Source organism: Alosa pseudoharengus, unplaced genomic scaffold (genome assembly GCF_046254945.1).
Source record: "Alosa pseudoharengus isolate Yale_2024_CS ecotype anadromous, Long Island Sound unplaced genomic scaffold, YU_APseudo_1.1 YU_APseudo_1.1_scf_5, whole genome shotgun sequence".
Classification (NCBI taxonomy): domain Eukaryota; kingdom Metazoa; phylum Chordata; class Actinopteri; order Clupeiformes; family Clupeidae; genus Alosa; species Alosa pseudoharengus.
Window position 1 is genome coordinate 20,434,141 of NW_027468837.1, and position 72,089 is coordinate 20,506,229.

Here is a 72,089-nt window from a genome sequence, read left to right on the forward strand (position 1 = left end):
GGGTGGAGAGCTTGCAGAAGGTGTGGCTGGAGGGTGCCTTTGCTCAGAGCCAGTGCCAGTGTGTCTTCGCTCTAATTGGCCACGGGCATGTGATAGACATGCAGCCGCATCCCGCCCCCTTCCCCGCGCCGCTCCTGGTGGTGTTGCATGTGGCCAAGTGCAGCAGGCAGTTTGTGAAGTCGGTCGCGGAGTGCTGCGAATTCCTGCTCGAGCCGCCACCACTCTGCAACACTGGCAAAGAGAAAGCCTGAGGAGAGAAGGAGCGAGTGAGAGGGAGAGAGAGAGAGAGAGAGAGAGAGAGAGAGAGAGAGAGAGAGAGCGTGACTGAGTGGGGGAAGGAGTGAGTGAGCGTGTGAGAGGGAGAGAGATAGAGAGAGAGAGCGACTCACTGTGCGCCGGGTCCACATTTGCACGATGGCTTCGGATCCGGGGCTGCTGCTGCTCTTACTGTGGACTATATCTCTCCAGGTTCAGGGCTCCAAAGACACAAACAGCAATGAAGGTAAGTGTGTGAGAGTCCGCTTGGTGCTCTACAAAAGATGCGCCGCGCTCGTCTCCTCTTGTCTCCTCATGCCTACAGCTGGGACTGATGTGGAAGGGTTTAGTTGGAATGTCAGGCGTGTGAAATTGAGTGCAACTTGTATACACACATGCATGTTCGTGCACACACACAAACACACATACACACGCGCACGCGTGCATGTACAGACTTACTTTTAGAATCTGGGAGCTGTCAAACAATTCCAGCTCTGTCTTCTTCTGTTCAGGCAGTTTTGATGTGAGAGGAAGGGTGTTTGAGTTTGAGTCAGTTCATAGTCTCCATCCACAGAGACACATGCTCATTTGTGTGTGTGTGAGTGTATGTGTCTCTATGTGTCTGTGTGTGTGTGTGTGTGTGTGTGTGTGTGTGTGTGTGTCTGTCTGTCTGTGTGTGCGTGAGTGTGTGTGTGTGTTTATGTGTATTCACATGTGTGTGTGTGTGTGTGTGTGTGTGTGTCTGACTGAAAGTTCATCCCGGAGCAGCGCGTGCTCCAGGGGACACTTCTGGGGCTTGTGTGAGAGGGTGTGTGTGTGCATGTGTGTGTGTATGTGTGTGTGCGTGCAGAAGGCTGCCTGCTCTGAGACTGCCTGCACGCAAAGCTGCTTCGGCGGCAAGAGAGGCAATCCGCTGCCGTGCGTGCTGACAGTCACCTCTACTCTGCTCTCTCAGCCAAAGCACACAGGACAGGGACAGGGACAAGGACAAGGACAGGGACAGGGACAGGCAAGGTGAAGCAGCACCTATGTGCTTTCCTCATGTGTTTTTTTCTTCTCTCTTTCTGTGTGTGTGTGTGTGTGTGTGTGTGTGTGAAGGTGTGTGTGTGCGTGTGCAGGGAATTGTGTTTTATTGATGTGTCAGTATGCATATGGTTCCATATACAGTATGCATACATTGCTATGGTTAGAATAGTTGCTAATTGTTCTCATTCTTATGAGACGGTGCTGGTAATGTGCACTTGTGCACTCCTTTATTCTATTGCAGGGGCTCAGTGGAAAATCACTTTCTATGTTTGGCAAAATGACTTGGCCCTCTTACGGTTGGATGCCTTGTTATGTGAAATCCACAAAATGCATTTCATAGCCCGTTGCTTCAAGGGACCAGCCCGCGTGCTGTTTACTTTTGCGAGAGAGCCAGGACAGACGACAGGTTTTCACCTCAGCTGCTGTCCCGCAGGACGTTTGTTTCTTTACACCCAGATAAGCTTCAGCATGTGACAGGGTCTCGCGACTGTCACAGAGCGCTCCAGCCCCTGACACTGAGTGACCCAGTCTGAGCCGTCTGACGGAGTGATGGGTCTGGCTGCTGTTGTGTCTGACATAACCGTGCAGGGGGCACAAAGGGTGTCCTAGAGGAGGGAGAGTAGAAAAGGAAACGTCTCGAAGTGTGTCGAAGGTAAAGTGGAGGTAGTTCGAGAAGGTAGTTCAGATGAGGTGGCAGGTAAAGTGCAGAAGGGGGTGACTAGACAGGTGAGATGGTGTTGTAGGTAAGTGGGGGTGAGAAGGCAGGTGAGATGGTGTTGTAGGTAAGTGGGGGTGACTAGACAGGTGAGATGGTGTTGTAGGTAAGTGGGGGTGACTAGACAGGTGAGATGGTGTTGTAGGTAAGTGGGGGTGAGAAGGCAGGTGAGATGGTGTTGTAGGTAAGTGGGGGTGAGAAGGCAGGTGAGATGGTGTTGTAGGTAAGTGGGGGTGACTAGACAGGTGAGATGGTGTTGTAGGTAAGTGGGGGTGACTAGACAGGTGAGATGGTGTTGTAGGTAAGTGGGGGTGAGAAGGCAGGTGAGATGGTGTTGTAGGTAAGTGGGGGTGAGTAGGCAGGTGAGATGGTGTTGTAGGTAAAGGGCACCCCATGTAGAGACTGCTGCGGGGGCAATGTTCAAGAGTAGGGTTAGAGGCCAGGTGAGTAGGGTTAGAGGCCAGGTGAGTAGGGTTAGAGGCCAGGTGAGTAGGGTTAGAGGCCAGGTGAGTAGGGTTAGAGGCCAGGTGGAATTGGTGTGTCGGTCAAAAGGAGCGCTGAATAGAGCACTCGTGCAAATGGGAGGAACTGTGGATAGGCACACAGGTAATGAGTACAACTGGCTATTTTTTCCGTCCTGACTTTTTCAGCAGACATAAAAAGTAAAGGCATGTTCAACTCAGTTTGAACTGTAAATATGTCAGATTATAAACATTATGTCAATCTTACATCAGAAGAATACACTGAACAATATTATCCATTATGATGACACCTTAGTCATGTCAACCTTGAAACTGGCAGAATATGACCTCATGTCAGGAGAAATCTATTTATTTGGCATAATTGTTACCTCAGCTTCACATCAAAATTGACATGTGCAATCATAATGACAAATGACTTAAGTACTAAGCCTTTAGAAATGCTCACATACGTCTTAAAAGTCTTAAAAAGCAACCTGTAGTTAAATTGTCAAACCATTGTGTATCATTAACTCAGATAAAAAGGTGAGGCTGTCTTAATTTCATTTGTCTGTTTATTGTCTTATTATGACCACCGCGCAGCGAAGTGGCGTTTTGATCTGTAGCCCCCCGGCTGGACTGCACCCCCCCGAATGGAGGGTAGGGCAGACACAGTTTTCTGTGAATATCTCGAGAACCGTAGGGTTTAGGAGGACCATTTTTTTTTGCATGTTGATCTCAAGGGGCTATGTCAACCCATTCCATAACCACTCATTTCATGTATAGCGCCACCTAGGTGTCTGTGACAGGTATCTGTGACCTAACATAGTCAAAACTGCACGAAATTGGAAGTGTAGGATCATTATGACACCCTCTGAATGCACGGCAAGTTTCGTGGAATTCCGCTCATGGGGGGCCACACAATAAATTAATTTATGTTACTATACACCAACTGGCCTGTAGGTGGCCAGAGACAGTTTTCTGTGAATATCTCGAGAACCGTAGGTAGGTCCACCTTTTTTTTGTATGTTGTATATGGGGGACATGTCAACCCATCCCATTACCACTTATTATTAACTGCACGAAATTGAAAGTGTAGGATCATTATGACACCCTCCGTATGCATGCCAAGTTTTGTAAACTTTCGTTCATGGGGGGCCTTACAATAAAATAATTTATGTGTACATTTAGTGACTACACCAACAAGGATTCCCGGGACAGTGAAAGACCGGGGTACACGAAACTTGGTAGGCATGTAACCCCACATGGATAGCATGGAACCATCATTTTTCGTTTTGATCTGTAGCGTGGTGTGGATAATGAGTGTGGATAATGCAATTTAGTGAGACAGCTAGAATCATATAGGCCTTTCAGCGTGATTTATTTTTGTGGAAAAAATGTGCTGGACTGGGCGGCGGTCATATTTTGTACCGCTCTGCGGTACATCTAGTTTATTTAGGGATTTATGGATGATCAAATATACAATGCATCTGAACCTTCATAGAAAGAATGTACACAAACCCCATACTTCAGTATCACAAATAAAATAAAACTATCACATAAAGATGATATAAACAATAAAAACTGAATAATTGAAAAATCTCCCCATTGATGTGCCAGCACTTTTCCTTTTTATTTGTTTAGATGCAATTTATTAACCTCACATTTTTATCACAGGCCTTAAATGATGGAATTCCATTTATGCAAAACACTCCATTACTTAAAAGAATTTGTAGTATGTTATCAATCATCTTTCAATAATCTAGATAGATTAGTAATTGTGAAGCCTCTATTTTGAACAGCGTCTGCAGTCATAGATGTCATGAAGCGGAAGGATTTGATGTAATATCATGCACAGTGAGAGTTCAAAAGTTCATATTTGGCTGTTTTTTTATTAGTCATCATGAATTAAAGATTAAAGCTGCAAATTTAATTGACCTAATAAAGTGGTGCACCACAGTTATCGGAAACATTCTGAGCTGCCCAAACTGGATGTCTAGGCTTTATCCTTCTGGGAATTGCGGTACAAATTAATTCCTTCTTCATGCTGATTTCCAGACTGAGCGATGAATACAGTGTGTGAGTCCATATGCTTGAAATGAAAAGGAGGATGAGGGAAATAATAACACTCTTTCAGTGCTGGTGCCATTCATTGATTAATGGCTCTGTAATAGTCGTGTTTTACCCTCGCAGAAAACACACAAAAATACATGGTCTCTTGGCCAGAAGATAAATGGCTCCTCTACCTCAGTTAACTGGTGACACAGATAAACAACCCAAGAGTAGTTTGACTGACATTGCTATTTGAAATTGTTTTATTTCATGAAACCAGTGGGCAAATAGCTTGAATTTCCATTTGTCATAGAATGTGCATGAATGATCAGCAGGGAGAGATGTTTGCAGGGCTGTATCATAAGCACAATAAATGCTTGCTTGCACCAGTTTCTCTTTTCACAGTCACACTCTTTGTTTGGTTTTTATCATATTCATTAATGTCCTCAACTATTACAACATTAACCAAAAAACAACAGCAAGAGTAATAACAGCCAGAACAACAATCATTTTATTTTATTCCTTTTTCGTAATTGTAACCAGTTTACCTCTGTCTCAATAGGTTTCCATTTGCAACCAATGTACGTCCTCTCATATGAGTTTAACTAGAGACATAGAGGTCCTCTGGAAAAATTAGATCTGCAGCAGGGAGCTAAATGGGTGAACTGTGTGATTCAGACAGCTGATGGATCACAGGACTGTTGGATGATGCTTTAAGTTATTTTTACTGAAAAAAAGTTACTAAAAGCACAGTTTTTGTTCTCATACTGTAATTACTCATGTGTGTGTCTGTGCAGGTTGTCAGCGACTGCAATGATGACATTCACAGTGCTAATATTACACTTCAACAGTGCCTTCTGAGGTATTGACAAATCTGACGCTATCTATTTCAGTCTTGAGAAAATCAATTAGCAGCTTATTTCTTAAAATATGCCTTGATATTTATCCTTTCCTGGATTGCCAGTAAGTCTCAAGACAGACACTTTACATTGCCCAACAATGAAACCATAAGTTTGGGTAAGAATAGATAGATAGATAGATAGATAGATAGATAGATAGATAGATAGATAGATAGATAGAAATAAAATAGTGGAATAGCAAATCACTTGCTCACATCCAATATTTTGGTATGTATGTCACAGCTGAAGACTGGTGATGACATTTTTGATTGTGTGTAAACAGTCCCCCATTAGTGTCTGGAGTGCTCAGGGAACCGACTATGGGGCCGAGCGGGCTCCGTTGCATTAGGATCAGTGTTTCTGGAGAAACACGCGCCATGGTGAGATTGGTTCCTGCTTCCCTGAGCAAATAAATAAATAAGGAGCGATGGGCACGTTTGGGTTTTTATCTCAGTGGCGGCACCAGAACAACATGAATAATGTAGGGTCAGGAAACACATGTCATGTCTGTGGGTCTGCTGTTTGGATGAGGCCTGACAGCACATATATATGTTTCTGCGTTCATGCGCTCTCTTGAAGAACAGCGTGTATGCACATGTGTGTGGTGGGGAGAGAGAGAGAGAGAGAGGAAAAGAGGGGGAAAAGACAAAAGTGAAAGAAAACTAATCCCGTAGCAAATCCTTATCTTCCTTGGGTGAAAAAAAGTAATTATGGTGCATCATTGCAAAAAAAAATCTCTGGTTCTCTTGAGTCTTCTTGTGCGTAGTGAGCTGTGCACATGCGTATATGTGTGGGCTAATGTGTGTGTGTGTGTGTGTGTGAGACAGAAAGAAAGAGAGAGAGAAAGAGAGAGAGAGAGAGAGAGAGACCAAAGCACTTTCTTACTGGGCCCCCACTATCCCAGGGTTCAAGCGGGGTTACGTACAATTTCCCCCTCTCTGCTCTTTCCTCTTGCTCCCACTCTGTGTTCTTCCTCTGTCCTCGTCCTCCTCCTCTCTCTGTTGGAACACTCTCCCCTGCCCGCTACTGGCTCCCTTCCCCCTCTCCTCTCTTTTGCTTGACCCATCTCTCCCTCCCAATCCACCTCCTCCTCTGTCTCTTTAAACAGCACATAAAAAACACACATTAGGAAAGAGAGCCAGAAAAATAATAGCTATAATTTAAATATAGCTCTGTGTGTGTGTGTGTGTGTGTGTGTGTGTGTGTGTGTGTGTGTGTGTGTGTGTGTGTGTGTGTGTGTGTGTGTGTGTGTGTGTGTGTGTGTGTGTTTGTGTGTGTGTGTGTGTTCATTTAAATGTAGCTCTGTGTGTGTGTGTGTGTGCGTGTGTCCACTTACCAATAGTGAATGATGTGAACTTCCAGCCACACGTTTTGCTAGGCATGGTGTCACTGCTCAGAGCTATATATAGCCTTGGGATTTTGACACAGAACTTTATCACAGAACATATATAAAATCAATACATAAACATTGGAGTTGTTTTATTCAGACCTTTCACTATGCGGAACACTAACACAGCAGAAACTTAGTAGAAAGTTATTGGCCTATCTCAGGGCTTCTTTTTTTTTATCTCTGTGCAGTGGAATAGATGTGACCTGGTGATGGATTCCCCTCCGGCTGATTAATCTTATTCTGAGGCTCCAGGTGACCCTGAACCCTAATTAGTTGTAGCATCTTCACTCTTTTTTTTTTTCTCTTTTTTCTTCCTCTTCTTTTCTTTTTTTACCCCACAAAATTTTAGTCCACTGTGCCCCTCCGTGTCTGGCACTAATGCCAGCGTTTACCACTGAATCGGTTTCTGCTGCTGTTAGCTGTGTCCCTGAGTGTGATTTAGTGATCAGCAGACTTCCTCTGATCCACGGTGATGGATAGTCCCTCCCATTTTCATAAGGAAATAATACATTTTATGCCCCCATAATTTGCACATAAATCACAAGCCTAACGTGATTATGAGGGGCTGAAGGTGGCAAAAAACTGAGAAGCAGGATGTTCACCTCTCTCCCATAGCAAACACATTTTCCCAGCGATATTAATATCTGCCACACACAGTCATTACTATACCAATAGCACTAACACACTCATAATGCTTAGACAAATAGCACTGAGGCTCAGCTGAGTGAGACATACATGGAAAGATATGTGAGAGAGAATAAGAAAGAGAGACAGTATGTTTTTCTTTTTTTTTTCTAGCAAGTTCCATACCAAATTACATCCAAGATCATTAAAAAGAGAGGGGAATGGTTTATGGGAAAAGTTGGAAAATATATTGCATTTTCTTGCATCAGCATTCACACATTTGGTAAAAAATAGGTGCCTGTGTAATGTTACAAATGGCAGAACCTACGGTGTAATGGGTCTAATCAGGGCTGCTGGCAATGTCAGGGGAGACAGGTTGGCCGGAGAAGCTCTGACAAGGGTGTCTTCAACCCACACCCTACTCCGACGTACTTCAATGACTAAAGTGAAAGTTAGTTGACAGTATGCTCTCATTGAGACAGTTTTATTCATTATTTCCTCAACATTTCTCCTTCACAGCGCACTTCTCACTGAGATTAAAGCTGAGAAATGCAGACGCAAAAAGGGAATCTGTTAAAACCAAAAAGAAGATCTTTTGGAGGAATGGATGTATCTTTTAACACATTTTGAAATGTATCATATTAATGCTGAGATCAATTAGCATGGTAGGTGAGCCAAAAAGTTGATCACACAACGTTTAGAATTTTTATACATCAGATCATACTGTATCACAAGACAGATAGAGGAAACAAGAACCGTTAATATTTTCATTTAGGATATGAGATGCATTCCCATTGCATTGGTATGACACATGCATTCCCCCCAAGGCAGATATAGCCAAGCAGGATGACATATCATTATGATGAAGGAGTCCTACCTTCACAGCCAGCTATGTTCCCTCACACTCACATGTGTTAAAATACTGAAACGATTGGAATGGACACTTACAGTATGAGTTTCACTTGAGTGCAATTGTGAAATACAAATTTAAAGCCTGATTGTTTTGTTTTTGATTGCAAAAGTGAAATGTGGCAATATTCCTGAATGTTATGGAATGTGATAACCCACACAAGCCATTGTTTATTTGAGTGCGGAATAAAATATTCCACTTACATATTTCTTATGTTAAATATTAAACAAAAACCTCTCCACATCTGTGTTTCCATATCACTGTTTCCCCGCACGTCAGGCTTTATAGGGTCTTTGACTATGCCATGCTCCTCATTATTACAGTGCTGTGAACAGGGGACAAAATGTCCAAACATACCTCTAATCATAAAATTGGACGCCTCTTCTTAGGTGACTCATTGAGTTACATCAGCAACTCCATGTTGAACATTGTTTGGTGCCTGTAGGTGTCCATCAACTACTGGGTCTTCACACAAAAAGAATCAAAAAGTACAGTGGAGCTGCAGTGGAGACAACACAATAGCTGCTTCCTTTGTGCTTTGGATCACACTGATATGAATGGAAAATGAAATGCCACATCACAGTAGAGGGCAAGTCAAGCTCTTATGTTACGCTGTTAAGACATCGACATATTTGTTGCATTTATTTCCTGGCGCTTGTCGCTAATCCAATCACATTTTATCAAGCGATGGCATAACAATGCACGGAGCGCGGTGGCACGGTGTCAAAGTCCCGACAGCTTGTAAGCCTCACAGCACCCCATACTGAAGAAATCACGCGACACACGGTTACACCACAAACACACACACACACACACGTACAGACACATGTGTATACACAAACATTGTCTCTCACACACATACTCATATACATTCTATTTTATTTCTCCTGCCTGACTGCCTCTCCTTTTCAGACACTCACACACACACACACACACACACACACACACACACACACACACATTTAATCCATTATCTGATGAGACTTTTCCATGACAGGAGCTTAGCACTGAACCAATCTATGGTAAACACCAACACAGACGGCAAAATGCGTTCCAGCGCTACAGTTCAGTGGCCTCCCCTGAATGGCAAGCAAACAATACGCCCATTTACACAGATTTATACAGATTAAAAACAGTATCTGGTGGAAATGGACTGTCAAGTGTGGAATTTATCCCTTTCATGTGCTGTGACGCTTCATTTTCGGTCTGCGGACCAAAGAGGAGCGATTGCTCTGAATGACTGCTAAATGTATTTTCCTTGAATGCCAAGGATCGCTTAACTCGGACACTCGCTTTCCATCAGATTGTCGAGTGCGTCTGTGAAATGAAAAAGGGGACGGAATAGTGGTGCTGCCGCACCAGAACAAGTAGGAACAGGGTCCTGAAGAGAGCGCTGGAAACGTGAGGAGGAACACACTAAATAAATCATCTTTTTTGTCATTAATTGATGAGAAAATATAGACATTAGTCTCCAGGAGTAAAAAAAAGAAGTCTGAAGCTCGAGGAACTATGAGGGGGAGAGGGGGGGTCATTTTAGTTTCCACCCTGGTCTGAGGGAGGCCGTCGCTGGCCCTGTCGGACCGAGCAAGTCAATAATTCAGTCAGTGCTGGTTGATTTATGACTGCCATTTTCTTTCCTCCGAGACTGAAGACTTTATCTGGGACAAAAACATTTTCAGGGAAAAAATAACAAAATCAAATTAATGTGCTACATGGGTGCTTACTGAACTGATGAGATACTTAGATGGAAGGTGTTGATGAAACACTATCAATGAATCGTTGCAAGAAAATGGGAAGTCATTAGGTCTGCTCATGAAAAGACCTTTCAGTTGTCATTAGACGTGGTGATTAGTTTTTGATAGACCTTGCTGACAAATAGAATGTTTTCTTTTTTTTTTTATCTGTGTGCTGTTTTGGGGCTCTGATGCCAATACCCCCTGCAGCCCATGAAAAATGAATCCACTGAAATTGGAACACCTCTTTTTCAAACTAGATTTTAAAAGTTGCCATTTCACCTGGATAGTGTTGCAGTGTATTTTGGGGAGTGGCAGGACACCGAGTCAGCTATTGCGTCAGTCATTAGCACGTCCCGCACAGCCGAGCGCCCTGTGCGCAGTGAGTTGTGGCTGGCGAGTGCCCTCTCAGCGCACCTGCTTTATAAATATCTACACACCCTGCATGTGCCGTGACTTTCCGTCAGCAAACACGGCGAAGAGCGGCGCTCCCAGAGGACTGCTGCCACTGATGCACTCCGTCCCAGCTGCTCCCCCGGGAGAACTGCTACTGTGGCCTGCCAGCACTACGCTAGACACAAACACACACGCTATACGCTACGTTAAGCTAAACTATGTTAGCACGCCACGCTAGCTCTACCAGTGTGCAGCCAAGCAACTGAGGTGGCACTCAGATAGTTGCTATGTGCGGATTCAGAAGAGTACAGGGCAGGAGATGTGCCATAGAAAGAGCTGCAGTGTCAGCTTACCAACAGGTAAGAGGTCTCGAGGAGGGGGGAAGGAAGGAGGAAGTCCTCACAGTATTTGGCAGGAGAAATAGGATTGTTGTTTTGGGTACTTTCACAATCAGGGTGACGGCTTTGTTTTACAACGCCTATGAATCAAACCTTGAAATATCATGGGTTTTTTTTAAGGGAAAAAAAATCATGGCAACTGGCCATTGACAATTTTTAGGTACTGTACTTGGTGTGTAGGTGTGTTTGAGTGGACATCGGAAAAAAAAAAAAACATGCAGTTTTTGGAATACACAAACTTTAATGGTTACATTTTATAACTATGAAGTTCAAATTGTATCTGGACATTTGTTGGTAGCTGTTATTAGATGCATATCTGTATATATCTGCATATATTTTCCTTTGCTAAATACAATATAATACAATACAACTATATGACCAAAACCTGGGCTATATTAAAAATATTAACTAAAATGATGATGATTCTGTGCAAAATTGTAAGATATTACAGACTGTCCTATTTTTTCCTTAAGATGAAAATGTGACACACATTGGAGCCCCGGTATTTAGTTAATTTAATAATATGTGATCGCTGACCCTGACCAGTGTGACAGCTGATCTATATAATGACCTTAATTTGGACATATGGACACTCTCTGAGCATGCTCCCCATCCTATAACTCTCATAAAGCATGATGTGAAGGTGCAATAAATTATCATTCACCGCTGTAATAAATAATTAATGTGCATTTAAGAGATATACACTTGTCTGATTGCGAGTTCACAATGCTCACTTTATTTGTAGATTGAGGAAACATATCTGTATTTTTGGCACAATGTGCAGCAATTTCCTCTTTTTTTGTTGTTGTTGTGGAAAAACCTCGACGACGGCTCCCACGGTGAAGTGACAGTCATTAGAAGTTGATGAAATCGTTGGAGGCATCAGACGCAGCTGAGCACAGCTGACTCTGGCTCCACTCACACCCGTCTGTGTGTGTGTGTGTGTGTGTGTGTGTGTGTGTGTGTGTGCGCGTGTGTGTTTTCCTTAATGAAGCCTCTTCATGCGCCACCGCTGTCCTCAGCTTCCTGCTGCAGATGAATAATGCAGATCTCTATAGCAGATGTATAGCTTGGGCCGTTTGATAAGGAGATGAAAGGCTGTGCGTTTGCACGTGCTGCACACTTTTGTTTGCCCCCCCCCACCCTCCCCTCCCCCACTAGGCATCCTATTGACCAGATCAGCATTGTCAACACGCCATGGAAGTCTTTCTCACTATTGATAATGACTTCTAGAATTTGTTTGCAGAGCCTGCCTGGGCACTCCACATCATCTGGGCTCCATCGGGACTCTTTTAGACGGCCTGCCTCTAATTACTGAGCAGTATTGACTGAGTTCAATAAAAGAAACTGAAAGGGAAACTGGGAAAGAAAGCACTGAAAAGCACAACAGATATGTTTTCTTCTCATTCCAAAGGGAGTTTTGGTATTCTGTACTGAAGGAGCTGGAATATTACCCAGCCTTTCAATATTTGTCCATATGTTACTCTCTGTAGCTGTTCTCTCTAGGTAGTGCAATGTCAGCTAATCGATCAGGGCTGACATGTTTGGTGAAATGATCCCAATTTGAGATGGAAAACTCATAACTTTGGCTACACAATTGCATTTTATTTGTCTGTGATTATTAACGAGAATGAAAGACGCAGTCACAAAACTAATTTTTCAGTACCTCAGAGGATAGAAGCGTTTCCAATTTATTCGAACTGAGAGAAGAACAAACGGGGGGGGGGGGGGGGGATGGGACAACTCTGTTGCCTTTTCAGATTTATACAGGAGACAAACAGCTGAATGGAACATTTCACAACTTTGCAGCTTATTATGTTCTGAAGTGGTGTGTGTGTGTGTGTGCGCGCGTGCATGCATGAGTGCATACGTGCCTGTGTGTGTGTGTGTGTACTAGAGAGAGGCCACCTGCCTTTAAGACCCAATGGTCGACCAACAGCAGCAGCAACAGAGACCCCGCAGGCAGCACACTTAACTCCTGGCTCTGGACGGCCGATATTTCAGCCGTGTCACCGGAGAGGCACTGCAGGCGTTCTCCTCCAGTGACCCGCACAGCGGCCCTCCATCACTCCATTCATTTGATACATGTTCCCCCGCGACTGGCCAGAGGACGCAGGGCAGACGCCGAGCCCATTCGGCACGGAGCAAACACACTCTCCAGACAGAGTCGCACAGCTATGGACTGTTCTGTTTCAGACAGAAGACCAATACTTTGCAGCCCTAATATGAAATAATGTATGTGGTGTTGAGAAGTACTGCTCTTACACAGTACAGTCTCAACAAAGAACACCTCGTTCTACCACCTCTGCAAACGGCTTTAATAAGGGGAGCTATTATCCTGGGTGACTTATACCACCTCAAATTTTTGAGCTGACTACAGAAAACTCTCTCACACTCTCTTTTTTTCTTCACATGTGTATTGTACACACATACACAACCTTTTATACTGTATATATATATTTCCTCATTTTCTCCACGAGTGAATCACATCTATTGATAGGATCATATCTAGGGGCAAGCAGCACTCCAAAAGACAAGTTCATGCTCTCGGTCCCGATGACTTGTAATATTTACAGGTCTCTGGCCTGACACCAGAATACAGACACCATCTCTGTGTTAAATATCTGTCTACCTCATACTGCAATATTTGATGCCAACCAAATAAGTGTAAGCCGTCTTAAGCCATGCCATCAGCGAAAAGTAGAAGATTTATGAAAGACTGAAAGCTATGAACTTGTATGAAATACAATAGCATATGTAGAACACTTTGTTCAAATGACCTGAAAACAATGGACAATATGCATTTGTATACTGTAACTCCAACTTAATTAAACAACATGCTTTTTCAAAAACCTAGACGTTTAAGTGATGTTGGTTATTGTCGCGTGTGATCTATGTTGTGGTGATCTATGTACAACTGATTTAACAGTTCTTGGCTGTAAGAACAAAGGGTTCAGAATTTTTCTGATCTTGCATCTGAGATTCTAGCGCTTCATCAATTTCATCATGCCGATGGAAGGCGGCTAAGGAGAGTAATCAATACTGAGAACAAGGAGACAAATGGGCAGACTGTGAGGCCAGAGAGGAGAGAGGGAGGAAGGGAGGGAGGGAGTGTGAGACACCTGAGGCTTTCTGACCTAATGCCCTCATCTGCAACCTTCTCAAATTAGGAGAGCCATCACCATATGTGCTAATCTTTCCCATTTATTCCTCCCCTCTCACTTTTCACCTCTATCACTGAGCTTCCATCTCTCTCTCTCTCACTCTCCCACTCTCCTTCCCTCGTTTCCTTCCCGTCATCCTGACTGCAGTGAAGAGAGAGTAAGTGAGACCTGAGCATCTGACGTCTGTACACGCGGCTCTCCAGTGTAAACACGAGCACCTTGATGAGTTTCCGCATCACAACAAACACTAATGTCCACTAATGAGGGCTGGAGGATGGGAGAGCTAGAGAGGACATCTGTTCCAGTGGCTCTTGATGTTCTTTACTAGCGCGTCTGGGGAACCTCTTGTGGAGAGTTTACTTAAGTCTGTTTCCTCAGTTAGCTGGAGAATTATTAGCAGCTCATTTATACGGCCTGTTCCGTTTACCCCACTGCCCAGAAGCATTGTTTGAGGAGACAGACTGCAAAATTGGATTCTTATGTTTTATTTCCTTTATCACAAAGTGGAGTTGTATCCCCTCACTTGAGATGTGTCTATCATTGCATCATTCATTTTCATACACATATTAAAGGGTTAAATCCACTGTGTCTCATAACGCATGGCATTAATTAGATCAGGTTTCCTGGTTATGTTCCGCCCTAAGAGTGTGGCTCGTGTTTCCCTGTGTTGCATACTCCTGTCGTTCATCGTATTGTTCCCAGGGATGCCCAGGGTTCCCTCGCCTCATCAACCCGCACTGCGTCTTCATCTTCATCAGGCGTCCGCTGTTAGGCTTAAAGCCAGATGAACAGACTCCTCCTGTGGTGTATGCCAGATGGGCTTTTAACAAAATACACAATAACATGGCTACTTAAACAACACAGTGATTGAGGAGGATATGGCCTTCAGCTATGATGACAACGGTGGTGGTGATGAATACACTATGCCCGAGTCGCTCGGAAGGGTTTGTCCGCAGGATGTCTGCTCCCACGGTCACCTTGGCATGGCCCAAAAAAAGCTGGGGTCCTAGTGTTTGACTATCAATAAATAAAGGATTCCCAGCACAAAGGAGTCCCAGCACAGCCTGTCAATGATGAAGTTGGGAATATTTCATCATGCTAAATTTAAGTGCCTCGAGACACAGCAGAGAAGAGACATGGACGTGGACAGCACCATGGGGGCTTCAGCCCGATGATCAATGTCGGCGTCACACTCCGGAGCCAAACGACACATTGATTGGGCTGTGAAGGACTTGAGCGGGGATTGAGAGGCGATTAATCAGACAATTAGAATGTCAACCGTCAGTGGCAGTGGCCGAGGGACACGAGTCAGTCGATCAATGTACCTTTGCATGAGGCAGAGTAAATAAGACGCCGTGAAATACTCATGGCCGACAAGCGCTCAGCTTTTACTGACAAGGGTCTCTGAATGTGCTGCATCAAAGCAGGTGTACTTTTTACCAGTCAACCACATGCTGCTCACAACACTGCAAAAACGATTTGTGCTGGGGATTGAGAAGGTTTACAGTTTTGTTTTGTTTTACATGTACATTTTTTGTATGTGTAGTATGTTTTCTTTGTTGTTCTTGACCACCTAGGCATGAATGCACCTGACTTTATTCTCAGCCTTGAAAATGTGTTTTCTATCTTCTGTTGCAGTTAATCTCCTCGACACATCACTGATATCAGGAGACTGGGGATGGCTGACGTACCCATCACATGGGGTAAGACTCTCTCTTCCTGTTTCTTATAAAACATTTTCAAAAGGCAGAACTGTGGAATATGTCCGTTGTTAATTTTTGATCAGGGGTGTTCAGCAGCCGGGGGCAGCCGTGGCATACTGGTTAGCGCTTCGGACTTGTAACTGGAGGGTTGCCGGTTCGAACCCCGACCAGTAGGCACGACTGAAGTGTCCTTGAGCAAGGCACCTAACCCCTCACTGCTCCCCGAGCGCCGCTGTTGTTGCAGGCAGCTCACTGCGCTGGGATTAATGTGTGTTCATTGTGTGCTGAGTGTGTTTCACTAATTCACGGATTGGGATAAATGCAGAGACCAAATTTCCCTCACGGGATCAAAAGAGTATATATATTTATAATTACTTATACTTAGCAGGATTCAACATTACAGCTGAGCTTGATGATGGAGTACATTTAAATTATGGTTATGGTTATGGAATTTATGAGACACTATGTTTGTTTGCCATTTACAGAGCCAGCACTGAGTTTAAACACCAGCAGGTTGTTTTATGCAAGCACTAGAAGTGTTACGAGCCATCTTTAAACGAGTAGCAAGAGGTTGCACTTCATGACCTCTGGATCTAACAAAGCATATCACTACAATGGCATTGGATTTAAATCAGGTGGTATATCTGAGTTCTCAACAGAATTGGACCAGAAGTGAGACCTATTGAACACAACAGCATGCTGTGGTTAAAGCAGGTCTTACAGTCCTGGCATGAGTGCTTATGTAACACTCCGATCTAATCAACAGAGCTCCCTGAGCCAGCTCCAATGCTTCATCACCTTGCCAGGGGGGCCTTTTGCTCCTGAAGTTCATTTTATAATAGAATTGTACCAAATGACTTTAATCGTTTCAGTAACTACATAGGAGATTGCCTCGTTTTGAACCTTAATTCGATGGGGTAAAATAATGCCTCCTCCGACAAAAGACCTGCATTGCTGTGGTTTGTGAGACGCAAAATATGGATGGGAATGTGAGTCTGCTGCACACTATCCCCCTCTCTCTCCCCCCTCTCTGGGTTGTCACTTTGACACATTATTCACTACTGGTTTCAGCAGCAGCAGGAGAGGAAGAAAAAACAGCAGGAAAAGTGGAGAGAGAAAAGAGGGGTTGGGGGGGAGAGGGGTGGGGCAGAGCTTTTGTCTGTTTTGCAATGCCGGGGATAAATTAGCATATTCTAATGGAGAAACTAATGCATGGGGTAGTGAATTAGCAGAACATAAAGTGATCTAAGCGCTGAACTGTCACAATTAGCGGGCGGCGGCTGTCAGCGGTGACGGCAGCGTATTCCCACCCCGGCGAGAGGCGCCTTCCTGCCGGGCAACAATTACCCGCTCTCATCAGATCGCTGATGTAACGGTCAGCCCGCAGGCCTACTAGCACCTGCCACGGGGGGCCAGCAGCACCTAAATAAAATTGTTGGATGGAGGGGCCCCAATCGGAAGCCACAGGGAATGTTCTCAGCCCAACCTTTAAGGATGCTGGAGGTGGCCAAAGCTGGTGGAAATTGCATGTGATTGCCAGTGTTTTCATGAGGCTGCAGACCTCTTGTCCTTTTGACGAAGTCACTGGCAACATCCACTGTTGTAGAGGGAGTGGCAAAGCAGTGGGTGGGCTCGTGTGGAGAGGAGAAAAAACACATCTTTCAAGTAAAATCTTTTCCCTATAGACGCAAAAGTCAGTAACAACAGGACAGATCCTGGATGACCTGTCTCTTGGGAATAGTCAAAGTGTTTTCCTGCAAGCGCCTGCGAAACCCTTCTTTGAGGATGCTAATTAACTATTGCCAGTGGTGTAGAAGATGGTTATCTCAACTACAAGCTTGAAAGGCAGCACAAGACGCATCTCAGTAGCAGTAACTATTTTTTGGACCAGGATAATTTCCTGTGTAAGAAAACAGCTCTCCTTCTAAGCGGGCTTGGATTAATGCCTACAGTCTCCCTTTTTTAAACTTGACTCAACTTAACAATTATTATGACCGCCGCTAGCGAAGCGGTCATATAGGTATTGTCAAAGTTTCCCCCCCCCCCCCCCCCCATCATCTACTTCCTGAATTTTTGGTCAACGATACCCGGGACACCGAAACACCGGGACAGATGAAATTTGGTGGGTAACTTTTAGACTTTTACGGAAAAATTTTGTTTGGTCCCCAGGGGCCACCCCCTCTTCTTTAATCGCCCCTATCTTCAGTTAAGATGTTCAGAACTGCACCCAATTTTATGTGTATGATTAACCTGACATTCTCTGGGGGTATGCCAAGTTTTGTAGAATTTCATCCATGGGGGGGGGGGGGGGGGGTCTAAAAAAAATTAAGTTATGTGTACGAAGCATCCTAAACAGGCTGGGACATTTCTGCTTGCTAAATAGGTTTTTCTGCTGTTGATTCACTCACAGTCCTTGGTGGCCCTGTCAGTGCTTTGTAAAATGTTGCATTAAGACCACAAGTCTCAAAAAGCATCTGCTAACGTTCCTTCCCAAACACCCACTAGCTACTCAATCCTCTTCAAAGTAAAGTTCAAAGTAAAGTAGGCTAACTAGGGCTGAGACGACGTAATTGACTACATAAATTCGGCAAAGTGAATCATTTGTGTCAACTCGTCACAATGTAGATTTATTAACTCACCCGTGATGATCTACATCTCCATTTAAACCAAATGTTTTAGGGCGCACTTTGAGAGATGTATCCAGGGCCGGGCTGTACCTGTTGCACGTGCTACAAAAATCATTCTATGCGATGGATGATTTATCAACGTTACTTCTGATACAGTTTTGTCTATGGCTATACATGCGTCAGACTGAGACGCTTGTTCGTTTGTTTGAACTGCGTGTTTAGGGTGTGAGAAGGGTATCGATGTGCTTGATTCCAGCTTGGTAGTTGTAGCCTATGCGATTAAAAAGCATGTGCGTGTGAAGTATCCAAACAATGATAACACTTTCATTATGACTGCTTTAGCCACAGACCTTCAGCTACTGTACAATGGGTCCCATTTTGAAGTGGCCACTTCATTTGCACTTTCTGTGATTCACACAGCTGTGTGAAATGCATTACAACTTTTCGCCAAGAGGTGGCAGCTTAAGTCCGCTTGATACTGTAAGCCAGGGGTTTTTAACCAGTGGTCCGCAGCCCACTTGTGGTCCATGAGGACATTGCTGGTGGTCCCTGACCATCCTGGATTCAGTAGTTGCAATGTGGGAATCAGTATTTCTATTCAGTGGTGGTCCTGTCGTTAGTCAGAATGGTGGTCCCTGGTTCACAATCAGTTGAAAACACCAGCTGTAAGCCATTGGTTCCCAAAGGAGATTTTATTTGGGTCGCCAGCATAGCCTAGTGACAATTTATGTTGTGTATTAGGCCCAGCTTATAGGGCTTAGGAAAGATAACAGCTTTCTACGATCTAGTTTGTTAACAGTCACTGTTTTGTCATAAGTCCCTCTATACATTTTGCATTTAGAATAGCTCTGGTTTAGACTATTGGTATTTAATTTGTGCATTGACAATAAAGTTGAATATCATATGAACTAAAGATACAATCTTGCTTATGTAGGAGAAGAAACATTTACAAAAATCCATGGCATGACCTCTCTTCTTGATAGCTGTTGAAAACTGCATGGAAATGACAGGGATTGTTTTGTTTAATAATAAATACATTATGCTGCTACCTTCTGCTTTTCCCAAATACAATGTAGCCTACAGGTGTACCTTTCATCAGTCCAGTTGCAATGGATGTACTTGTGATTGTTTAGAGATTTTAAAGGTTTTATAACAATATAACAATTTTTTTTCACCTTTGCAGCGCCAGTTGGCTACTTTCTGTGCGGCCCGCAAACACACATGCCAAACAAGCATACACAAAAGTTTCAAGAGTGTGGGATGGAGTAGAAGATGGGGACAAATTGATTAATGTGATTTATTTTCGCGGAATGGATGTACAGGACTGAGCGGCGGTCATATTTTGTACCGCTATGCGGTACATCTAGTTTTATTTTATTTACTTATTATTTTTCTCATTTTTTTTTGGAGGGGGGGGGGGGGTGATTTTGAGCATTTTCATGATATCACCTTGCTCAGAGCTGCAATTTGTTTTGCTTTATAAATGAGCCTCATTAAAGGGCAGACTTTTCCAAAACACATCCCATTAGAGTTGTTTTCTTAAAAGTGCTTCTTGCTGATTTGTTGTCTTACACATTTAATATGTGCTGTGTCTGACCTTGTATTTTTTTTTCTAAATATTCACAGTATCTCTATTATTTACAGTTTTGAGTAGATTTAGCAAGTAAATATAGCTTCTTATTTGGAGCAGTGTGACCACTTTCCTGCTGTTTTGGTGAACTTCTTCACTCACTTTTACATATCGCATCATTAGCGTCTTGCACTTGTGGAATTTTAAACATGTTTTCTGTTTGTGTACAGACCAGCTGCAAATTGTATTTGGGTAGAAAGGAGGTGAGCTGTTGCAGCATGCCATTAAGAATGAAAACAGTGTGAAATATGTAAGGAAATGCAAAGAGCTCAACGGTGCCCATAGATGTCAACATAACATGTGGGTAACACAATCATTTCCCCAGCAGGACTTGCCAGAGGAAATATTGTCTAAATCTTTCCATCGCTCACGCTACATTTGCTCAGCAAAGCTGGAGCGTTTCAGGCATTGTCTTCGGACAGTGATGGACGAGCCCATTTGCTGCAGGAGAGTTTTACGGATCTTTGGGATATTGACAGGCTATCACAGATGACTTTGCTGTCTGCATGTCTGTGTCCGTGGTTGCCATGCAAGACTCTGGTGTGCTTCACTGTCATTGGCCGGGAGGAAAAGCTTGTACCTTTTTTTTCAGTGTTGTACTAATTGCGTTGTACCAAAGTCACCCGCCGAATGTCCTGCAAAATTAATAAATAAGAAAATAAAAAATAGCTGTGCACAAACTGTACATGTGCTAGGTGGATGGTGTGCCCTGGATTCACGCCTCTCTCTCATCTCTTACCAATGCCCTCAACACACACACACACACACACACACACACACACACACACACACACACTTTTACACATACGCCATCACACTCTACCCTGTCTTACCCTTCCTTAGCTTGGGCTGGCTCTTTTGTCTCTCTCTCTTATTCAGGCCGTCCTGGCTGAGCCTCTGTGCCTGTAGAGGGGCGCAGGACAGACGAGACGCTGAAAAAGCCCCAGGTCTGAACAGGCTGGGCAGGCGTCGCGAGTGAATAGATTAAGGGGGCCTTCAGCCCTGCTTACGCTCTCAACAGCGCAAGGGCCACTCCTCTCAACGAGGACTTTTCATTTTGCTGCATGGGCACTTTTACTTAATCGCTTCGTTGTTATTTATTTGTGTGTGTGTGTGTGTGCGTGTGTGTGCGTGTGTGTGCGTGTGTTTTTTTAACATGCACTTGGCATTTCCCATTACCGGAAAACTTCCTTTTGAATGCAGTGTGTGATTTTTAGAAATGTGTGCTCTGCCACACAATAAGTCTGACTGCGGGGGGAGAAAAAAAATGGCAGACGCAGTAAAAGATTTCTTGGCAGAAATATTCACAGCCTCAGTTTGACGTTTCGATTTTTATTTCATTTCACTCGAGTGTTTTCCTCTTTGTGAGTTGTTTAGTGAGTGTTTGATGCTGTTTGTGTGTGCGTGAGTGTGTGTGTGTGTGTGTGTGTGAGAGAGAGAGAGGGAGAGTGATGGAGAGAGAGAAAGAGAGTGCATGTGTTGTGTGGACATATGTTTGTCTGTGTGTATGTGAGTGTGTGTGTGTGTGAGAGAGAGAGGGAGTGCATGTGTTGTGTGGACATAATGTGTATGTGTGTGTGTGTGTGTGTGTGTCCGTAATCTTATGTGTAGGCCGAGGTGTGTATGTACCTGCATGTGTGTGCTACCGCACCCTTAGATATGAAACAATTCCAATAAAGTGAAAGTGTGAGTGTGTGTCCCCTGAGTCCTTCTCATAATAATGTAGTTTGTGAGTACAACTTCAGGGAGTACGGACACAACCATAGCAGTGGCGCTTCTTCAGCAAAATCCAAATCACTCCTGATGCTTCACACGCTAGCACACAGAGAAGAGGAGCTGTTTTATTTGAATCTAATGCAATAGCTGGGTGTGGGTGACCCCTGGTAGTGCATACTATTAATGGAATATACAGGGACCAGGTACATTATTAAGTAATATGGCACGAGTGAGAGTGGGGTTGGTAAGGATATACCCATGGCTGTTGTTCAGCAGTAGACAGGAAGCAGGAGGTCGAGTACCGTAGGTAACCACAGTGGGTATACCCTAACCCCATAATCATGATTGAGTGCCATATGGCTTTTATAAAACATTTTACTACCAATTAATTACATGTGATTTCTATCATTTATTTAGATTTTTGTTCATTCATCCTCTGCCCCAAAAAACAGTTCCTTAGTCAATTTTGTCTCCTGTTACCAAGTAGCCCAGCATATCACTCAGCTAAGTTCAGTGAGTGAAGCTACTGTATGTGCATGTGCACACAATACTTCCTTGTCTCTACTGTATGTCAAATGCTAAATATAGCTTTCACCCTACTCCATTTACGCCATGTCCTCACTCAATCACATGTAGCATTACGAAATCGCTGCTCTCTCGTTTTGAATTATAAAACGTTTACATCGGAATGATTATTAGCGGTAAACAGTCCAAGTGGGGATATCCTGGAATGTCTATCGTCCAATCAGAAATGAATAAATAGTTTGATCAGTCCTAACTGTTGTATAATGATACGTGGACAGGTAGATGGACTGTGTGGATTTCATACTTAATCACAAACAGACTGTTGCCTGTTTATTTTTTATGCCCATTTCTTTCTTACCAGTGCAGTCCTTACCAGTTCATTTCATAGCAGACTGCTCTGTTGTGTTCAACCTCCACAGTGACAGAGGAGGGTCACGCGTATCCTCTGCTCACTATGTTTCCCAGAAATAAATACCACCTGGTCAGCACCTTGACCAGAATACAAAGGTCCCCATGGCAGTGGCAGTCAAATGATATCTTTTTGGCTTTCTGCCCACAAACACCCGGAATTACTCTTACATGAAACCTCAGTTGAACTGAGAACCTAGCCACCACTGACAAAGGTCAAAGTGTAGGTGTTTCCCAACATGCACCCTAAGCACTCATACACTGCATAATGTTTCTCAAACCATCTACGTCTTCATCCTGCAATTAGTCATACATTAGTTCCTTTGTTGCACTGCTACTGCAGATGGTGGTGAAGACAGAGATCTGATAGAGCCTGACTAGCCTTCCTGTTGGTCCCCTGTTGGTATTTAGAAGCTGAGCTGAGCAGCAGCGAGTTGATGGGGTGCCGTCACTGCTCGCATTTGTCCCCGGTCTCGGCTGATAAAGGGCTTCCGCCGAGATTAGTGTCAGACCTACATGTTCACTGGTCCGTTTCATTGATCTGATTCCATGACATTACGGCAGAGCGAGAGAACAACAAAAAAAAACCCAACGACAACAAAACAAAACAAACAAAAAAAAAAGCGCAGGTGACCTGTTGGCCTTCAAAGGCTGCCAGCAGAGATAAATAGCTGCTCTGGAGTCAGGGGCCTGTGTATTCGAGCCCCGTGGAGTCCACAAGGTAGCTCAACCGTGAGACCTCAAACGTCGCTCGCGAGGCCAAACTAATTGAGGCGTGCGTGAGGCCACAGCTGGCTGCGAGGCGTCGGACGGTGAGGGAGCAACTGAGTGAAAGGATGAGTGAGTGCGCCTGTAAGTGTAAGTGAATGGCAGAAGGAGAAGGGACAGCAGTGGGCTGACTTCACATGGACTCGAGTAGCTTTGTGCCCACACAGTGATGTGGATGTGGTTGAGAGAGAGAGAGAGAGAGAGAGAGAGAGAGAAAGAGATCGTTGCTAGAGATGATAGTAATGTGGGAAAATGGCCATTGTTTGTCTGTGCTGGTGTATGATGAGCGTGTGTGTGTGTGTGCGCGTGTGTGTTTGTGAGGGGTGCGGGGTGTTTGATCATTGGGGTTGGGATTTAACTGGGTGGGAGTGACACCCAGATCTACACACAAATGTGTGTTTATGTGTGTACATAAACACAGACACACACACACACACACACACAATCTCCATGATCTGATAACAGCACCAGTTCTGCCGTTATGTACCTGCTAATGTTGTTTTATAAAGCTATAATGTTCCTGGACCTGCCTGCAGATGAGCAGCTATATAGCTAATGTAGCAATCTATTTCCTCCTGATGGTACAGATGCCCGCCTCATCTGGTGTGGGGCCATGAGCTCCAACAAAACACTCATCTTAAGTTCCAGCGCAGGTCATCATCGGCCTTTGTGCTCCTCTTGCCACGGTTACCACGGCGGCGTGCCTCGGCTCTGAACCATTCCTCTCACCTGCAGGGCTTTCTCATTGAGCAGGAGCCCACACTCAGCACGGAGAGCAGGTGGAAGTTAAGGGGAGCCCCCATGGCTAACCCCTGCCTTCCCCTCTCATCCCGGCCCTCCTCTCCTCGCCTCTTCCTCATTTACCCGTCATCCTCCTCCGGGTGCTCATCATCGTGAGGCTGTCAGGCGGAGCCCTGACAGCCCCTATCGGAAGACTTCATTATCTTCCTGTCTGCCTCGTGCCTCGCTCCCTTTCCCCCCCCCCAACCAAGCTCGTCTGCCATGACAACTTCATTCTGTCCTGCATCGCCCACCACCACCCCACCCCCCCCACACCCCTCACCCCTCACCCCCGCTCTCTTCAAATCGATCGCGCTGACAAGACAGGTGGAGGCTGATGACAAATGCATTTAGGAGGGGGGAAGATGATGGGGGATGATCCCGCCAGCGTCCCGACCTCCCGCCTGCCTCGCCACTCCGCCACAACATCATCCAAATGTCCATATACAACCTCCTTCTCACCCACCCCCCACACATACACACACATACACATACACACACACACACACACACACACACACACACACACACCCATCACATTGATCTCATCACCTGCCGAGTCCACATCATCGCTCCCGCCAATCAAAATCTCCCCCAATAAGACTGAGCAGGTGTGTGGTTGTCAACCTAAACAGAGCCCAGGATGGATTGACACTGGGTGATTATTAGAACACAATGGTGGGACTCGGGTTTGCCTCCATGCGCCCAGATTGCCAAGGCCAGGGGAGCCAAACCCAGGAGCTCAGAAGAAATAGCTACTCAGTGATGGAGAGAACAGAGAAGAATAGGAAACAGCTGGAGATTGTTAGATGGAGAGAGAGAGAGAGAGAGAGAGAAGAAGAAAAGATTACCAGCATCTGTTGGTACTCTGGGCACTCCCACCCTGGAGGCGTTGTTGGCTGCATGAGTCTTCATGGACCACTAGCTCTCTTTATTCCAGCAATGACTAAGCAAATATAATTGAAAAACACACCGGCCCCCTTGAAAAAAAAAGCACAGCAAATAAAAAATAAACAAACAAACAAACCCAGACCGCCTATTTGTCTCGCCAGCACCACCATTAGCTAATCGAGGCGAGTGAGCGTCCCTTTATGAGGTATTAAGCGCAGTGGTTTCTATTCCATCTTCTCCTCCTCTTCTCTGCCTCCTTCTCTCCTCCTCTCTGCGTGAGTAAACATGACCTTTTCCTAATGCGGGGGTTGATGGAGGGGGAGAAGGTGATGTGAGGAGGCACGGCAGGTGTGAGATGGCCAGCTGGCGCTGGGCAACATCACTCACACAGGCCTCGTCCCCGCGGCCGGGAGAGAAGGCGCCCCCAACGAACGCAAGGTTACTTTAGGAGGGTGGGAGGCAAGGCAAACAGAGCAGTCAGTCAATCTGTGGAATGGTGGAGAAGAGGCGAGCCACTGACCAGCTGTGACCGTACGTGAAGTCTCCATGTCAGATTTTTCCAGAACTACAGTATGTGGAGACTTTTCATGGCAATGTGCTATAAAATTAAACTATTTTATCATTTTAATCAGTTATCGGTTAGTATTTTTCATTAAAAATTGCCGGCAGAGAAACCACTAACAGAAGTAATTAGAACAAGGACATTTATGCTAACTCCCATAATGCTGTTGTTTTCATTACCCATTATTATTTTAAAGGTGCTCGTAAATATGGTTTCTGCCCCTGCAAAATTATTATATGCGTTTCTCCCTACCACGTATCTGCAAGTCTGCATGTATTCTCAGCCATTTTTCCTCCATCAGAACAATATTTTGACCAACTGTAGTTTACAGTACATCAGCAATTTGACTTATGTGGGTTATGCTAATTAAATTTGATTTAAATCTCCATTTTTTTGGTGTCATTGGTTGAAGAAAACATTAGTTTATTATTGTAGTCTATAAAAACCTTAACAAGATTTTTTTTATTTTATTCATATTGTTTCATTATATATTCATAATACACTGTGTATTATCAGCTATACTCCACAGAATGCATAATTTAAAGGTACATCGTATCTCAGCTGAATTTGTGCATGGATTTCAGACTGGAAATTGTGAATATAAATGAGACCAATGTCTTGAGCTGCCAATCAGAAAATTAAACACACACACACACACACACAATATGCCAGCTGTTGAGGAAGTTAGGTGAGAATCTATTGAATCCACTTCATCTGATGTTGTATGGAAGAAGCTCAGGAGACCTTTCTCTATCTTTCTCAAGGGAAGATATATTATGGTCTATTCCTCTAATGGGTCTGATAGGTTTGATTTGCTAACTGCATACAGTATTAACTGTGTGATTTCTTAACACTTACCCCTCACTATTTATCATCTAGGAATTCCACCCTAACATTCTGTTATTTAGTAATAAATTAAAAACACAAATTATGAAAGCAAATTTTTATATCAAATGAAATAAATAAATTAGAATAATAACATATTTTTAGAAAAGTCAGTTCTGTCCCGAAACTTGTCAAGCTATAAGTTCTCTGTGATGTAACTTATCTTCTATACACCATTTGTTGCACCAATGTCTGTCTCACCTACACAAGTAATGTTAGATATCTAAGCCCAAGATCTTGGCACCACCTGATTCATCAGGAAGAAGATGCCACCATAGGGTCAGTAGCTCAAGTGCCACATGAGTAATGTGCACTTGCAAGGACATCTCAAATCACCTTACATGTGTCCCGCACTGCTCTTTGCCTGGAGGACAGAGTATTTAGTGGATCAGGTGGAAGAGGCCATTACTTGACTCAACTCAACAGATGCCTGCATACTGTAGGCAGTCATCAAACTGCCCCCCCACCCCAACCGCCCACACCACCACCACCACACACACCATGTGTTCACCTTGAGGAGCAGAATGAATTGGCTGAGAAGAGAGAGAGAAGAGTCAGCATCCAAACAAGAGGTTAAAGGGGAATCCTGGAAATTTTTCACATAGATCTCTGTTTCTGGAGATCACCGAGTACTGTCAGCACGGTCGGAAAAAACAGCCAACAGCAAAATCAGCCAGGCAGCTACAGCGCTACACTCTGGGGGCATGATCATGGGGGCTCAACATGCCCCCAGAGTGTTGCACTGTAGCTGCCTGGAAGCTCTAGCTGGTGGCTGCAGCAACTCAAACTAGATAAAACTGATTGTCGTGACCTCGAGAAATGGAAATCTATGTGAAAAATCACCGGAATTCCCCTTTAAGCAATGGTAGTGTCCACATGCACAGACATACACACTCATAGAGACACACACACACATACACACACACACACACACACACACACACACACACACACACATACATACAGTATACACACACACACACACACACACACACACATACATACAGTATACACAAACACACACACGCACACACACTCAAACCCACTTGCCTTGGCCACAGTGAATAGCACACAAACACAAAGAACACATACACATAATCTCGGAAGCACTTTACTTAATAAATCAGTAACAAGAGGTAATATGAGGTAATTTTAAAGTAGATACACTTCGTAACAACACAACCCACAAATTACTTCATAGTTTCTAAGTTGTTTCAAAACAATAATCCACTTTGTTGTGGTAATAAGTCAGTAACAACTGACTGGGAGTTAACATCAAATTTCTTTGTTGTGATGAGATCTAATGAGGTTAATTCAACAGCAATAGAGCTGAGGACATAACTGAGATCATAAAATTATCATAACTTTTATCCATGCTATGCAGACCTGAACTCCTATTCCATAAAACACAGTACAGATACGCTAAAACAGCCACAAAAACAAAGCATTTGTTCAATTTGCTGCCCATCCTCTTACACAGGTGTTATCATTGAACCAAAGACAGAACATTGTGGTGTGACAAAGACAGACACTTGTGTCCAAATAAAAATCCTATCAACATTCACATTGTAAAGTTGGGTTTCCATTAGAGGAATTCGGGGGTTAGGTTTACGGGGTCTTGGCCATTTGCATGAGTTTTTATTACCAGAGCTGCCCCGTGAAGGCGATATCTAGGGCCTGAAACAATACCTACCTCAGGATAGGTAGGCCTACTTCAGTGCGGCCCCAAAAAACTCAAAAACTCTCGCTGCGGCCTGGAGGAAAGAGAGTTGGACATCTACATCCAAATGTCACACCATTATGCCCCGCCCACTCCCGTCAGTCATCTTAAAGCCGGATCGGAAACCCATCACAGTGCAGGAAAAAAAGCCGCAATTCAACAGAAACTGTCATTCAGCGTATGGACATTGCCTATGACAGATGGATGAGGAATCGATCACATAAACGAGGTGTGAATGGAAGACCACAAGCAAATTTTTTTAGTAAACACAGCAAGGCAGACGTTTACTGTAGTTACAGCTAAATTAATTAAAGGTTATGCTAGTAGCATGTTGAGTCAAGGTAGCCCACACTAGATGAACTTAAATTAGCCTTAATAAGAATCATGATGGTATATGTATGTTTATGTTACTGTAACTGCACATAGCCTAAGCAAAATGATAAAGGATTTAGCAAAGTGTATGGGGACAGCATGTGCTGCAGCTGCTGCTATGGCATTTGAGTTTATCTAATTGCGATCGTGCAAATAAAAAAAAAAAATATGTCCTGTAGGTCCTGTAAGCAGTGGAACAGCTGAACGGGCTGAATAGTGAGGAGTTCCTGCAGTCTACCTGTCCCCTTTACCTGGGTAGTGGGCCGAATAGCCTACCTGTATTAGAAACTTAAACTTAAGACTACTACTACTATTACTATTAGCCTACTACTGCTACTACTACTACTAATAATAATAATAATGTAAATGTATGCCTCAGGCTTGTTTACAGCACCATTAACAACTTATTTATGAAAATATAGCAATTTTCTATTAATTATTAAAATGTATCCATCTCAGATTCATGATTTAATTTGCTAAATCATTATTTATTTATAGATAATTTCCTGGAATCTTTTCTATAAAAGGTGTTCCATGTCAAACAGTAGAAACTTTCAATTTCTGTGGAATGGCAGGTGCAAAGGAATTTTATAAGGCATTCATGTGACTTTCTATTGAGTGTTTTTTAATTAGGCATGTTTTCTCTCCAACACAAAGTTGTGTTCTAGAGCCCAGTCCGTATTTCTGTAAACAAACAATCTGAACAGTGCAATAATCGAACACAGCAAAGAGATGGCATTGAATGGATTTGGCACAGCTTGAAGATAACCTTCTGATCATGAACATGAATCTGCAGTCAAATACAGAGGACAGTGACACCAACATTTGAATCGAGAAGGAAAAATTACACTGATATAAAATTCAGCAGTGAGCTTTTTTATATAATTTTTTTTATACATCACACATACATTTGTATCTCTCAATGCAGTGGCAGATGAAAATTGAACTCTGGTGATTACTGTAAAGTTTTCTTTTACATCCTTATGTCGCCAAAGTATTTTAGAAATTGGCATTGCAATCAGGGAATTGTCATTTTTTAAGTTATTTATAATGACAGAGAAATAATTTGTAACAAGTACTGACTAACCCTTGAACTGACAAAAACATATTACAAGGATTCTTTCAACTCCAAATGACTTTTTCCAAGCCCATTGAGGGGCAGACTTTCCCAAAGTTTTAGCTGGCACCAGAAAAAAGCGGTGAATCTCCCATTGGGAAAGTGTTTGTAGTTATAAGTGTTTTTTTGTAAGGCGACACACAGAGGTCCCATACCCACGCTGAGAGCTGGCTACCTGCCTGGGTGATAACATTAACAAAGACAAATTAACTTCACTGAAGACAGAGTTACACAGCAAACTTTAAGAAAGTCACTCTTGCTAACTCTTGATGAATATGACCCTTCTCATACAGTATGTGTGCTATTGGAAAGCCCGGGGCGAGGAGTTTGTCTCTGGAGAGAACTGATACCTCCACCTGTAATGTTTCATGTAAAAGTTAAGCGCTGACGTCTAAGCCATTTTAAAATAGCTTTAGGTAGTGTGAACTATGGTCAAAGACAAGCAGATTTCCATGTTGTACAATGTTGAATCAAACTTTTTTTTGGAAACGGAAAATAATGTGCGTCTTGCATATCGAAATAGATGACTTTTAACAGTTCAAAACCAGAGCCCGTCTCTTCCTTTACAAGGGACTTTGAGGACAGGAATAGACTGTAATTACAGTGGGAACATCCTCCATTTCTATGTGTCTCTGATTTGGCAAGCCACAAACCAGACCCATGCAATTAACCGCCATATCGGGGAAAGGTTATCGTTGTCAGCACTGCTCAGTTAATCAGGAGTGCTAGAAGATTCCATTCACATTGGGGCTCTGTGTTGCCGAGGAGAGTAACACACAGGCAGGGCGGAGAGAGAGAGTACACATTAATATGCAACGCTGAAGCTTTGCGGGGCATTACGCTGTCACTGCAAATGCCAGCCAGAGATGGGCAGTTATTTTGTGCGGGTGCTCTCCTCGTGTTTAACCAGATCCTGAGGATTTCCCTCTCTCAGTGCCCAATCTGAAATGAGATCTTTAGCGGTATGGGGAAATGTCCTCTCCTCTGATTCACATTTGTTGGTTTCGGACTAGAGTCTTTTGAAAAAGATGTTTGGAGCTGTGGGTTGAAGACAAGTAATTTGTTATTTCATAGTGTGCAGAGTTTATGGTCTGTGAATGAGGGAAGCTGTGTAAATAGAAAAGTGGTTGACTAACTGTTTTCTTAGCCGTGTTGAAACTGTATTGAATTGAATGCTTATGGTTAACTATCAGAATGTGCTACCTAACTTGTACTTTCTAGGGCCACTTGTGTGAAAGACAACAGGAATACCTTTCCAACTTGCCTTTTCACCCAAATTAACTATACTGTATGTTGTAATATCTGTCACATAATGACCATGATCAATTCTAATGCTGCTGTTCGGCCTGTATTTCAATCTATCTTCAGCATCAGGTTAATAACCCACTGGTGGGAGACATTCAGCCATCTACCAACCCTAGTCATCAGTACAGTTACATCATTATAATAAGAGAATTCACAGACTTAATCAGGGACTTTGTGTATTGCTGGCGGGATCCCACATGCATTTCAACAAGTCATTTACAGACTGACTGCATCTGACAAGTAACTGTATCCGTTCCATCCAGATCTAATACCGTCAGCAAAAAAAAAAAAGAACTTCTTAGAATTACTAATGCACTGGGCCAATTCCACAGTTCCATGCAATTAATATTTAAGCTGGTATTGCTGTAATATATGAAGCTAAGCCCGCTAATTGATGCAGTACTCACTTCGAATGCTGGACTCTGTCAGGATAAGAGCGATGCAGAGCGTGAGCCCAGTAAACACTACTGGCCCCCATGAGGAGGACTGTTTGAAGCAGCCCGGAAAAAGGTCCACATCCAGGTTGTGTTCTGGCAATTAGCTCATCCTCCTTGACTTGCTCATGAAATAGTAAAGGGAGGTAGGAGGTGCGGGTGGGGGGGGGGGTAGCTGGGGTTGAGGCTGGGGAGGAGCTGCACTCTGGAAGACCTCCAGTCTGTAGGAGCAAGAAGCCCCCAGAGGGAACCAATGGAAGGGGAGTGGGGTGGTGGGGGGGGGGGGGGGGTTACAAATACACCCATCACACCCTCAGAACTTTCATCTCAGCAAGCTATGAGTCTCGTGCCAGACAGACAACCACCCACACACACACACACATGCACAAGCGCATGGCTGGAAAAGGCATAGGGGGAGACGGAGACTAATTAGAATGCGCTGGAAGCTGCCTAGAGGCCCGCTTGGCAGCACTGGCGCGGACAGGGAATTCAGACGCCTCAGAACTTCGACCACAACTGAACAATGTAATCGTGATTGCCATGGTTGGGTGGATGGATGGTCAAACAGACGGGCAGACTCGAAGACAGTTGAATAAATCTGTTTCAGAGAGAGTGATGGGGATGAGAGAGGCATAAAAAGAGACACAGAAATAGAGAGAGAGAGAGAGAGACTGATCAAGCTACCATAGCCTCTGGCACCACAGACAGCTGTTATTTTGATGGGAATCAACATAATGGCAAAGATTTTTGCAGCACATTGAAATGCTTGCTCTGGTCTCATCTCTGCTTGTGGCTCTCCTGTCCTTGCAAATCACTGGTCTAAGGCAGATAAGTGGTTCTCACGCTGAAATGATAATAAGCTTAAAACAATCTGTTTCAGAACTTGAATCAGGGGCAGCATCAGTTCAGCTCGATTGAGTGGGCCAAGCTCCTTCAGAGTGTTCAATGTATTCAGTAAAGTTAGTTGTAGTGCTAATAGAGGTGTTTTAATGGGAAAGAAATACCACCTGTTATCACTGTGTGAAGGGGAATCATCCTGGACTAGCAGGAAAGGGTATGGTGTCAGGGTCCGCTACAGCTAACAGTCTCTGAGGACAACCAGACCACGCAGAACACGCCAAGCTAGGCCACAAGCACTGCACAATGTCACAATTGATAGAATCTGGGCTCACCAATTGCAAATGAAATCAGTGATGAATGAGGCATCATTTGATTGGTTTTTGTACAAAGCTTGAGTGCTATCCTCTACCTCCCAGGTTTTCTTATTCAGGTGAGGAGAGTGTGAACCACAGCCCGAAGGCTCTATTTTGAGTACAACAATGTTTACAATTGATCAAACACCATACTGCATATTTTTCAGCTAAACCATGTGCTTCACTCAAATCGTTTCCTCAGTGACAGCCTGTGCCCTTACTTTCCTGAGGCCCTTCTACAACTGAAACTCTTTTCAAGTTATTCAATTTGTAATATGCAAGTGTTGTTTGTGTGAAGGAGAGAGAGAGAGAGAGAGAAAGAGAGTAAAAATCCTGCTGGTCATCATGATGATAAGCTCGTGTTAACACCTCGCTTCGGTAGTGTAATGGGAGTGGCGCAGGGCGTTTATTTGAGGATGCGGTTCCCGCGGGGGTTTCTGCAATAGTAGCGCACGGCGCACTCGACTCCTGCATTCATTACGGGGAGCGGACGGCCTAATTGAAAGGGAAAGCACTGACCTCGGAAAGGCCTCCAGCTCTGGCTCCGCCGAACTTGGCCTCTGCTCAGATGTAGGGTCTCCCAGAGCCGCAGATAGACCTCTCCAGCCTCTCTCCCTTCCCCGGTCCCGAGAGGGCATGAAAAAGGGCTCATTGCAGTAATTAAGGTCTTGGATCCGAGCACACACGCACACACACACACACACACACACGCACACACACACACTCTCTCTCTCTCACACACACACATATCCTCCCCCCATCACGCTACCCACACACCTTAAATCCCGCAAATTGAATGTGTCCTTGAACTACACATGACTGCTAATGATTAGGAGGGTAAATTAGCTGCTGTAAGGGTTTTGAAGTCACTCCATTTCTTTGAGTGTGTCTCACCAACTCCCTTTTGGCACTCTGAAGGAGTTCAAAAGTTTGCTTTCAGGCTAAAGATGAAAAATAGGCACAGCTGTTTTATTTGTAAAAGAACTGGCTCAAACTGACTTTAAAATACTGAGGAGGAAAGTGATAATAAAGTCATAATAAGGCATTAAGGCTATATCTTTAGGAAGAGTTAAGAATAAGTGACAAAGCACTGTAGATATTCTTTTTGTAAATGCCATTTATTGTTTTATCTTTTAAACTATATAATAACCTTTATGCACAAAAAAATACTGTATACTTTCTTCTATATGCTGAAATATATAAATATATTATTTAATTTGATATTTTTTTTATTTTAAATGGGCTTGATTGAGGACCAAGGACACTGAGTTTTGTATTTGCAAATCTTCCGCTGAACTGAAAGATGAAAACCATGGAGCAAATAGCCGTTCTCTACTGAATTTTATTGCATATTCGTTGTCACTTTTTATTATATTAATTAGACATCACCTTTGGTAGTTGGAAGGTGAAGAAAACACAGTGGCAGGAAAACACAATCTGCACTCTATATATTTGACATACGTCGTCTTTGACTTTGATAAGCTTTTAACTTCCAGGGCTGCAGAATGAATAAAAAAGTGTTTACAGGACATGTTATTTCTGTTAATGTTAATGTTTATGTGTCATTACTTAAAAGAAATCATCAAAGAGACACTGCTTTTCCAATGACACACTTAATATGCACCTGCATAGTTTCATTCCTGTCAGTGGGCAAGAGTAACAAAACAATTTGCTCTCCCCTTTATCCTTGTTTTTCGTGTCTTTGATCTAGCAAGAGTTTCATTTGTAGATATATGAGGATAGTGCAAAGACATAATACATATTAAAACATAGTAGACAGACAATAATACAAAATGAACAGGAAGAGTTTTTATTCTTCCACTGATGTCTTTTTTAGTGGGATGCCATTAATGAAATGGATGAGTACTTCACCCCAATTCACACCTATCAAGTGTGCAACGTGATGAGTCCCAGCCAGAACAACTGGCTCCGGACCAATTGGATCCCACGCGAGGGGGCCCGACGCATCTACATCGAGATCAAGTTCACGCTGCGCGACTGCAACAGCATGCCAGGTGTGCTCGGCACCTGCAAGGAGACCTTCAACCTCTACTACTATGAGGTGGACCGCGACCTGGGCCGCTCCACCATCTGGGAGAACCAGTACGTCAAGATCGACACCATCGCCGCCGACGAGAGCTTTACTGGCGTGGACCTGGGCGTGCGGCGTCTCAAGCTCAACACCGAGGTGCGCGGTGTCGGCCCACTGACGCGACGCGGCTTCTACCTGGCCTTCCAGGACATCGGCGCCTGCATCGCCGTCGTCTCGGTGCGCGTCTACTACAAGCGCTGCCAGGGCGTGGCGCGCGGCCTGGCCGTCTTTACCGACGTAGTGACCGGTGCCGACTCATCCTCGCTGGTGGAGGTGCGGGGCCAGTGTGTGGACCACGCCGAGGAACGGGACACGCCCAAGATGTACTGCAGCGCCGAGGGCGAGTGGCTGGTGCCCATTGGCCGGTGCGTGTGCAGTGCTGGCTTCCAGGAGCACCGCGACGCCTGCATCGGTAAGTCCTTCTCTTTATAACACTCAGTTGACACTGAGTTGACTGACACTCAGTTAGGACCTACTGTATACTTACAGAGCTACTGGCTATGTTAAACCTATAGGTTTCCAGTGGACAAATCCTAGTGTGTTACACAATACTAACCTACTGTATGTCATATTACAAACTCAGCATATGCTTCACATGAGAGTATATGAGTATATTTCCTCTTCTGCACATATCATATGCATTGGGGCTTGTAAAAGATTTTCTTTAATTTTCTTATAGACGCATACTGTACAGTATATGTGGATTATATTTGGGGATTTTTTTGTTTAATTTGTTTGTGTCTGCTGGAATGACCTCATTTGTGGACCCGTGCATATCTCAGGCACTAATGGGTTACAGTAATTAAAAACAATTAATCACAGTTTGTTGATAATTAAGCTTTAGGCCCTGGCTAAAAGTGTATTACAAAACAGAACACCACTCCTAGCCAATGGTCTCGCTCAGCCCACCGGGGAGGGGATGCGGGGGAGTCGCAAGTCTGAAGAGGTTGTTTTGACGGCTTATCAGCTTCCTACTCCTCACCCATCGTCGAGGTTTTCAATTATGTATGGGTGGCACAGACCGCCTGTGGATGCTCATATTTTTTTTGCAAGTGATTGCAATTAACAATCTAAGATGCCAGAGTCTGTTTTGGTTTCTATTGTCTCAAAAGCTGGTGTTTAGGGAAAAGACGTGTGTGTTAAATTAGGTAAGTTGATGATGGCCATTGTAGGTTGTCAATAATGTATGTTGATGGCCAGGGAAACACACCTTCAGTTTTCCACTTTTAATCATACATAATGTTTGCTTTGTTACGATGTCATTTCTAATTAGAGCTGAATGTATACGGTGAGGCAGATTTTCCACAATGTATGCCTCACCATATTTGAACAACACCTCATAGCATTATTTGAGTTAATTCTTCCTCTGTATTTTCATGCTGTGTGTATGTGTGTGTGTGTGTGTGGGGGGGGGGGGGGGTGTGGCATGTACAGACATAGAGTGCTCACTTTTTCTCAGTCCGTATAAAAACACACATTGGTAAGTAGGTAAATAACTTTAGCACTGCACTATGCACGCTATTAGCTAGATTTCTGCTGTGATGGGGCCTTGTAGCTATGGCAGAAATTTTCACGAGTCATTTCACTCTCGTGTGAGCTCTGTCAGGGGCGATATCGCTCTGAAAGGCATCCCTATACGCCTGGATGTCTATTGTGCAACACAGGCCCATGGTTAAACGGGGGACCAGTCTTTGTGAATCCATTTAAGGATGAATGTCTGAGAAGCACACTCAGCCCTTTTAGACCAAACTGGGTCGCTGAGCTATTTCTCCCGGCGCCTGCACTTGCTCTCCAGTCACGCACATCTCCAGGACAGACACGAGCAGAGGAGGAGGGACGTGCGCGGTGGGTGGGGAGGGCGGGGGGCGCAGGAGAGCGCGCGTCTGTGCATGGCTTGGCTTCCCTTTTCCTGACGCTTTCATAATGCCCACTCCATGGCACAAGAAGTCATCAAACAGAAGAATACAGTGGGGGGTAAAACTGGAGCACTGGTGAACATTCCGGAAGGTTTGCGTGTCGTTGTCGAGTCTTTGTGAAAAAGGGCAGTGGGGGAAGGGTGATATCCGACCGACATCATCTGAGACAATCTTTTTAACTGCCGATCAAAACAGAGCAATAGCTTCCCATGTCAGTGCTGTCGACTCTGTTTTAGGCTTGCCTTCTACGATATGGCCGTAGGGTCTTTAGGCTAGTGAGAAAATGGAGTTAAATGTCTATTTCAGAAGGGGACAGCACCACAGTATGCGTGCTTATCAGAATAGTCGGGGAGCTTGTCAACCCCACCGTTCCAACACTGGAATAACCTAGTTACAGTAGAATGTCGAAGAGGATATGGCCTATAAACAGCTTAGCAAACATAAATATTACAATCTCCATATCATTTAATTGACAGTTCCATCCTGTCTTCTGCTTGAAAACTGCAGTACCAACATAGCAAACTCTAGCTGTCGACGTAACACAGCTGGCGATAAAAATAACTCATTCTTTCCTCAAAGAGCTTCTTTTAGGAACCACCTGCCTGACTTGTGAGCTGTTGTTTTTTTATACTTTAGGCATACACCACAACCATTTCGTGGTTTCATAGAAATTCCAAAATAAGATAAACAAGATGTGTGAACAGCATAGCCGTGCTCCCAGGAGCTGCACTAGCCCACACTGAGCATCTGTGTCACAGCGTGCCCTCCCGTGACCAGGGGTCAGACTTAGATGGACATAGGTCTCGCTTGTCTTCACAAGAGCTGATGAAGCAAGGACAGACATGGCCTGTGCGGTCACCACGGTGTGCTATCAAAACAAGCAACTGCCAGTGTCTCCTGCATTCAAGACAGCAATCAGCAAAGCATAACGAATCAGTGGAAACCCCTACATCACAGCCATTAGTCATTTGAGATCAAAGACATCCTGGCTATGTACTGTTAGAGGTAGGACTGTGAACTGTGGCACAGCTATGATTTGCATTCGGCATACAGCAGCTAAAGTAAGGAATTCTTTTGAAAACAAATAGACAAAATAGACAAAAATAGACAAATTGTGAGGCTTGCCAAAGAACATAAATATTGTGTCCTGATCTTCACAGTCACCTGAAAACACTTGTCATTGTAGCATTTTGTGGCTGGCATGAGCATAAACCCATCAGCCCTCAAAGAGAACATGAATAAATATAGCTGAACAACACATACCGAAACACCAAAATCTACTAACAGGAAAATATTGTGCACCAAAACACCTGGGAAAAAAACAAAGACTCGTGTTGTCACCTCTCGGCAAATCAAAGCAGACTGGGCAGGGAAGAGCTGCTGGTCACCTTGTACCGGTGGCTGTGCTGCCTCATTGCCTGAACGTATCTGACAGTTGAAAGTGAAAGAAGGTGAAAGATACTTGCTTGAATGGCTTTTGTACAGCTAACTACACAGCATAGTCATCAGACCTGGTACTGGAGAAACTGGTACTGTCTGGTCCACCTTGATGATAAATGCAGTACAGGAATCGCTGAACCTTTCAGAAGCTCAGGGACACAGCATTCTGTAAGGCTGGCATGCTGTTGAATATCTCCAGATACAGGAGCATTTTGTAGAGCGCTACTTTAGAAGTCCTTGGCCATGATGTGGCAGCCTTGCAAGCACACTCCTAAAATGATCATGGACAAAACATTTGGCCACAACTTCTTTTTTCTTTTTTTTTGCCAACTTCTTACAATACAAAGCAGTTATGATTCAGCTAAGCCACTGAAACCAAACTAAACTTAACTTATTTCAGAATTTTATTTTTTCTAAAACGCTTACACAATACAAAGCATGTATCTTCATCATAGTCTTGATCATCATGATCAATCATTTAACACATTGCTTTTTTGACACAAGGCTACAGTACCTATCACCTGCTTAGAATGCTTTTGAGAGTCTTTGTGTGTAGCCAGACACAGCATTGATTTCAGCATGTGTGTTTGTTCTGGCAGCAGTGCCAGTGCACTCACACATCCTGGTGTCCAAGGTAGTGACTGTTCAACTCCCCACGGTCTGTCGTGGCACAGGACACAGGGTCCTGTCATCTGCTCAATGAGCAGGCTTCAGTTACTGCCTGGGCCATTTTGTGTGTGAGAACACTCCCCTGTCTCCCTTGCATGGTAACACTTTATAATAACTACACACAAGTTATCGTTTATTAAGCCTTTGTTACTTATTAGTTAATGGCTTGTTCATCATTAGTAATTTCTTGTTCATACATAATTTATCATCAGTAAAGCATTTGTTCACACAGTTATAAATGGTTTGTTCATAGTAAATAAGCCTATCCAAAAAATATGTTTGTAAGTACATGATTTTTACTTAATAATTAATGAAACAACCACTTATAAATGAAATAATTTTCCCATTATAAACCAGTTGCAAACTATTACAAAATGCTTTGTTCATCATTTGTAAAGCCTTGTTCCTATGTTAATTCTCATAAATAAAGTATTTGTACACACACTTATACATGGTTTGTTCATAATAAGCCTATATCTAAAATATGTTTATAAATTATTGTTAATACTTAATAAATTATGCAATACTATTTTGTTGATGAAGTAATATTTCCATTATTTAACACATACACATGCACTAATGATTAGTTAGGGTGAGGATACATATTGTATAAACCACTTCCTAATACTATAAATCATGATTAACTCAGGAGTTACAAGTGGTTAGTTAATGATATTTTCTGAGCTTATCTAAAGTGAGGACTTTCTCTGCCTTGCAACACATTTTCCAATGAGTTGTAAAGATTATATTCACACTTATTCATTTAGCAGACAAGCGACGTACACATGTCAATTAAATTGAAGGCCATTGACACAACAGTTAAAGCCAGGAATCGAACCCCCAACTTTTCAGACTACTGCATGCTAGTCGAGCTCCTTATCCACTACACTACCTTGGCCCAGATGGAAACACCTATACGACTATGCAAGAGTTTCTGTTTTCTTCTACTACACGCTGTTAAGCATTTATTAAACATCTGTAAACTATTATTTAAAACTGTATTCTTCGTTTGTAAAGCATTATTCCTACATTAATTCTCATCTGTAAATCATGTTTACAAACAGTTAAAAATGGTTTGTTCATAGTAAACACGCATATCTATATTATATTTGTGAATTGACTGTTGTAATACCACTGGGCAGAGGTAGTGTAGTGGATAAGGAGCCGGGTTAGCATGCAGTAACCCATAAGTTGGGGGATCAAACCCAAATGTGGCCTTGCCCTTTCATTGACATGTCTAAGTCGCTTTGGGTGAAAGGGTCTGCTAAATGAATAAATGCAAATGTATACTTTATAACTAATTTGTAAATGTGTTGCAAGGCATACAATGTCCTCACTTTAGATGAGCTCACAAAATATCATTAACTAACCACTTGTAACTCCTGAGTTAATCATGAATTACAGTAAGAAGTGGTTTATAAAATATAAAGTGTACACAAGAAGTGGTTTATAAAATAAGTATCCTCACCCTAACTAATCATTAGTGCATGTGTATGTAACAACTGTTAAATAATGGAAATTATACTTCATCAAAAACATATTATTGCATAATTGATTAAGTGTTAAATATAATGTATAAACATATTTTAGATATAGGCGTATTTACTATGAACAAACCATTTATAAATGTGTGAATAAATGCTTTACTAAGGATAATTTATGTATGAACAATACATTACTGATGATGAACAAACCATTAACTAATAAGTAAAAAAGGCTCAATAAATTATGAATTTTGTGTAGTTATTATAAAGTGTTACCACTTGGATAGAATAATTATTGCCTGTTAGTGTCATGGAAAATAAAAAAGGGACTCTAAAAGCTTTATTTATTTTTCTTTATCTGGCAAAACAAAAAAAACCTGTCGGGAGGAAACCGTTCTTGCCTGTGTAATTTAAACTGAAAGCTGAGCAAAACAGTCTGGACACATGTCACCGTTGATAAGACACACGTGACGCGGCAGCTGAGAGGCTCGAGCACTCTGAGTGTTGGCATTCTGCTGGTCACCCTGCCAGGCCAACAAGGGTAGAGTAGTAAGGCCCTCAACAAATGGCCTAACACACCCCCGGAGGCAAAAAAGCGGCTGGGCTTACAGACAGATGGCCAGGATAGATGAGATGTTTGGAACTTTATGAAGTGATGAGACTCTATGATGAGATGGGAGTCATCTCATTTCAACTGTCCTAAAAGGGTTGTAGAAAAAGACATGGAGGACCTGTAAGAGGATGAACTGATATGATGATTGGGTGTACATCACTCTATAAAGGCTGAGTAAAACTATAAGAGAGTTTGTGCAAGGCATGTGTGTGGTGTGTGTTGGAAAGTCCATACAATCCAACTTGTCACATAAAACTCTCTTAGACTAGCTATCATGCCTCACATGCCTCACATATGCTGTTATTCTCACCTGGTCACACAGTAATAATCTTACTGTTACAGTGAGTGACAGTTTGATTGAGTGGTTTGAGTGTGTGGCGGACAAAGAACAGTGTGTGTTTGATATTGTGTTAAAGAGGCATGACATTGTATTTTAAATGAAAAGTATGGCAATGCTTGTGAGAAGCACAAGAAACAAGTTCTAGAAGCCTGTTGGGTCCAGTGGTTATTTGAGCTACTCATACAGGCTTTAGAGAGTGCCTGCTTTCAACATTATTTCTTACCTGAGGTCAAGATAATTCATTTACATCTTTTCATATACTGATCCATTTGAACATCTTAATTTTCTGGCCTCCGTAGAATATAGCCAACAGGAAAAATGTTTTCATTTACAGTGTAGTAATTGACCGATTTGAAGCGGATCTGGCTAAGCCTGTGAAATAAGGTGCAAATTGAAGTTCAGAAAATACATGATGTAGAAGCAGTTGCCCATGTCTTTGAATTCAAACATTTCTAAAATGATTACAGGACACCTATAATTATTCTGTCGAAGTGGCAATTTCTTATTTGTGGAAATATAATACGCTGTAAATATATTCAAGGGTGTTCTAAGCAATTAATGTGAAAGGTTTAAATTAAACAATTTTTGTACAAACAAACATAATTGTGCGTACACACATGCATGCACCTGCACACCCACACATACTGTATATACTACATCCCTTGACAAATAGTCATCATGTACAAAACAAAAAGGCATATCTGTTAATGCATATTTATCCTAAGTTAGGTGTTTGGATGAAGAAATTGAACATATACCACATGTTTTGTACAAGCAACTTTGTGAAAATGCATGGTTTGGTACTGAGGCAGTTGGCCACAGGTGAGACACCTTCCACACACATGCAGCTGTACCTTGCGGGCAGGCGTGACACTGGGGTGGCCGAACATCCGTAATTACCCAGGAGTGTCTGTCAGTGGGCTCTCTCAGGGGGCTCCTCTGATCCCAAACCAGAGCTCCACAAGCTCTGCTATGATGTTCCCGGGAAGTTAAGGTCTGCTTTGAATTTTGAGGCTACAGTACCTTTCTTGTTGTTGCTTTGTGACTAATTATTTGAAGACACCATCTGTGCTGACTGCATTACTGAATGTGTGGCCATGGAATGTGGTAAATTCTAAAATCCATTCAGTCATGTTGTTTACTTGGAAAAACTGACTCATTTTTAAACTTAGACAGTTTATATGGTAGTTCACCAACGGTGAATTATATAATAATAATAATAATAATAATAATAATAATAATAATAATAATAATAATAGGAGGCGAAGATGTTTTGAAGATTGTAGAATATTTATTAGAATGATTTTCAAATTCCTGACAGTTATTTGCATTCCCATCACTATAATAGTTTAATAGAGAACTTCATAAGAGTTTGCTTCCAAGGAGATTAGACAAAAGAAATGCTCCTCAGTTATCCTTATTGTTCAATCCAAAACAGACCAAAACAAACAACCCTGATAGGCAACCCTGATATTGCCTGTTGAAATTCAGGGATTGAAGAGGGAGGGAGAGAAGGTGAGGAGAGAGGGAAGAGGGGAGGACTAATTAGACCTCTTTGTGTCCTGGGCTCGGGCCTTATTGTGCAAAGGCATGGCAAGGTTTTTTCTCCCTTTCTCTTTTTTTTATTATCCCGGCCAGCATATTACAGTGGGATTAAGCTGAAGGAGCTGAAGGCTTTCGGATAGGCATTATTAAAGCTCGTCTCCCGCAAACTGTGCCATTGTGACTAGCCGCATGGATTTAATCTGTGAGACCCACGCCACCAGCCAGCTAAACAGGCCAGAGATGGAGAGACTTGGGGGTTTGTGTGTGGTGGTGGTGGAGGAGGAAGAGGAGGGGGCGCCTCTTTCGATAAAGGAATGAATCGTATCTCATCCAGACGGGACTGCATCATGTCACTCAAATCCGACCCCCTCCTTCTCCTCGCCATCGATTGTGTGCTTCATATCTCCCTGAAAGGTATTGTGAGATAGTCTTTAGAATCGCCACCGCACAGCTTCACCGGTCATTCAGCATGCAGTCTGGTTTATTAATGTCCGTGTGAATGCGCCGCTGTGTCGGGAGCCCCGGGTGTCCAGCCGGCGTTTTTACCCAGCTATTTTAATGGATGTCAGGAGAACGGCGCTAATGAAGGGCAAGTCCTTAGCATGGTCAACACCACCAAAGGTGCTCTGAGCGAGCGTGCGGCTGGACTGGGCTGCCCACCATCATACATAGGCAGCAAAGATGGGAGTAAAAAAAAAAAGAAAAAATCTGAGATAAACAAACCCGCACTCACACTCACATCAAAGCTGATGTGCCTGAGCAAATATATTCACGTCCTCGGGCGGTTCGAGTCAGACATGTGGTGTGTGTGTGTGTGTGTGTGTGCAGGTTATTGCCTGATGTGGCGGTGGATGGCTCCATCTTTTGTTTTGCACAAAACGAGCCGTCTGTCTGGCTGCCGCTCCCTCACTCTCTCCTAACACAGATCAATTAGACACGCTCAGATAGGTGACAGCAATTCAATCAAATAATTAACAGCCGTTTAATGATCATTAACAGAGATGCATTGGGCCCATTTGATGTGTCATTACAAGAGAGTTTCAAAGGAAAACACTCAAGAATGTGTGTCGCTCTGTGTTTGTGTCAGTTTTGCCTCCTGCGCTATTAATAAAAATAGACTGGCACAACAAACCAGACTGACTTTTCTTCTTTGAGAAACATGGCATGACCTTTTGCACAAAATATTTCACTTTCATATCTAGATAAAGATATTTTAAATGGTACCTGTTGCTACAATATCTGCTTGGTACAGTATCTGTGTGTGTGTGTGTGTGTGTGTGTGTGTGTGTGTGTGTGTGTGTGTGTGTGTGTGTGTGTGTGTGTGTGTGTGTTTGTTTGTTTGCGTATGTGACACACACACACACACACACACACACACACACACACACACACACACACACACAGGCAGACAGACAGACAGCAAGAGAGACACAGACAGAGGAGACAGACAGACAGAGAAAGAGAGAGTGACAGGCAGACCGATAGACAGACACATAGAGAGACAGTCAGACAAAGAGAGAGAGAGGGACAGGCAGTTAGACAGACAGACAGACAGAGAGAGAGAGAGAGACAGAGTAAACAGTGCACATCACTCAGTCTACTGCTCAGTCATTTCAACGGTATGCATTTTAGAATGCAAAAAGAGGTGTCACAGAGTCAACTGAATGAACTGCTAGCCCCAATCTGAAGTTAATTTCTCCTCAAGGACAACAATTACTTTCAGTGCGGTTCATCCAGCCACCATCTATCAGCCACTTACTCTTGCCCCCACAAATAGCTCTTCTATAAATTCATTTGTTAGAAAGGCTCCTTTTCATTTATGCTGTCCAAAGTTCAAACTGTTCAAAGACTTTTGCAAACAGTTTGACAAAGGTAAATAGCTATAAACATAAGGAATTTAAAACGGGATAGAGACATTAAAGCTATCATTGTCCAATAAATGTTGATGACATAGCTAAGTAATCAACAAAATAGATACATAAATTATTGATTATATAACAATAAATATATACAAATATGTAAAGGCTGGAGACCAATCTGTCATAGTTCAAATGATGTCAGTAGAATATTGACTCATATTTGGTTTTGATGCCAAGGAATTGTTCTGGGAAAACTTTACAACAGCCTTTAACAAAGCTTTTGAGCACCTATTTTTTAAGCAGTTGGCTTGAACAGATGGTCAGTGTATTGCATAATAAAAATGCAATAATGCAATATTGTATGATAATACTGTACAATTACCTGCTAATTATGAGCCATTAGCATACAGTTCTCCTCTAAGATCATGTCTGTTTTGAATGCACACACTGCACCATATCATATTGTGTCAGCTAAACTGAATTCTATTCATCTTCCAAAAATAATCCATTATTTTAATAATGTATTTGCTTTTATTGTACTTTATTATCAATTTTATATGAGTATTTTTTATTTTATATTTCTTCCCACAGCGTACTGTGCCTTGCACGGTTGCACCAAATTCCAACCTTCCTTTCAATCTGAATTCACTTCTGGTCATTTAGATATAAAGATCAATTTGACATAGTGAGCAATGAGGATTATAAATATGTTTTTTAATCTTCCTTAAAATGTCAGAGGATAAATAAATAAAAACATTGAATTGAAGAGAACAGAAGAGAAAATACATTTGAAACCCATTTCCTCTGGTTCTGGTATGGCAGCAGTACTACCTGGAACTGTCTTTGTTTCGATAGCAGTTAAGACCCTGTGGGTGATAATCAAAAGGTCAAGTCTGAATCGGTGCATCGGGGGAATTCGATTTTCAAACGGGCCCCAGCTCAGTCACAGATCTTCTTCCTGCATTTCCACGGTGGGGTTCCACTTGTTGCCCACTGGGGAGTAACAGTCCTTTGGTATCACTGCACTTATCATGCCCGTGCGACTCCACATTACAGATGGTGTCAGTCACTGCTCCTATCAGCCTGTGGAACAGCTCTGCCCGGGGAGAGATTAGCTGGCTGCAAATGTCACCGACCCTTCTTAATGTCACTCTTTAACGGAGGGGTCCGTTGCGTTTGCCGTCGCAGCCATTTGCAATTTGTTGCTTCGTTTTCATCTCACATTATTTCTCGGTGTTTAGGATGAAAAGAGAGTTTAATATCTCCCTCTGTGTCTGGATTTCCACTGGATTATTTTCATGCAAGCGTATATTTTGCTCCTGAAATTCCCAGTCACGCATGCACACCGTTTTAAACACAATCTCTTCAAGGCTTATGTTGCACCTACTAAACTTCTTTTTGATATATTTGGGGATTGTATGCCATTTACTACTGCTCATTGACCTCAGTCATACAAATCAAGAAAAGCTACAAATACCTCTATTCTGGCCCAGCTAAACACTGTGTCCAAAGAGTCCCCAGCACAGTATGGGGCAGGTGCAAAAGCATCCTTAAGTAAGTTGTAGCCCCCATAGCCAACTGAGGGCCATGGCAGCCGTTTACAGGACACATGTACAGGAGGCCCGTGATGGAGTGTCCTATTTCCAGCTATGATTCCGCCGACAGAGCCATTCATCACTCAGACAATCCTCTCAACTCGTTAGCAGCTGTTGTGTGTTTGGTCCCCGTAGAGGTACACACGTTTGTATTTGTGTTAGTCTGAGTTTGTATTGTCAGGGAGAGAGAAGAGAGAGAGAGCGAGAGCGAGAGCTGACATATTTTACTGAATGTTTTACTAAACGCCGACAGGCCTCAGTCCTTCACCCATCGAAAGTGTTGTGCCTGCAACAATAAGTGAAGGCTCCATTCTTCTATTTCAATGCAAATGTGAATGTCCACAAGGGACAAAAGACAGAGGCTTAGGTTTACAAAATTGTTGCTTAGGTTTTGCATGTGGGATGGATTCCTGCTGTCTTTCACAAACAAAATGGGGAAGGAGGAGTTCAGACAACAGACCCGTGTAAAAAAGAGAATTCCTCACCGAGTCTGTGAAAGTCACAATCAGAAGCAACAAATTACACAAGCACATGTGCTTGGAGACTCCTAAGGTAGATGAACTCAGATCTAGTTTTTAGTTCTGATCTGTTTGTTTAAATTGTCATTTAGATGCACCTTAAAAATAGGAGCACTATTTTTTTTCTAGATCTATGGACTGCACACGGCTTGGGAAACGACATCCACATAACAAGCTGCTCTTTTTTTAATCCTGTCACGTGGGGACGAATAATTTCCTCACGCAGGCCGTTTTTAACTCCTCTGTTTATTTATTTATTTTGCCTTATTTATTTATCCATTTACACCAAAAGTAAAATCAAGGTCAGCACACATTGGCTGCAAATATTCATTAAAATTCATTGTAATGCAAATTCCCCTGCCTTGGGAGGCAAGGCACTGACAGGTGCTGACAATCCAAACAATGCGCCGAGTTGGGCAAACCTGAGGGCCTGATGCTGGCGGAGTAAACACAGCCGAATAAAACAGTTTGAGGGCATCTAGTGCTCCCTTCTTCACCTCTCTCTCTCTCTCTCTCTCTCTCTCTCCTTCTCTTTCTCTACTTCTTTCTTTCACTCACTCACCAACTCACTGACTTAAGGAGAAAACTGTTGTAGTCAGTGACTTACAGTAAAAGATGGTGGCCATTCTGTGCAAAGGGGTTATTGATCTCAAACTCTCAAATGATATTACAAAATAGAATGATAAAGGAAAGTGTATGTCTTCCTCTTCCCTCATGCCCCTTCGTTAAACTGACGTTGACAGGAAAAGTGAGGCTAAGTGGCAACCTGTCAAAAATGTTGTTTAAATGAGGAATGCAGCTCTTTGGTGGGAAGAGATCTATGCTGTTGCAGACCCAGGAATAGATACTGTATGTCGTCTCCTATGGGGAAATGAGGTTGCTGACCAAAGCAACACTGTAAGAAACCATCCTCTAGCAGTCATAATGAGACAAGCAGCAATCAAAATATAAACAACGTTTACCACACACTCATCTTCTTTTTCAAAGCGGTTTATCATTGTTTTGTCTGCACCTGATCTCGCTACAGTAGCTGCTAGTAAGCTGTCAAAAACTTCAAAGACAGAGAGATAGAGCTTCGACTGATGTTTATCATGACCTCCTTTTCAACTCTGGAGCTGCAGAGAAAGAGAGAGAAAAAATAAAAAGAATACATCAAGGGATGCAGGGATTAATGGAATGAAAAAGGCAGAAAAACAGAGAGGGATTAATATTGCACATACAGCATAGTCTCCATGGCCTCAAGGGATCCTCCGACAGAAAGAGAGAAGATATCGCCGCTAATCCCCAGCGAACTTTGGCAGAAAAAAAAAATCTTTCATGCCATTTGCACACTTTATGACAGACTACCTGAATGATGAATTTGATATCTAAGGTCATGTAAGCATGTAAATAAGGGATAAGTAATGTGCAACCCTGACATGAATTGGACCCCAACAGATTGACTGTACAATGTAACTAATTGATTTGAAATTATTTATTTATGAAATTATCAAAATTCTGTCATAACTGTGGCAGACATAATGCTGCACTGCCAATTAGAATCAAGTTGTACTCAGTGCTTTGTAAACACATGAATACATTGTGGTTGAGTTTTCAAAATGGGTTGCAGATATGAGACATTGTCCTGAGGCACTGAGGCCATGGTGGACAATAGCAGTGCGATATCAGTGTATCAGTGTCGCGTTTGAATTGTGACAGAGATGTGATAAATGTTCCCTTATCTCTTCTTGTCCAGCGTGTGAAGTGGGCTACTACAAACCCACAGCAGGGGACCAGCAGTGTGAGAAGTGCCCGCTCCATAGCCACTCAGAGACCAGAGCTGCCCTCACCTGCCCTTGCGATGCCAACTACTACCGAGCCACCTCTGATCCTCCCGCAACTCCCTGTACAAGTTGGTGAACACGCAAACACACATTTACACCTTCACGTGTGGCCAGTGACTAATGTGTTAATGAGCGGCATGATTTTGTGTTGTTATTAATTAAGTCATTACAAATGTGCTGCTTACTACTAATTATCTGTTTGCTGGAAAACACTAAATAAGCCACCATTTTTTTTGTCTGAGTAGTCAGCAAATTTCCTTTTTTTAGCTCCTTCTCCTCGTGTTAAAATGACAGTTAACATTTTTCTACTGAATGTTTTTCCCCAGGACCCCCGACTGCACCCATAAATGTGATCTCATCAGTGAACGGCACCTCGGTGAGCTTGGAGTGGGGCTCCCCAGTGGATAGCGGCGGCCGCGGTGACGTCATCTACAACGTGTCGTGCCAGCGCTGCGCGCAGGACTGGAGCCAGTGCGCGGACTGCAGCACCGGGGCCGGCGTGTCGGGCAGTGCCGCCGCCATGGGGCCTGGGGCGGGGCTGGGCGTGAGCAGCACGGGTGGGAACGTGGTGAAGCTGGGTGGAGGTGCGGGGGTAGTGGCTCGCACTGGGGCGCCACTCATCCGCTTCATACCGCAGCAGATGGGCCTCACCGACACGCTGGTGACGGTGCTCAACCTGGCGGCGCATGCCAACTACACCTTCCGCATCCACTCGCTGAATGGGGTGTCGCGCCTGAGCAATGAGCCACCGCAGTTCACCACCGCCAATATCACCACAAACCAGGCAGGTAAGGAATGTCTCAATTACTACGTCATTAGGTGTCAACGCCTATCACCGCAAACTAAAACAGTGGGGTAGCACAGTGATTTGTAATAGTCCCCACGATGAAATGAATATGATAGCTGCACTCAGACATCTGTAAATGTTCTTGTGAGGCCCTCACTCTAAAGCGCCCTGCATCTAGTCGAGTACATGAATGCGCCGACATACTGACTCACTTGCCACTCACATCAGCACTGAAATTTTTGACTGACAAGCATTTGATTGATAATGAACTTTATTGAGCAGCACAGACAAAAATAAAACTGAATCGTAATATACACGGCGGCAAAAGCGTTGGTGGGGCAGTGGTGTCCGGGGTTGTATTGAAAAACAATGGAATAGAATGGAATCAAATGTGAAAAGCAAAGTGTACCACACGTTCGGCGCTTATGTGTGGAGGCCTTACGACTTTAACATTCTCTCTTTCATCACGATGCAATAGTGCAGTGGCAGTGCCGTTTTATAGCATGTCTATTTCCTTTCTTCAGCTCCATCCCAGGTGCTTGCCATTCGACAAGAGAACGCTAGTCAGAACAGTGTCACCCTGCTCTGGCAAGAACCTGACCAACCCAATGGCGTAATACTTGAGTATGATATCAAGTACTACGAAAAGGTTAGATCTTTGTGTATGATGTCAGATAATACTTTACACACTCTTCTGTTTGCATGCAGTTATCTTCAGTTGTTCAGTGTACATTCTGAAATGGGTTTCGTAATGGTCATTGGTATTTCTAATAATCATAATTAGCATATTAATGTTAACATCACTCATCATATGGAATCTTGTCATTAGTTTTGGGACACCTTTATTGTCATAATAAAAGCACTGTTGAAAAACAGTGTGGATGAATGTGGAAGAAAAACAAAAATCCCAGTGCAGGAGACATTGTAAGGTGTTTTTTTTTTGTTAACAAACACTTGCTTTAGATGTCTCCACTTAAGTGGGAGGGTTCATGGCAGTAGTTAATTGAGAGGAAATAGCCAACAATTGCCACAGTGTAACTGATTATTGACCAGTGACAATGACATCAAACAAGCGGAGGGAGCCAATGGCAAATGGCAGAAGTGAAGTTAATTGCTGCTCTAGCTGAGAGCTCTCCTGGATAATGGGGCAAAAGTGGTCTCAGCTGGGCCACAGGAATTAGCAAACAGCACCCGCTTGACAAGGTAGCTATGCAAATAAGATTTACATGTAATTCCCCTTTTCACCAACCCGAGCCGTGTAGTCCAGGGAAGTCCCCGGAGGATGCTGAATTAGTGGCACCCATTTAACGTGTCCATGACAGATAAACTGAAGTTGTCAGCTCCATGGGGACAAACAGCCAGCCTCACATACACTTAAGCAGTACGTCTGTGCAGAGAAGGCAGGGTCATGGACTCCAGTGTGTGCGTGCATGCGCGTGCGTGCGCGTGTGTGGGGGGGGGACTTTATGAGACTGTAGGCAGATTAGCATGCAGCTTCATTGTAGCTCTGATGAATTCATTTCATCTGTTAGCGCCCCAAGTTAGCATGCATACATGATGGGTTGGTAAAATAGGAGTCTGCAGTTTATGCAGAAATAGACCTGGATTTCACCTGGGGAGTGTTTGCACATGTCCTTGCCAGAGTGTTATTTTGAGGTCTTAGTGCTGGGAATGTTCTGGCTAGTCTAGTTTAACAAAGTTCACCTATATGGTATGACAATTTCACTGCAATTTCAAGCAAAAAATACATCTCAAACCTGAATTTGGATATTTGACACTTCCAGCAGTGTTACTAACTTTGGGCTGTTTTTATGTAGGAAAATGAGCTTCAGAGCTACTCGACAGTCAAGTCCAAGAACACCAGTGCAAAGGTGTCGGGGCTGAAGCCTGGCACACGCTACGTCTTTCAGGTGCGAGCCAGGACCTCAGCAGGTTGCGGCCGCTTCAGCCAATCGGTGGAGATCCAGACGGGCAAAGCCGGTGAGAGCGAGCCGCAGGTTCTGTAAACCTGTTGTTGCGCCTATCAGGTGCTAAGTGTCCTCCACATGAATTCACACATCCAGAAAACCACAATAAATGGTCACTGGGAAAATTATAAATGGTTGGAAGGTGAATACATGTTTAAAAAAGCATATCACAGAGGGAAATAGATCAAGTGTTCCATATTTTTTAACACAAGGGGAACATGATTATTTCTCCTGTCAATCACCTGACTTCCTTTACACACATCACAAGAGGTCACCCTGTCACGAATCCTACCTTTTCCTGCTAAACTCGAGCCAGTTCAAAGCAGAAGTATTTTCAGTGAGTGACAAGGACATTTACATCCCCACTTATTGGACGTTTGGGAAGATGGAGGGAGACAGCAGACAACCAGTTTCTGAAGTTTCTAGGTGTAAAACAGAATAATACATCAAAAATAAATTCATTATATCATGCTCTGATATGAGAGGCACTAACATGTTAACTTTTAAGTCAAGCCAGCCTTTGTAACAAATGTTTGTTTTGTTTTCTTTTTTTCTGAACAGTCCCTTTACGCTACGACACAATGACAATCATCTGGATCTGCCTGGCACTAGTAATCGGCCTAATCACCTTCCTGGCTATTGTCATCTGCAGAAAACGGCAAGAGGAGTACTTTGACTTATCCACTTTTACCGTGTATCCTCTTTTCTCACATTTGTTTGGTTTGGTATTTATTTCTAAAGGCTCTGCCCATCTGCATTTTTTTCCATCCAAAGCCAACTTTTGTTTTCCATTTAAAATACTCTTATTTTATAATTTTAGCGCATGAAGGGTGTTTTGTATCACAGTATATCAAAGGCACAACTGCCTCAGTGATCTTCATATGCTCACCCGTTGTGTATTAACATTGATGTTATGCTGTTATATTTAGTTGGATATCTTTAAAATATTTTTTTTTCAAATAGTTATGGAATAGCATCACTCTCCAATTATGAACAGATGATATGGTCTTCTGACACTTCAGTCAACTCCTTGAGATGATTGTAGTTGTAGGAAACCCAAATTAATATTCTATGTATATGGGATGAAAAATACATCCAAAAACTATTGACTAATTATGTCTACTTTATATTCCTGTCATGATTCATGGAGATGTTTTGTTACTTTAATCTATAACTTTTGTGTTTTGAGTTATGTGTTGGCTCATGTGATTCACCAGATGGTTAGCTTTTGCTTTATAATGAAATTAAATTGATATAGAACTATTAACAATGCAAATGTTCACAGTTGTCCTTAAGCATCCTCTTTTTGATGTCTGCAACTTATATCTCCATAAGACCATGTGGGATAATTAGATTTATTTAGCTCAGTTCCTACTGACTTCAGTTTTTTTTTTTTTTTTTTTACTGGGAATTATCTTTAGGGAAGGGTAGAGACACTGAGCTAAGAAGGCTGTCCTCATATGACTTAAAAGCATTCAAAAGATTTCAGTATCTGAACATCCTAGCGTGATTAAAGTTCTTGGGTTTAATTAATTCTCATAATCTAGGGTAACTTTTTCCCTATATTGTAGCCAAGCACTGTACATTTTGTTTCAGAAACATTATATCGACACACAACTCTGCTTGTTTGGTCCTTAACGGTTGATTCTGTTGCTTGTGTAATGCAGACACTGCGGTTATAGCAAGGCCTTCCAAGACTCTGACGAAGAGAAGATGCACTACCAAAATGGCCACGGTAGATTTATATCCTTTTTTTTAAAGTGACTTCAGTATTTCTAAACCACGGACACCTCATATTATTGAAACAGCTGTAGTCTCTGTCTGTGTGTTTTTGTGATTCTGACTTTGATGGGTTTTTTGTCTTATCCTGCAATATGTGACCAAATGCTAATCCTATTTATTTTAGTCTCATTTCCTGAAGCCAGGTTCTATATTGATCCCCACACGTACGAGGACCCATGCCAGGCAGTACATGAGTTTGCCAGAGAAATTGAAGCCTCCAGGATCAAAATTGAGAAAATCATAGGCTCAGGTACAGAGCATCTTGAATGCAAACAACACTGAAAATGAGCTGCCTTATCACAGCCGCCATTAACTGTGTCTAATATTTCCATTTCAAACTTTAGTTGGAATGTGCCAAGAGGCATCATCATATCTTGTAACCCTTGGGAAAAGCAAAACCGGTCATTGCACGCTTGAAGTTTTGGAACTTACACTTTGAAACTGCCTTTCAGGGGAATTTGGTGAGGTGTGTTATGGACGCATGAAGCTCCCGGGAAAGAGAGACGTCCCTGTGGCCTTGAAGACACTGAAAGCAGGCTACAGTGAGAAGCAGAGGAGAGATTTCCTCAGTGAGGCCAGCATCATGGCACAGTTTGACCATCCCAACGTCATTAGGCTGGAAGGAGTGGTCACACGCAGTAAGACTTGCTTGGTTTTATTTTAGGTGCTCACAGGAGCAATAGGACTGGTGCTACAACATATTTGCACCATGTGAACTTTGTTGTTAGGGGGGATGGTATGTTGGGGAATACAGGCACGTCTCAAAAAATTTAATATCATGGAACAATTCATTTTTTTCACGTAATTTATTTAAAAAATGGAAACTTTCATATAATCTAGATTCATTACACATACAGTAAAAAAATAAAACCTTACATTCCGTTACATGTGCAGTTTACATGGAAATCCAGAAATCTCAAAATATTACAATAAAGAATTTATGATACAGAAATGTCAACCTGAGATGAGCTCTAATCAGCTAATTAAGTCACCACCAAAACACCAGCAATGGTTTCCTGAGGCTTTAATCTCTCAGTCTGTGCACGATATTCAAATTCTTTGAGATGCACCTCTATGTGTGGAGAGGTTACATTTGTTACCTGTGAAACAATACTGTACATTCTGGAGGACAGAAAATGATTGGCTATAATTATTTGAAGCAGAGGTCATAATCTGCTGCCTATTGTGTTAGCAGAAAGTATGAAAAAAGTATTATGAAAAGTCACAAGTTTACAACCTTACACTCCTGTTTCTGTGAACAAATGAACATATAGATGAATGAATTAATACATCAATTTTAGAGAACACTGAACCACAATGGGAGGTATAAAATTCAGTTGAAGTGATGTTTTTGTAGTTTTGTAGTAGCATGGATTTGCTGAGTGCATAAGTGTACTTGATAAATGAACACCTACCTCAACCTAACACTGAAAGTAAACAAATGCTTTTAAACAAATTCATATTCCAGTTGTCTCAATAATTATGACCCCTGGCATGATTTTTTTAAGTATACATTTCAGACTGGAGCATGGAGGCAGACACATTAATTTACCAAACTCAATGCTTTTCTTCTGCTAATCATGTCTCTACTGTTATCCTTAGGCAAACCAGTGATGATAATCACAGAGTACATGGAAAATGGATCATTGGACTCTTTCCTTAGGGTGAGTTCGGTCTGAGATGAAAAGCACACAATGGGTTTCATTAATGGGATGAAATGCATGTGTTTAGTTAGCAAACAGAGTACTAGTGAACAAAATAGCACTGTAAAAAAGCATTATTATAAAAGTATTCCATGTGTGTATATATTAATTAGCTAAGAATAAAGGAATGGCATTGTTGATTTAACTAATTCATGAAGGTCTTCCCAGTTCAAGAAGTGAACATGTAGAATGTTGTAACAAATATTCCAAAAACATGTTCTGACCTTATCCACAGCATGTACCAATACAAGGTGATGCAAATGGAATTGCTTGCACTATTTAATTTAATTCTGTTTCGATTATACATGTTCAAGGGCACTGGGTACCAGACAAAGGCATTTTCTGAAGAATAATGCACAAATAACCCTGTCCCCATCCCCAAATGCTAGCCTAGTGTTAGGCTAAAGCCTCAAACACAGTACTTTAAAGGACACTTCAGTGGGAAAACCTCATTGATCCACTACAACAATGGTTCAAGCAGTGTTAGCGTCAGTTCTTCCTCAAAAGCTCATGACCCAAGGTCATGACCTTGTCCTTGCATTGACTCAAGACTTCACAAAAACACCTTTGGATGCCATTAAATCATCTGCTGATGAGTTTTCAGATGACTTTTGTCAACAATGCTTAACACGGAATGTTTGTTTTGCCTTTTTAAATGCAGCGACACGACGGTCAGTTTACTATCATACAACTCGTCGGTCTTCTTCGGGGTATCGCGGCTGGGATGACATACCTGGCTGACCTTGGGTTCGTCCACAGAGACCTGGCTGCACGCAACATACTGGTCAACAGCAACCTGGTGTGTAAAGTGTCAGACTTTGGACTTTCTCGCGTTTTGGAGGATGACCCAGATGCAGCTTATACTACAAGTGTAAGTTTATATGGACCCATGCCAACATCCATCTGACAAAGTCGGAAAAGTTTTATACATATATATATATATATATATTTATTTATTTATTAACGTGCAAGGGTGATTTAGAAGTGGCAAATCAATTTTAAGCTGTACGCCTACACTATCTCAATTTACAAATGGAAAAGAACCCTCTCTTTGAATTGGACCATGGTCTGATAACAGCACATTTCCTGAGTCACAGATTGCATTTTTGCACATCCAGAAAGAGAAACAAGTTTTCTGTGTTCACTCTGACTACACCTCGGCTAAGTTGGTGCATTGCTAATTATAATGTCGTAATTTCTCTGAAAAGGGGGGAAAGATCCCGATCCGCTGGACAGCCCCAGAGGCCATTGCCTACAGGAAGTTCTCATCAGCCAGTGATGTGTGGAGCTATGGTGTGGTCATGTGGGAGGTCATGTCATATGGAGAGCGTCCTTATTGGAACCTGACAAACAGAGATGTACGTATGGCGAACTCTTTCATTACATACATTTAGTAGCACATAAATAACAGTGGTCTTCCAATATGTGTAGTACATGTAATGAAGTCAGTTATTTTTATTCTGATTGTAAAAGTTTACATCAGGCAGACCACAGAATAACTATGGCAAATGTGTGTGTGTGCGTTCATTTAGGTGATAAAGTCAGTAGAAGAGGGCTACAGGCTGCCTTCACCCATGGGCTGCCCTGTTGCATTACACACGCTGATGCTGGACTGCTGGCAGAAAGACCGCAACGAACGGCCCAAGTTCTGCCAGATCGTCACGGTCCTCGACAAGCTGATCCGCAACCCAGAGAACCTCAAATCAATGGGCACAATGTGCAGGTAACCGCTCATGTGGGTTGATAACCCGTCATCAAAAGGGATCAGGCTGACAAATTCATAGGGGTGTCGTTTTTTCCACTTCATATCCCACAGAAAAGTCATACCATGATGGCAAAAAAGTTGGCTTACCATTTACTAGAGGTTAAGGCAGGCAGCCTTAAGACGGATAAGATGCCTCTGTACATTCTCCAATAAGCTCATTTTAAATAGATGTGTTCTCTGTTAAATAAAAGGCCTCGATGCTATATTGACATTGATCTGCAGTGAATGAGTGAAAGGAGGAGAAGGGGAGCCTAAAGGAAAGCTGAGGCGTTTGCTATTGGACTGGTGTAAATTGCTTAGTTGAGTGTCTTTGGTCCCTGAGAGTTACTGGTGCATAACCCTCAAAAGAGGGATGGAGAACGAGGATTTCTACCCACACACACGCACGCACAAGTGCGCGCACGCACACACACACACACACACACACACACACACACACACACACACACACACACACACACACACACACACACACACACACCCACAACCTAAACCAGTCATCCTCTAATCAGATCCTCCACCTGCCTCTCTATCATTCTCACTGGTATCGATTTTTCGCTACAGCTGGTTGCATTTCAAAGGTTTCTCTCCTCCTCCTGCTCCCACTTTCCCAGACTAAACAGTCCTTTGATGAACAGAACCAATCCTGACTTCAGCACCTGCAGATCAGTGGGAGACTGGTTGGACACCATCAAGATGGGCCGCTACAAGGACCACTTTGCCGTGGGGGGATACTACACCCTGGGCCACGTCATGGGGATGAATCAGCAGTAAGTCTCTGACCTTTGATGACTGTACAGGAAAGAAGCTTAGTGGTCAAAAACACCCCTTTTAAAACGACTTGTTTAAAGAAGAAGAACCATATAGGCCAATCTGTGTGTGACGTTGAAATGACATTGTTGAATTTGTACACCTTAAAACAGTTGTAATACTAACAGTAACATTCATTTCTTACACAGAGACATCCAGAGGCTGGGGATTACTCTCATGGGTCACCAAAAGAAGATCATGACCAGTGTTCAGATGATGCGTGTTCAAGTGCTAAACAACAGTGTACCGTCGGTGCACGTATAATCAAGCGCGACGCACCCGGGGCCTACTGCAGTGTCCACACGTCAAAGGGTCATCGACAGCCTGATCGCATCGGAACCATGAACCTTTAAAAGACTCCTCTGAGAAATCAAGTTTCAGCAGGACTGCTATAATGCAGAAGTTTTGACTGAGGGAGGTGTGGGTAGGGTGGGGTTGGGTGGGGAGGGGAGGGGAGGGGGGCAAAACCTTTGTTTTTTTTCTTAAAAGAGGATGTGAAATGTCTTTTTGTAAAATAATGGGTTGCCTTAATATACACAAATGAGTTTAATTTTGTTGTAAATGAAGAGATTTTAAGATGTTGAAATATAAGATATAAGAGTATTATGTATAAATGATTTACAAGAAGGTGTAGAGCTGCAGGATGAACTGAAAGCTGTGAAAAGCTCCTGTTAGTGGACTGTGATATTTACCTGCCATGAAAGCTCTTGTGCTTTGTGCTCTTCAAGTAAAATGACTGGTATGGGTTTCCTTATTCTAGTCATTACCCAAGTTGTAAATGACAATTTCTTTTTCAGTCTTGTTCCTAAATAGTTAGGATACCATCTCTGTTAAAAAGCTGCATAGCGCACAAAACAGAGAATGTGGAAGAGAGAAATCAACGTCTTGCCTGTTTGAATAGATGGCATTTTGTTTCATTGCCTGACAAAATGAAAGACATTGCTCTGATTACTGAAATACTGAATCACATTTTGTGGTAATAAATGCTTACAAAATCAAAGGTCATGTCCAATTCAAATATTTCCAAAATGACAATTCTTTTTTTAGAATGCTTGCCAACCAATTGTCTTTAAAACCGATGTCAAGCAATGAATCTGTTCACGGAAAATCTGGATGGATGACTGATTTATCAATCCATCAGCTGTCTTTCATCGGTCTTGATGATACGCCATGCAGTCCATGGGTTCATGTAGTGCGTTATTTGTTCCTATTAAATATGCAGTATTAGACAAAACTGCATTAAACTTCCTTTGCTACTTAGAAGGAGCATTTTCATTTCTTAAGCACCTTTTTGTAATGTAAATGTGTTCCTTCTCTCTCACTCTGCATAAGTCTATGAATATTACATTTGGGGTAATTTGGAATGACTAAGCAAAATTCTAAAATAGGTTATCCCTTCAGATAAAAGATGTAACATCATGTAAGCATTCTAGTATATAGGAAAAAGTTGAAAGAAACTCCCACAAACCCAAAATGCTCCAGATTTTAATCGAATGGTTATAATAGGTGGTATATATATATATATAAGATTATGATGATTGCAAAATACCTTTTTGGAAGGAAACAAAACTCATGATGGGAGTGAGCCTAAGTCTTGTGTAAAAGATGTGTAGTTTTGTACATATAAAGTCAAAAGTTCTTTCTGTAATTTTTGAAACAGCAATACCTATCTGTATGCACCACACAGTGCTAATAAAGAAAGAATACTGCCATGAGTGAACTGCCAGTGAATAAAAAGGTTTTACAAAGGCTTGTGCAGTCACATAATGCTCATGCATCAGTTTTTCAGCATTCATTTTGACCACATTTGCTGTGAAAGGCCTTCAGAGTAAGTCCTCTGTAGGCTAGTCCATCTTTACATCGACTGGCCAGACACTGGTCCTCATGCATTCTGTCTGAAAGAGTTCTTTTAGTGTGTATGGCGTGGGTAGTTAAACTTTCATTATTGTCTCTGTCTCCTGCTACTGTATGTCAGTCTGACTTCAAGATCTCATTCATTTGTTTGCACAACCTCACTGTACAAACATACCAAATCCTTTCCCCCCATTATTAATATCACATTTTAGCATTTTCACAAAATCTTGATTGTTCATTATACATTATATGAGGTAATTTGGCGATAGTAATTGTTTTGGAATTGATATCCAATTAAATAGATGTACCGCAGAGCGGTACAAAATATGACCGCCGCCCAGTCCAGCACATTTTTTCCACAAAAAGAAATCACGCTGAAAGGCCTATATGATTCTAACTGTCTCACTAAATTGCATTATCCACACTCAATTCTCACTGGTATCTGCTAGACAACAAGTACCAAAACATGATTAGTTCATAGATTTCACATGTAAAATTAATTTTATACAACCCCACCTCCATCTTGCCTGTTCATAATTCTGAGAAATTCTTGATTGTTTGTGTTATGTTTATGTTATGTGTGTGGGTGTGTGTGAGTGTGTGTGTGTGTGTGGGTGTGTGTGTGTGTGTGTGTGTGTGCGTGCTTGTGTGTGTGCCTGTGTATGTGCCTGTGCATGCAAGCGTACATATGTCTACTGTGTGAGTATGTGTCATACGTATGATTACTGTGAATGTTTGTGTGTGTGTGTGTGTATCTGTTTGTGCACATGTGTGCACATGAAATGGGTTAACATGACCCCTGGAGGCAAACATACGGAAAAAAATGGTCATCCTAGGCCCTACAGTTCTCAAGATATTCACAGAGAACTGTGTCTGCCCTACCCTCCTTTCGGGGGGTCCAGTCCAGCGGGGGGGGCTACAGATCAAAACGAAAAATGACGGTTCCATGCTATCCATGTGGGGGTACATGCCCACCAAGTTTTGTGTACCCCGGTCTTTCAGTGTCCCGGGAATCCTTGTTGGTGTACGTCACTAAATGTACACATAAATTATTTTATTGTAAGGCCCCCCATGAACGAAAGTACACAAAACTTGGCATGCAATCGGAGGGTGTCATAATGATCCTACACTTTTAATTTCGTGCAGTTTTAACCTTGTTAGCCAGAGATATTGTGATATTTTTAAGATATTTTTAATTTTTAACTAGGTGGCGCTATACATGAAATAAGTGGTAATGGGATGGGTTGACATGCCCCCTTAAGACCAACATACATAAAAAAGGTGGACCTCCTAGGCCCTACAGTTCTCGAGATATTCACAGAAAACTGTGTCTGCCCTACCCTCCTTTCGGGGGGTCCAGTCCAGCGGGGGGGATACAGATCAAAACGAAAAACAATGGTTCCATGCTATCCATGTGGGGTTACATGACCACCAAGTTTCGTGTACCCCGGTCTTTCAGTGTCCCGGGACTCATTGACGGAAATTTGGGCATGCGAAAAAAAAAATATTAATAAATAAATAAATAAATCTGACTAAACCTATATGACCGCCGCTTCGCTGCGCGGCGGTCATAATAAGTCAAACGGGGTAAATACTCAAGTTGACTGTATGCCTCTACCATCTCCGTATATCTTAGTTGCATGTGTCTGTTAGTTTACAAGAGATTCAGTGTGACACATTCTCTACCCAGTTACTTTCTTTTATATGACAGCGGTACAAAAACTTTTAATATCAATGAATTTCACAGTCCCATAATGAGTGCTGAACGTGTCAATTTATGCGTCCAATTCAGAGTTATGTAATAACCAGGTCCCCCGTCCTGCCCCCCTCTATCCTACCCAGCTCTTCAGGGCACATTATGGCAGAGCAGGAGAGAACCAAATAAAGAGTAAAGCTGAAATCATCGATCTGACATGACAGCTCTGTTGCCAAGGGGTCCCCCAACCCATTATCACATGGCACCCTGGTCCCGTGAAAGCAATCATCTACCAGACGATGGATGCTTAAAATTCTCCTCTCCGTGCCCTGAGTGAGCTGAAAGCATGCCCATCGAACAATTATATCCAGACTTGCAGAACGCGACAGCAGGGCACCGGCATAAAGGTCGTAAAATTTTAATGTAAAATAGAGATAACAGTAAACCAACAGTAGGTTGTGCAACAATTACAGTGACAGTAATGATATAGGTGAAGGGTCAATGCTTGGCACTTACCCAGCGGAGCATAGCCTAGGTGGCTAGAGGTGATGACGTGTGTTTGCCTGTCCACATGACTATATACCACAAAAATGTATACTAAGAGGCTAATGCTAGTTGCCAGTAAAAACACGCCAGCAAAATCACTGTGTGTGTCTGTGATCTCAAGTGATGAGAGTAATATTCTATGAGGTATACTGAGGATATTGTATTATTTTATGAGGTGAATTGTAGACATTATATAAGGAAGCACTCTGTGCCTCTGCGACATCTCCTGTTTTGGGGGGTTGCTACATAGTAGGGGGGCCTATATGTCTAATTTGGGGGCTTGTGGGATTCGCATGTTAATTTTTGGAGAGTATTATATCTTTGTTCTAGGGGTTCTTAAGAGTAAAAAAAAAACATGTCTCCATTTTTTTGAAGGTTTTGAAGGACCCAAATCAAATGTCAAATTCAGAAAAGGTCAAATTTGGTGTTTTGTCCATAAACCTCACATTGCTGGTATTATAGCATAGTTTGGTGCCAAAAAGCAAAGATATTCTACAAGGTAGTGTGCAAAAGTGGGCCACATAAACAATACAACATTATAAAACATCATGATTGATCATGATTGATCTCTTTAACAAGAAATTGTGCCTAAAATTCTCAATACTATCAATTCATGCCTATTAGTGTGCTGGAGTGTAGGCCTAGCCTGCTCTGTCAGTTCTTGTCTACACCCAGAGCACAAAGTGTAGAAATCTCTGTTAAATCAAGTTTAATAGACTTTTACATAGTACCAGCTGAAGTCTGTAAGGCCTCCCGTAGCCTATGTAAGTGTGAAGAAAAGAAAGGGTAAAGGATCAGATAGACAAACAGACAGGTTGTGTGTGTGTGTGTGTGTGTGTGTGTGTGTGTGTGTGTGTGTGTGTGTAAGAGAGAGAAAGAGAAAGAGAGACACTACAAGCATGGACGAATTATGAACTTTCAGACCCCTGGGCCCAGGTGTATTAAGGGCCCCCCACTAATTGTTGCGGGGGACATTGTTTTTAATTTATTCGATGTGATTTCCTGTATTCTGGTGCATTTTGGGGATGGCCAATACTTTAATTCAATCAGATTCATAGCCTATGTGTTGATATGATGTGTTGATATTGAGGCAATGATTCCATGCAATGGCTTGGGCCCCCTGACTCCTTGGGCCCCTGGCTTGGGCCCGGTAGGCCCGTGCAGTAATCCATCCCTGACTTCCAGTGACAGTTGGCTGTTGATAGCTGGCAGTGATAGAATTTAGAATATCGAATAACCTGAAGCACTTAGTGCTCTGTTCTTCATGGTTGGTGATATTAGTGACCTTCTAGCCTTCTACATTTGAGCAAGCACATTTTCATAGTTCATGGTGGCACAGTCTAGTTAGGTTATATTCTGAGGTGTGTCTTTCTGTTAGTCAGGTATGGGCTATGTATCCAGTGGCAGATATGTGTGGACTGGTGAATGACCCATCACTAGAGACATATGCCAAATTTCTTGTTTTTGTCCATGAGAGAGTTTGGAGATGGGGGGTCACAGATCAGCCAACGATTACATTGTTACAGTGCAGTTACTGTATTTTACAACAGAACAAAGCAGTTTGGCACAGGAACTGCTACAAATCCACCTGTAACAGTGAGCAGCATGCTAAGATTCGCTACTAGAAATCATGTGAGGCAGGCAGGACTCAGTGTCTTCAGAAAAGACATGGTAGACCATCTTCTGAACCTGCAGTAACACCTGCAACTGCATCAAGTCCTTCTAGAGGGACTTTGTACACTTGTTCAGCAGCAGCTGCTGGCAGCATAGATACTGTAAGTGCTTCTTCTGTCAGAAGCAGACAAAAGAGCGTCTTCATGAGGTGTCCCCTTTCAATGCAGGCAACCAACAAAGAACTATAAGTAATATTTTGAAGTCAATGACTTTTAACAGGTAGCCAGTGTAAAAATGCTAGTATTGGGGAAATATGTTAATATTTTTTGTGTGTGTTAGCAGCTGCATTTTGAATAAGCTGCAAGCTCTTCAGACAGGTATTATTACAGCCAGCATAATAGCATTACAATAGCATTACAATAGTCTATCCTTGAGATGACAAAACATTAATTTCTCGGCATCTGGTAAGGATAAGGACTTCCTTATCTTTGAAATGTTCCTTAAATGGTAAAATTAAGTTTTGGTGATCTGTTTTATGTGATTATTTAGTGCTAGGTCCTGGTCAATTATAAATCCTAGGTTTTTAACACTTGTGGATGAGGTCAGTGGAAGATCACTATATGTAGCCTGTGATGTGGATAGGATATCCCTCATCTTTTTAGAACCTAAAACCATGCCTTCTGTTTTATCTGAGTTCAAAAGCAGGAATTATTCATCATCCATGTCTTTATATCTCTTATACATGTGTCAAGTTTGGCTAACGGGGTTAATTCATCAGGTTTTATGGAGAGGTATAGTTATGTATCATCTGCTAAACAACAGGGGCCCCAGTACTGAGCCTTAAGGCACTCCATATTTTACCATAATCTGGGTAGATGGTTTATTATGGACCTGTACAAATTGTTGACGGTTAGGAAGGTATGATCTAAACCAAGCGAGTGCTGAGTCTTTGATGCCTATCAAATTTTCAAGCCTAAGTAGTATGTCATGGTCTATGGTGTGAAAGGCAGCGCTGAGGTCCAGGAGGACCAGTATCGATACAAGGCTAGGTTTTTTAGATAGATAGATAGATAGATAGATACTTTATTGATCCTTAGGGGAAATTCAAGAAATTTTGAGGGAGGGCTTAATAACAGATGTCTTAAACGACTGCGGTACATGCCCTGATATAATTATTTATAATCTAGAGCAAAACATTATCCAGGAAGGGGAGAGCAGTCTTAAGAAGGTGAGTAGGAATAGGGTTTAGTAGACTAGTTGTAGATTTTGATGAGAAAATTGTGGAGGTGAGATCTAATATGTTGTGTATATGTACTGTAAATTAATTAAATGTTGTTTGAGGTCTCATCTGTGATTCAGTGATTTTGCTATCTTTCAGCAATGGAGTATGTGTATTGGATTGGTTATTGATCTTATCCCTAATTGTTTAACATACAGTCATAATACTGAAATACAATCATACTGTTGAAAATAGGAAAATAACTGTTTTGTAAACTTTATTCAACATAGCCAGTAATTTAGGTGAAATGTATGGTGTTAATTATAGTGTAATATACAATTTCACAAAAATAGGGTTAAAACAGGTTAAAAAAATGGAGACATAATTTTTCTCCATGTTCAATGACTGCTAAAGACCACTCTCCAAAAATTAACATTTCAATCCCACAGAAACCACATAGGCCCCCTGACTAACAGCACTGTGTTGCCACATCAGGACTTTAAAAGGCCTTGTTTGCCCTCAAACCTGCTATTAGTCAATTAATCTTCAGGCTTTCCTATTTCCTGCCCAGCCCAGCTGATAGATTGCACCCAAACTCTGCAGCCAATGTTGCACATTCACCAAGCCAAAACAACAGAAAGCAGCACAGCTTTGTTGCCTGTTTGTTGGGGTATAACCCAAGGCCCAGGCTGTCAACTCATAGATGCCAGATCTCTGATAAGTAAACAGATCATTGTCCAAGTTAAATCAACAACATATTTGACTGGATCATGGATTAAGTGTCTGCAGTGTGACAATTGAATAAACTAGAAACATTTTCAGACTTCATGTTTTTGAAAAGAATATTGATGCCACAAAGCTATAATTCAAAACTGTACTGATAATAATATGAAAATATAATAAAGGACAACTTTTGAATATCTGCAACATGGGTTCATGGGTGTATGCAATTTGTAACATTTTTAAACATGTTAAGGCTTAGAGTTTAAAATTGTTGCACATTAAAAATGATACACTATATATGTTTTTTATATGTGACCATCCTACATCACTTTGACAGCTATTGTTCCTATATGTAACACCTGACCTCATCTGATGTCAAGGGTATCAATGCTGTCTATAGGCAATAACGCAGTAAACCATAGAAACCTTTGAACAACAACACAATAATGTAAAGAATGCCAATGCCATGTAAAAATATGTTCAGACAAATATCCCTGCAGCAAAACATTCCAAAAATATATAAACTCTGACTTTTGCTCTTCTTTCTCTCACAGCTGAGACAACACAAAAAAAAACGGAATGATGTATTGATTTAAGAAGTTATATAATGTATTAATTGAGACATGTTCAGGTGCTGAGGAAAGGAAAGAGACATGAAATCATGAAGAGACATGAAATCACATTAATTTCACAACATCGCATTCAAGACCCCCCCCCCCCCCCCCCCCCCCATGCTATTCCATGTTTGTATTCACCTACAGACATGCGTGTTGATCAGTGAACGAGGGCACTGCACACAACACATCCTCCATTGCACTCCTGATTCCTGTTGAGTGAGCACAGCAAGACCTACCAACAGGAGGCTCTGCTGCATGCTGTGCGGCAATGTGCTATCCTCCCTCCCAGAAAACACACACACACACACACACACACACACACACACACACACACACAGTGTCTCCAAACCAATACATGCTCACTCTCTCTCACTGCACACCACTATCCTATCCATTATATCTCACCCAATCCCTTGACAAGGACAAGGAAAAGTCCATCTCAATGACAACGTACATTTGTCCAAATCCATCCCCAAGGTGTTTGACATATATTACACATTAAAAGACATTCAGTCATTTCCAGGTCAATGTATAGCACAGTGAAGTAACCTTAAACATTAATCGGGATAGTTATTAAATTTGTGCGTGAAATATTGTCATTAGCAATCAAATTACTGAGATAGGGGAGGTCAGTATTCTTTATCCTTTGAGTTTGTTGACATCCAAAGGACAAAGTCTAAACAAAGACTTGATGCCATATTGCTCAAACACATTTAATGCAGTTGAACATAAACAAACACATATACATGCATTATGCATACCTTAAGTTTTGCATGCAAGACAGTTTAAATAATGTGTATACATATATTGGATTGTCTTCATTCTGTGTGCCTATTAGATTTTGTACACAAATATCAGGTTGTCAGGAGGATAACCTCTGAGTGCTCCGAGCTTCCCGAGATTTCAACATTTACCGAGGAGTACAGGAGTACACTTCAGGAATGACTTTTATTCAGCGTTCTGTCCACTGTGTAGAACCTGCTCTCTCACATAGCTACTCTCATAAAAACATCCAAAAACAGTACTTGCAGTAAAGCATTCTATGCATTCTATAGATTCTATGCAATGCATTCTATGTGATCATAATTGTTAACATTTAATATGTGGAAATGTATGTAAAATGTATGTAAAATGCATGGAAATTAGTCATGGTCGCAGTGTGTTCACCGTTACTGGAAGGTATAGAGGAGTGGTAGAGTAATTTACAATTCATAACTTTAATGCAGACATCTAGAATACGATATGTGCTCAAAAATATGGTGGCTCTTTTAAAACTGGACAACAAATGTGATTTGTTACATTTCACTATTACAATGTGAAATCTTAGTTTCTATATGGTTGGCAAGCAGATATTATAATAGTAATTTGAACCTGTTAGATAACACTCAATTAAGTCAGCAGCAAAACAACCACTAGCATGAACAGATAAACTCTCACCTTATAGAATCTGAATCCATCTGTAACCCTGTGACTTGTTCTAATTATACCTGAACAACTTCATTAAGGCTTTTCCCATTCTTGAAACAGAAAAATGTGTAAGCAAATAATAAAAAAAATATCCCCTGAGCTTAGTAAGTTAATAAGCTCTGCATTACCATATATGCAAATACACATCATTCTGCTGCATAACCTCTTCTCCTGTGGCCCCTGAATGCACCTCCTCTCCCATTTATGGAGGAACTTTCCCTTTCATGTTATTAAGCAAAGTCTGTCAGCGGTGATCCCTATTTGCATGGATCTGATGCGAGCCATGATTTGCAAATGATTAAGCCCTAGAGATACAAACGGACCGGGGGCGAGATTGGAACTCTCTATTTCAGGAGATAACACGGAAATAATGAAATAAGCGATAGAGGTGGTAGGAGACGTGTGTGTGTGTGTGTGTGTGTGTGTGTGTGTGTGTGTGTGTGTGTGTGTGTGTGTGTGTGTGTTCCTCCACGGAGAGTTGTGCCAGAAGCAGCTGAGTCAGGAAGGCCAACGCGCGAGTTGTTGCCTGAGATTACACCATGTTAGTCACACAGTCGTCTGACCGCAGATTCAACTTCACGGGGGCTTATTTGAAAAGAGATTCGCACAATGAGGGCTAATGCGTTGTGCAGACACTCGGGCTCGCTAAGACGAGGGGGCTGATGGGGCTGCACTGGACTCAAAGCTGCCTCGGGCGACGGTTGAAAACAAAGAGCGGGGCATGAGAAGGAGGCTTGCCACACTACCAAACCTGAGGGAGACTTCAAATATGTCCTATAATTCATTTCAATTTGTATCAACTGTCACTACAGTCTTAAAAGTATAGCAAGTTCATGAAAAAAGGCATCTATAAATGTAAATGCTTGGGCAAATCTCTTTGCCACAATGGAGTTCAGTTGGTTTTAAATTTAGCAACTCCTTATAATTTGATAGGACAAGCAGATGTTGAGATACGTTGAAGTCTATTCTGTGGGCAATAACAATACAGCATCTGTGCATCTGATGTTAATTGTATAGATCAGACAGCGATAGTCATTCCTTTATCAGTTGTGTTTAAAGGGCACAGATTAAACTGACATATATGCTAAAGGCCTTTCCTCCTGGACATTTCTTACTTATACTACATGCATCAGACAACCACAGTTTCAGACTATGTAACTATAGAACTATAGATGGTATTAGCTAAGCTAAGACATTTCACTCATAAACATGTATACTGTACATGTCCCACATAGCTTTTTCCTTCATTGGACTGCATTTCACTTCTTCAAATGTTTGGCAAAATAGAGATAGGTGTGTTCCTATTAGGAGTATGTGCTAGTGTGAGGCCATGAATGATTGATTATATTAATGGACATGTTTACTATACAGTATATACAAACTGCTCAATAGCAGTACTCAAGAGACACTTACTTTTTCAAATAAACTTTAACGGAAGTTTAGCCTACATGTCACCACATGAACTTGTAACAGTCAGAAGTGTGTGATAATATCCACATTCTTTTCAAACAGACACATTTTAAACATTCATCACATAGTCAAGGCCTCCGTCTTATTTTACATTTTTCATACCATGGAACACTCCAAGGGATCACAACTGCTATTTGACAATGTAGAGTATGTCTAGCAACACTGATGATAAACTATTGATCTGATTGGGAGAACAATGTTATAATCAGAAGGGATATATGGATGAGGGAATGTGTAGCTAGAGATAGGAAAGAGACAGAGAGGAGATTAGACGCGACATCCAGTGTTTCAAAAAAGAAAAAAACACTGTGCTCTTTTTCATGGGTGTGTATATGTGTGTGAGAGGGAAGTGCTCTGAATATTTGAGAGGCGCTGTCCTAGTTTAACCACACAGCTCGTTTATGGTTTGTTGCCCCTGCATTCAACTGCCCCCCTACTGCGGGAGTAAAAGGGGGGTTCTGTACTGATGGAATAAGGATTGAGTGCACGCAATACACACACATACAGACACACACATGAATGAGAGAGAGAGAGAGAGAGAGAGGAGGAGGAGGAAAGAGAGATAAAGAGAACTAATTTATTAAATGCCTGAAATACTCGTAATATCTGAAACCTCATTTGTGAGTAATGAATATGAAATATTTTCCATGGTCTTTCCAACATGAGGGTATTCCCAAAGGGCAGGCTATATCAGGTTAAGAGTTGGGTAGCTTATATTCTCAAAGATTTTTACTATGGTTGGAACATATACGGCTTTAAACTACTTTGGAAAATGGGATTTATGTTTTAGCTTTTTAAAAAAATTTAACTACCACCACCAAAAAGAAGATGCTGGAGTTGGACACAGGGTTAATGCAGCTGTGCATTTCTAGGAAAAAGTGCCACTTATGATCGCATTAAGTGCCTGCAGTTTCCTAAAAGTCCTTCAATGTGTCATCTGTAGGAGCACCTCTCAGTACTTGCAGTACTCTGAAGAATGCACTAATAAAGTCATTTTGCATGCAAATGAGGAGGTGATCTTTCCCAGAATAAAACAGCCTTCATCAGCAGAACATTGCACTTCTTTTCTAAAGTGAGAGAGAAGAAAGGAAGAGCGGGGGGGGGGGGGTATTTGGACGGATAGAATCACAAAACCAACAGACCCTCTGTTCCTTGATCTGGGAGCGCCCTGGAGCTCAAGAGCCGCCCTGAATTTCCTTACTTTTGCCGGGGCCTTCCTCTCCTCCCCGGAGCCTGTCCCCCAGTCAGGTGTGCTCTCGGCCTGAACCCGCTCCTGCAACCCAGAGACCAGCACTCCCACACCCCCACACCAAGCCAAATCTGCCAGAAGGGCTCTGGTGCCCGATAATCCCAGCTCAACCTCGCACCACACACACACATTCACACACAAAAAACAAGAATAACAATAGCCTGATTTCTGTGTATGTGCGTTTTGTGTGTGTGTGTGTGTGTGTGTGTGTGTGTGTGTGTGTATTTGTGTGTGTGTGTGTGTGTACCTGTACATGTATGTGTGTTTTTGTGTTTGTGTTTGCATGTGTGTGTGTGTGTGTGTGTGTGTGTGTGTGTGTGCGCGCGCACACACAGACACATGTGATTTGTGTCTGTGTATGGTTTGAGATCCTGATGGAATTAGAGACAATCTATTTATCCACAACACCCCGTTGGATCTGCTTGGTGGACAGTTTTTGGACCTTGCCAGACGCCCTAAAAACATAAACCCTTTCAAACAAGAAAAAAAAGGAGAGGAAAAAATGGAGAGCTCATCATCTTCAGCCAGGTGTGTGTGATTAGAGTGGAAAATGTAGACACCCCAGAGAAATGCTACCTCAATTATCTTTGTTTCAGTTCTGTTTACAGTGTTTCAAACAAACCGTTTGCCGTGACATTTTAAAAATAGTTTTAGTCACACCGCTTTTGGTGATTCTTCTACTGATAAGGGTACTTCAAAATGTCCCTAATGAATGACCGATTTTTAGTTTCTGATTGTTTCCTTTCTGCTTTTAATAACTACGAATGAATATGAATATGAGACCATGATAATATGAGAAATACGAGACATCTTAATGCATTGAGATTTTTCTCATATGCATTGGAGGTGAGGGCCTTAAAGTGGCCATGTTTGTTTTCTGGTGCCCTCGCCCCAACTGCCCTTCATTGTGCTTGTTTGCCTGAGAGGCTGTCCATGCTTAGTCACGCAGGCGTGCGAGGCCTTGTGGGCACCTGGAGTCGACAGGCAGAGAGGGGCTGCACGCACACCGAGGCGGTGCCACGCTCGCACGGAAACCCAACGCCAGCAGCTCCCTGCTCGCCAGGGCCTTTTCTTCTTCGTCCTCTGCCTCTCCTACCAGCTCCTCCCGGCTCCCCATCTCTCTCTCTCACTCTCTCTCTCTCTCTCTCTCTCTCTCTTTCTCTGTCTCTCTCTCTCTCTCTCTCCGTCTCGTTTCAAAAAGCTGGGAGAAAGCGCGACTATCTAGGCCATGAAAAATGAATGCGGCTCGGCGGCGCTTGTTGTGGTGGTGTGCAGGCTGTGCGTGTGCAAGTGTGTTTGTGTCAGTGGCGTGCCGTGAGTGAGGCTTGCTTCCCTTGAGTCATTAGCCACAATGTTTCATTCATGAGAGAGATGGGGGGGCACTTTCTTCCCTAGCACACGGCATGTGGAGCAGGAACCAGTCACGGAATGATAGACATGTCACACACCACAGACGCCTGGCTAATAAAATAATATTCTGTAAAGTAAAGATAATGCGGGCTGTAACACATGGAATTTGCTAAGATGTCATTACTCATTTAGACGTTAACTTGATCTGTTTTTTTTTTCAGGGCTGTTGTCTTTCTTCCCCTTATAAGACTAAGGTTATGTCTGATCTGATTAAGATTCTCATTCATGGCTAGTTAATATGATTAGCCCTTAGAAGAAGAAACAATGCTAGTTATGTATCTGGCCAATATTATTTTAATGTGGGTTGTACTGTGCATCAGTTAAATACTCAAGATTGCTTCTGTTCTGTCATTAATGCACTAGCCACACATTGATGTCCTTGTTTGGCTGTCACAGCTGGGCCATGGATTCCAAAGTAAACATTAGTCTTTTTCACAGAGGCATCAATGCATGACGGAATTTAAACACATGTTTAAATGTTTAAGAATGCAAAAAATATTGTAAGGGAGAATACTGTATATAGTTCTCTTAAAGTTATCCTTTCACGTATGTCAAAAATGCTTTGCATACATTTTCAGGACAAGAGACAATGTTGAAGTAGAACAGGAACAAAAATCAACAAATCCCCTTACAGACTAATTGGACATTCTGGAGGCTTGTATGGGCAGTGATTTCATGGGATGGATCAATGTCTTCATGCAGTAGATAACATAAAGCTCTTATAATACGGGAATAATACCCTTAAAATTAATTAACCTCCACTGACCACTGTTGCTGCAGTTCCTTGGTCAGTGTTTAACAAATTCATTTGCGGCGCAGATGACAGGAACTCTCCACTGTGGCTGCCGGACACTCTGGTC

The 72,089-nt window shown here is 42.4% G+C and overlaps 1 protein-coding gene across 1 annotated transcript; it reads left to right on the forward strand.

Annotated features, from left to right (window-relative positions):
- Positions 1-10,763: 10,763 nt before the first annotated feature.
- Positions 10,764-57,628, forward strand: epha8 (eph receptor A8). Its single transcript, XM_076269154.1, has 18 exons — positions 10,764-10,817; positions 15,659-15,723; positions 34,494-35,160; positions 48,463-48,618; positions 48,877-49,044; positions 49,171-49,338; positions 49,862-49,986; positions 51,155-51,317; positions 51,866-51,962; positions 52,972-53,039; positions 53,211-53,336; positions 53,539-53,724; positions 54,689-54,750; positions 55,451-55,660; positions 55,998-56,147; positions 56,322-56,506; positions 57,169-57,324; positions 57,514-57,628. Exons 1-18 carry the CDS (start codon positions 10,778-10,780, stop codon positions 57,626-57,628), a joined length of 2,907 nt encoding a protein of 968 aa, XP_076125269.1. The 5' UTR covers positions 10,764-10,777.
- The last annotated feature ends 14,461 nt before the right edge of the window (positions 57,629-72,089 follow it).

What these genes read in the sequence shown, in the direction of transcription:
- epha8 (XM_076269154.1), top strand. Translation starts at nt 10,778, where the DNA reads ATGTGCCATAGAAAGAGCTGCAGTGTCAGCTTACCAACAG. An exon ending in ATATCAAGTACTACGAAAAG is followed by an intron (nt 49,987 to 51,154) that starts GTTAGATCTTTG and finishes GTTTTTATGTAG; the next exon opens with GAAAATGAGCTTCAGAGCTA. An exon ending in GGAAGGAGTGGTCACACGCA is followed by an intron (nt 53,725 to 54,688) that starts GTAAGACTTGCT and finishes TGTTATCCTTAG; the next exon opens with GCAAACCAGTGATGATAATC.